At 32.7% G+C, this 72,089-nt stretch overlaps 2 protein-coding genes across 2 annotated transcripts; one reads left to right on the forward strand and one right to left on the reverse strand.

The window, feature by feature from the left end:
* Window positions 1–2,632: 2,632 nt before the first annotated feature.
* LOC132700943 (uncharacterized) lies at window positions 2,633–26,332 on the reverse strand. Its single transcript, XM_060668543.1, has 5 exons — window positions 26,240–26,332; window positions 25,117–25,178; window positions 24,936–24,962; window positions 9,534–9,699; window positions 2,633–2,776 (listed from the first exon to the last, which is right to left on the reverse strand). The coding sequence occupies exons 1-5, from the start codon at window positions 26,330–26,332 to the stop codon at window positions 2,732–2,734; spliced, it is 393 nt and encodes a 130-aa protein (XP_060524526.1). The 3' UTR covers window positions 2,633–2,731.
* A 2,239-nt stretch (window positions 26,333–28,571) lies between these two features.
* LOC132700575 (homeobox protein abdominal-B) lies at window positions 28,572–42,082 on the forward strand. Its single transcript, XM_060667987.1, has 4 exons — window positions 28,572–28,655; window positions 30,892–30,941; window positions 36,660–37,406; window positions 39,969–42,082. Exons 3-4 carry the CDS (start codon window positions 36,701–36,703, stop codon window positions 40,367–40,369), a joined length of 1,107 nt encoding a protein of 368 aa, XP_060523970.1. The 5' UTR covers window positions 28,572–28,655; window positions 30,892–30,941; window positions 36,660–36,700; the 3' UTR covers window positions 40,370–42,082.
* Window positions 42,083–72,089: the final 30,007 nt, after the last annotated feature.

Here is a 72,089-nt window from a genome sequence, read left to right on the forward strand (position 1 = left end):
AAGCTCTTTAGCCTTCCCATCATGTTGCAAGTGCCACTAGAGTTTTTTTTACTTTATGGGATGCAACTATAAGTATTATGGTTAGCAGATGATGTTAACTGGGCCCTTATTAGGAACTTGATGGAAAACATACATATACACTTCTGACATATAATAACAGATGATATAATTAAAATCTTAATAAATGTCGATTTATTGATCAATATGTAATTTTTTTATATATAATATACATGATATAACTGACCATTTATTGTATTTATTTCATTTCCCTTGGAAAATATATCCAGGATAAATTAATGTAAGTTAAATACACAGAAAAAAATTATTTCTGATTCTCTACACTTTCTTCTTACTCTATATCGATTTCTTGACCGAATGATGATTAAAAGGAAACCCGTGTCATTGGTTTTTGAATTTGAATTTTTGCATGCAACAGAGTCACAACAAAGATGCCGGCAGGCATATTTAAAAAAATCACTTACAGTATATTGTGGAATAAAACTGAAGCTTTTTTAAAGAAATTTTTGGATGCAACGAAAATGGCTTTGTAATAAAGCTGGCAAATTTTGACCAAGTTTTTTGCAACAACACTGGCTATATGTTGTGGGAATACCTTTCTAGTTTCAAGAAAACCCTGTCATATAACTGAATCTTTTCCAAATAATTTTTTGAAAAAATTATTTGTATATTCTGGGAATGTTTTTCTTCTTTCAATAAAACCGCGTATCATATGGTTATAACTGAAAGTTTTTTTGTTTACTTTTTGCGAGCAATTAATACAAAAATGCCAAATTTTCTCCCATCTTTTTTGAAAAAATCGCTTGCTTTAGGATAAAATTACAAAATTCAAATTTCAAACTTCTGGGCGCACATCATACCCAAAAGCACTTATATTCCGTGTTTTTATGAATATATGAAACACAGGTTAAAACATATGTAAAAAATAGGCTTCCTATACCATGACGTGAATATATTTTAGTACCTTTAGAACATAAAATCTATTTTAAAATTTTTAGGTTAAGGCTCGCATGAAAGTGACAACGGTCGTCTAGCTAATCTAACGGGAAAAGCTGTTTAGCATTTACATTGAACTTAATGAAATAAACATACGAATGCGTTTCGGCAAAGCGCGTCACGAGTTACACAAACAAAATATCACCTAATCCGTAAAATGGACACAAAAAATAGATAACAGGCGTCTGTTCAGTATTACGTAACAAAAACCAAATGTCATATACTCACCAGACGCGTTCATTTATTTATCAAAAACTTCACGTTGTTTACTCGAAAGTTTCAAACTTCAAACCGAACGGCCAAACCCACGTTTGAATTGTTTACGTACGATGGCGTCGTCTCCAGGAATCCATGTTGCTTGGTTTCGTCTGACGTTGCCATGTTGTTCGTCTCCGCAGACACTTCCGGAGGGTCACGGCTTGTTTGATTCGATAGGTCGCTGCTTTTTAAAGCTTTGTCGTGTCTTCTATGTATTCATCTTTTTTTTTTATAAAATTATTAAAAGGTGGGGCTACCAAAGCATACTTAAGTTTACATGGAAATGATTTTTTCACATTGGTATTTACCCGTTTGTGTTAATTATTTTTTACACATCCAGAGGTTCTCAACTTTATATTATTGTTATTTTTTATCCAAGTTAAATTTGTTTGTACTTTGTTTTTATGATTATACCAATAAATAAAAAAACTCAACTACTAAGGAAAAAGAGAACGAGTTAAGGAGAAAGAAAATTATACTTTACTAGAGATAGTGAATATCGTATACAATTCTAGAACTAAAATATCAGACACGTGAAAAAATTAAATCATTATAAAGAGTGTTTGAAGACAAATGTGAAAATCTTAAGGGGCTGACTCTTTGTTTAAAATAAAGCGTATTTTGTTATATAAACCTAAGGTCAAAGCCAGCCCTCGATTTAAGGGGATATCGCGCTTCAAATATGGCGGATAAATAATGTTTCCATTTTTTATTTTCAAAAAGAAAATAAGTAGAACAGTAACATATCACTATAATATATATAATTCACCCATTAAAACAAATATGCAAAAAGTAATAGTAATATTGCTCTAATATTTTATTGTTCCATCTATTTTCGTTTTTGGTTGGCCTAAACGGTTAATTTCATCTGTAGGGTATAACCTGGAAATTAGCAACTTATGTCTTAAAGTTGAATGGTTTTTCTAAGCTATGTGAATATTGCTCTCGTACTGGCATAGTAAAAGTAGCGCTCTATTTGGAATAGGTAAAGCGACATACTTAAAAGAAACACACGCAAATTTATTTATTTCAATTAAACATAATAAAACCTTGATATAAAAGATCTTAGCAAAAACGGAACTTAAAACACACATACATATGTACGTATTAAAACTATTTATTATTTCTTGATTATTATTATTTATTTATATATTTATTTATTATTACATTATTATTCTTGGGCAATGTCTGCACAATCGACATGTGCCCACTGCTTGCAATTACACCATCTAATCCATCTCTGCCTAGCTTTTGATTAGAACAACAGGAAATACAAAAGGCGTTGATAATCAGCATGGGTCACTTCTCAAAACGGCGTTTTTATATGGGGATTTTTCTTCAAACACGTCTTCAAATTTATGCTAAGCCTTGTTTTTACCTTCCTAGCGGATGGATGTTTTTCTTTCTTTCTCTCGTTTGGCATATTCTTTTTCTTTCAGTTCCAAAGGCTTTCCTTCTTTCAGTAGTTGGGGCTTGATTTTTCTAGCGCACTTTCCAACCATGACTGAAACAAACACAAAGTTCAAAAATGCTAACAGCAATGTTGTCAGATTCATCTCTTTTACCTTACATGTAATAATTTCGTTATTTTAAAGACCTTATTTATTTTTATTGGAATGAATTTAGTGAGTTCTAATAATTTCAAAATTATGTTTTTATTAAATACTGAGCTACGGCAACTACTTTGTCAGTAAAAAGTAAAAGCAAAATCGCAAAGCTTGAACGATAAAATACAATATACCTGGGGGTTTTAAACATGCAGAATTCAAAAATTAATATGCCGTTTATGAATTATCGGTACATCAATAGTTTGACGTTTTCATCAATCCGGATGTACAAGGTAAAACGCTTTTACATCCCCATCATTTAAATTTGAAATTTGTGGTTTTAATCGGGTCTAACACAAAATTTTTGTTCGGAAACTTTACAATTTTTCGAATTTATCATGTCAACTCCAATTTGCGGCGTACGTAAAGAAAAGACATAAGTGGTTTAAATATAAATGTAAACTTTTTATCGGCCGTTAAAGATTGACGATTCTTGTCCACCGTTTGACATGGAAGTCGATCATAAAATCCTCGTAAAAACTAATTTTATGATTTGAGGATTATATTTGCGAATTTACCCTAGAACATCACTTGAGAACGCTGTTTGAATGCATGATTTATTGAATAAACCACTTAATTCATTGTTTATGCCAGTTCAGCTCCGCTTTACCTTTAGAAGTAATTGCAGATATTAAAATGTATAGATGTTGGTATAAAAGTGTTTCTTTGAAAAACAATTTTGATTTAGTAGAAGTTGGGGCGGGCACAAGATGTAAATTTTGTTTTGTTTAACAAATGTATTCTTTAAATTTATACGCTTGAAATCCAATTAGCGAGTAAGAGGAATACGACATGCTCTTTTCAGGAAACCGTAGAAGTTTTAAGAATTTAATCCTGAAAAATCGGGCAGGTTTCGAGATTTAAGCTGAATTTAATGGGCACTCAACGTCTGACGCGCGAAATAAATAAGAGATGAGATTTCGTAAAGTTAGTTTTTTTTTATTTTATTAAAAAAGAAGCTAGAAAATCGTGTCTTGAATCGCCGAGTTTAATCCGATTTGGTTCATTACTTCAGCGGCTTGAAGTGGTGTTGATAGAGCTGGGTTGCCTCTATACTATATAAATATCTGGAAACGGAAGATAAAACCGTCAGACGTTATAAAGTTGTTTTAACGATTTTTGGCTTTTCTTTGGCAGGTACACTGAACTAATTAAAGCGACTTCCGAATGAGAGATTTTTATATTGCTTATTATGTGGGGAGTTCCATTTCAGTGCATTTGATTTTCAGATATCATACTTAAATTCCATTATAAGCCCAGCCCTACAATGAAAATTATAATCCAAATCCTTTGCTCGCAACTGTGAGCGGATACTAATGACAAAAGCAAAGCAACAAAATGCAGACATTTTGTATATAAAGTGTTTAATTTAGAACCTCGCTTTTTTCGCAGTTTCAAATAAGCTTCGTGATCGACGACCATTGGCGTAGTGAAGGTAATTTCAGTTCAGAAATCAGCAAAAAAAAAAAACGGAGTTTATATAGATTTCGATTTCCCAAACCTTTTTAAAAAATATCAAACATATGAGTTAGTAGTAAAAAGATATTGCTACTTTTAAAAAGTAAATTTGCATACATGAAAACAATTTTCCCGTTCGATCTAAATTTAGTGACTTGTTACACGAAGTATTATTCTAGTTCTCGGAAATGTAAAAGTAAATGAATAAAATTGGAACTGATAAAAAAGTTCTCAAGCTATCGGAAAAATTAAACCTTGCAAAAAATTATCGGTTTAAGACTGTTCAGTGACTGGTTCTGTTGAAGCAGACAAATTAGCAATTCTTTCAAGTCAGAAGGCATCTAGGAGAGAATCGATGCTAGATAATAAATACGAGGAATTTTATTTAGTTTATGAGGTCTGCTCTTGTTTTCTCTATTTGTTTTCGATTTGTTATTAATTTTTGCTATCTTATTGGTTGGAATCCTTTTATATTTGCAAAAGTAGCGTTAATCCGATATTTTTAACTAATGAAACGAGAAAACCATTGACCCTTGTTGTCGTAGCAGCTGTTAGAGAAGAGTTTAAGAAGTTTTAATCAGTCATTGCATAACCTAAAAATATAGTTGCCTGCTTCACGAAATTCCAAATACCACCTGGACAAAAACTGCAGGACAAGATTACTCAACACATTAACATTACTGAACATTTCTTGATAAATAAATGGAAATACCATTTTATTTTGTCAGCTTACTTAAATAAGGATATAAATCCAAATTATTACGTCTCTACATTCCTCCAAAAATAACTCAATAAGAAAATTCGGATTTATGAGAGAAGAACGTCATAATCAATTATTGTATTATTGATCTAAAAACACAATTTCAATAATACGTTATTATTAAAAAAGAAGAAATTCAAATTTCTATCACGACTTGGCAACTTGTCGACCTTGGCGCCTGTGTAATTATTAATTAGTTTGGGTTAGTTCGTTTAGTTTAATTATTAATCAGTTCACTATTGAAATGTTGGGTTGTGTTGTAGTAAAAACTGTTTTTGCTAACATTTAAAAAGTAAGTGAACATTTCATAAATAATTGAACAAGGTACTGATTCAAAGATCCGTGTTGTTTTATTGCTTTTCTTTTTTAGTTTAGGTTTGGTTGATTTAGGCAAAAAAAATTGTGCTATTTACACATATTCCTTCTGCATCGTTTGTTGATAAATATCGTCTGGATTCTTGGATTTCTTTATGAAACGATCCCTAGATTTTGTAATTTTTTAAATAAAAATAGACGTGAGTCCCTCGAAATTTTAGAGTAGATTCCCTGTCTTCTACAAACAATAAACCGATCAGATATTTGGAAAGCCTAAGCGAGTGAAACAATCTATGGTAAATACCCACTGTGCCGCCAATGCATTATGTGCATCGGCGGTCGCGTCACAATAATAAAAGTGCACCAGTCGCCATTTTCGTGCCGAATGCAATCGTTGTAAATTAGCATTAGCGTCTACTAACTTTATGCTATTTGTGTCAAAATCAGCCCACGGACCTCTGTATTGCCGTTGCGGATTGCTGCCTTTATTATGCTACAGAAAACACGTTACATCGCCTGACGGCCTGGACCCATTTAATTTCCCAAAGACGTTTATTTAAGGTCGTCTTCCTGCAAGTATCCACACGTTTTCTTTCATCAAATAGCTTTCATTTGGGCCGAACGTTTGGACATTTATTTGATTGAACTGGTACGTTTGACATTGACCATTGTGTTTGTACATTTAATTTGTATAAATATAAGTACTATATAATATTGCCATTATTTATACACCACATATTTGTCTTGTTCATGAAAAGGCATATATATAAATATTGTATAAAAATCTTTCACTCAAACAAATTCGGTGCTTGAAACATAAAAAACCCTAGGAATTGTATTCTCTTATACAAGTAGCTGCTTGTATATATAGTTTTCCAAGTCGTCAAGGATTTTAAAAATATTTATACATTTCCTCAAAGCGCATAATTCTGTAGCTAAATTGTTGATAAAGCTTAATGTCAATAGTGTACGCTATCGCCAACTTGAATTAAATCAAATAAAAGAAACAAAAATTGTTCTGTCGAACCTTTGTTCTGAGGTGTTGAAAGAGTTGCCAAACTATGGGTACACGCAAGCTATATATATTTTCATTTTTTATTTTATCCGAAAATAGAACAATAAATTATTACGATATTATTACTACTATAAAAACACACTTTTCACTTTTTTTTTAATTAGACTTTTTCATAATACTTACGATGTCCAGATAAACAAATTAAATCTAAAGCAATGCATAATGAGAAAAAAAATAAAATTATTAGATATAAAGATCTAGTGGGCTACTTATATTTTTTTTTATGTCATTGCGTAAACTTTCCTTTAAATTTTATTATTTAAAATTTAAATATTTTTAAAAAATTAGAAATACGCAGAAGGTGTGTTCTTATAATAGTAATATTTTATTGTTCTATCAGTTTGCGTTTTTATGATAAAGAGTAAATACATTATTTACAAACAACCCTTTACTTTAAACAAGGAATCGTCCTTTTAGTTTTTCGCATTTGGAAGGTCCTGTATGTAAAAGAATAAATTTTATCATTGTCAAATCGTTCCGGAGGCATAAACACGCTTAATTATCACGCCAGATCACCTGTACCGATAGTTCCGCAAATTATTAAGAAATCGTTAACACCCATTCAAAAAGACAATTCTCAATTATCCAGAGCGTGTCCACGTAATTTAATTTGAAACGTATCGACCTTAAAAAGACCTAAACAATGGAAATCTCAAGAGGGTTTCCAATAGAAAGCGATGGCGGATATACGAAGTCCCAGCACAAAAATTGAATACTAAATACGCAGTTCCAAGTTCTTTCACGATGGCACAGCTGTTATGGGGCTGTAAAATTTATTTATGTATCTCAATGAATAATGGGAGGAAACAGTAAATACCGGCTAACCCAAGTGACCATATTTCATATTTTTTCTTCAATTTTTATTGACCAGCGTATGATATACATAGTAATTCATGTGTAATTCGTCGTAAGCTTTGCTTTTAAAACTGATATAAAGTGTTGTTCATTAATGATTCAGCGGAGCCTAATTATTATATTTTATAAACACGTGACGCCGTTGACAATTTGCCTAGTTTGCAAATTTAATTCCGACTTTTCCCAAGAAAAAGGTTTTCAGTTATATGTAATTGGGTATACTACACATATTCATTGTTATCTACGATGCTAACGAACAATAACCTAAACATGTCCATAAGAATAATATTCTTAGAATGTTTACACCTGGTCTTTGTCGTTGTATAGGGTAGATACGTGGCTCAAACTACAAAACTATTTAAAGCGTTCAAAATTTAAGTCCTTGGACTAGAAAAATTCCTAACGAGACGTTATTGGATCTGAAGGGGAAGGCGAGTTATGACTACAATTAGTTGAGAAAACAAAACGAAAATTATAAATTTTTACTTACTTTACTTACATGCATGGAAGATTCGACGGGAGCATAAATCGTACTAAAAAATAGAATAGAAAGGGATTTGCTGATATGGAGGCTGAAGAACCAGCAGGCTTTAGAGCAGGAAAATCCACAATTGGTTATCTTTTCTCACAACTCGTAGAAAAGAAGAGAGCATTTAATCAAGCAGTTCATCTCTTATTTGTTCTCTCAAAAAAGCGGATGACAGCGTACCCCTAGTAAAACTGTTGAAGGCTTTACAACAAAACACTATAAATTCAGAAATAATATATCGAGGAACAAGAACGAGAGCTAAAACAAATTATGGTTTAACAACAGGATTTATGGTTACCGAAGGCCTTAAACAGGGTTGTTGCATGTCTCCAACGTTATTTAAAATTTATTTGGAAAACGCACTAAAGATTTGGAAGCGAAAGTGCAAGAATATGGGAATACAAGTGGATGAAGAGTATCCCGTTTACACTCTATCGTTGTTGTTGTTGCAGACGATATGGATCACCTGCAAACTGATGGAGAAATATGACATGTGTACTATGGGACAAAAATATAAATGTAAATAACAAAAAAATAATTTACAATTCAATCGTTAAAAGCATCGAAGTTTGACATCTGAAAGAAAAAACACAGAAAAGCATCGAAGTTTGACCTCTGAAAGAAAAAACACAGAAAACACTAAGAGGTACGGAATACTGGAGAAGGGCGTCCGGAAAATCTAGAAGGGACAGAATATTAAACGATACGATAAGACAGAACATAGAAATAAAACACGATACTATCAATGAAATTAGAACTCAGCAGTCGATCTGGCATGGACACGTACAGAGAATGCCACAATATCGATTCCCAATAAAAATTTTAGATTGGACCTCTTAAGGAAAAGTCGTGGTTGGGGAATGTCCGGAGAACTAATTTACATTGCAAAAGTTCTTAAAACACAAGAAGTAGAAGAATTAATTGACACTTTCAAAACGATTATTTTAACGCTTTTTGGACATAAATCTATTTGAAAAAATAATCGTCTGAATTTGTTCGTTTTATTTAGTGTGCATTTAAAAGATCAGTAAATGGTTTATCACCTTGAAAAATAAAAATTAAAGGTAACCTGTATCAATAAGCCACAAAATTTTAAGTGGTTCTACATAGTTTGTAGTTTCGAAGCCCTACGCGTGATCAATAAGGATATTTCATAACAGTCAATTTTTTTGTCAGTAAATGCCTAAATATTTGTTGACAAAAACGCGCAAACGAATGATGTGGTATCATTTGAAACAATTATTTTAAAAATTGCTTTGATTTTATTGAATGTTTAACAAAAGTTAAATATTTTACAGTTACTTATTTCTCAAACATACCAATGACTTTGTTTACACCGCCTTTTATAAATTACTGTAAGTAGTAATTAGGATCCAGTCAGATAAAGCTTAATCAGTACGTCAACCTTATACAATTTAAAACACGCAGTTAAATTGGATAACAAGAGAAAATAAGACTTTGTTTTTTGAATTTTCTGACCTAATACCCCTATCGGATTTTCCAGCTATGGATTGTAGTATACAGAAATTATTTTGTTTGACTAAGAAATATCGGAAAAAGAAACTCACTTACCCCTGATCTTAGTGGAGCCTATATGTGTTTATATCCAAAAACACAAGCACCTACATACAACAACAAACTATGTATGCATGAGATACTTACTGACGAAAGCTGCTCCCTCCATAACTGCAATATTGCCGGCAAACTTTCTACTTTTTTTTGGCAATTTTCCCAGATACCGCCAGTGTTTCTAGGGAACTGTAAAATTGCCGCTATGCATTTAAACGATTTGCTTAAGGCAACCAAAACGCCCTTTGTAAAATTGATCCTACAAAAAAAATTTAAATTTCCAAACCATGTAAAATCTTTTGTGGGAGAGATTCAAAACTGTGTCGTTCATATAAAAACGGGGTGAAAGGGATGCGCAAAAAATGCGGAATGTTCTCAGCAGGTAACTGTTCAATTCTGTATATTTCGGCGAACGGGTAGGGTTTAGGAGGCTTTACGGTTGTTAATGTAACCGCAGTTTTGCTATAGTGTATAAAAAAAGTTACCAGCACATCGTGGTTTATTCAAAGTTCATTCTTTATTGGCCTATATATTTTACATACATTTAGAAAATACATCGTATTTTTCAATGCGTTGTGGATAATCATATTTTCTGTAGGGATCCCGCATATTAAAATTTTTATCAATAAATTGAATCGTGATGAAATTTGCATTTAGAGGGGTGATTTCTGTACGCTACTATATAGAAAACACATGGTGGGGCACATCTCCTTAGATGGGTCTGGCAAACATGGACACAAATATGGAAAAAAACTTTCGTCATAAAGATCGGCACGAGGCGGGTCACATATGCCAGACAAATAAAATTCAATCAACTTGAAAGCTTTTCCAACGAAAACAAAGGCAATATAATAACTCTATACAAACCCATATTGGGTGGAACGTTTGAAAATCTTTAGAGGGTGTTTCTAATGACGCGTGGGTTAATAGCAACGATTTTTGGAAACTAGGGTAAAACGGATAAAAAACGGTAAAAAATTTAGTATAGCTATAATGGTTGTTTTTTTTTTTCATAATTAAGCTTAAGAAGATCATATTTTTGTTTTCTTTTATTTTGATCATTTATTATCGATAATCAGTCACAGTTAAGAAAAACAAGATTTTTGTTATTCTGTTTATGAATTGCATTATTTTACTTTTCGAAAAAGTGGTTCTAAAATAAACGACAGCGCACTCTCTCCAATAAAACCTATTTTTTATTTTATTTTCTAATTATTCCACAACAGATAATGAACCCAACAATGAAAAGGAACCTAACATCAACAGCAGTATGAATACTTGGATTGTACCAAACCAGTGGCAGCTCTTCGGTTTTTGATTATTGGCGATACGTTTGTTGTTGAATTTTCAGAATCTTATTACAATAACAATTGTACAGAAGTTCCTGGAATGCAATTAAAATATTTGCTTTTCGTGCATCTCCCAAAATTTTTTAAAGTAACCTCTAATGTAGATAAACAAAGAGCACTGAGGAGAGTACCTTAATCGATACCAAAAGTAGGTTTTAAATAAAAGAAATTAATAATAATTTTACTCCACGGGATAAAAAATATTTTTAAAATAATTTTCGACGTAATCTTTAATAATAAACTGACTTGTGCCTTTTGTAATGACATCCGAAGAATTTTCTTACCTCTTGTGAGAGAATGTTTCTCATTTCCTGCTTGTTCAGGAATGTCGCTTTTGATATAAATGGCCTCACGTTAGAAAAAGGTACGCAAAATAAGTGTACCTGTATAGTATTTCCAGGGTCATATGTCGCTAAAAATTAATAAAGTTTTAGTAAAAGTACTAAATTGAAAAGCGTAGTAATACGTTTTCAATGTTTTTGCGAAATATTGTGTTAAAACATTTTTTTACCATTTCCCGATAATTATGTGCATATATACAACACATATTATTGAGTAAATTAAAGATTACACCTATGTTTTTAAAATTAAGTGATATTAAAAATTTTATTTCAGAAATAACGTCTCTCAATGGTAGGTATATGTAGATAAGATAAGTGGTTAAGAATATCGAATTTTCATTTTGGTTTGTATAAAAAAACTTATTTAAAGAACTGCCCCTAGTTCCTCTTCATGTTTCTCTTCACAAGTGTGAAATGAAATTGGGAATATCTGATTGGCCGACATCTGTGTGCTTTATTTTTGCACACAAATCAGTGACTACCAATGTCTACCTTTCCGTTCCGCGACATTTGTCAATTTTTCTCTCTCTCGTTTGAACTCATTGGATGTAATCTATTTTGACCATTTTGGACGGTGACAATCTCGTGAATGTAGATCATTAATAATTTCATGCTGAGGTAAATTAATAAAAAAAAATCAAGATAGTAAATCCCTTTTATTGCACAAATTTAAAGGCTTTACGTTTTCCAAAAAATAAAAAAAAAATGGTTAAATGTTCATATTTTTGTTAATACGTCAGTATTGTAAGCCTTTTATAAAGTACTTCTGAAACAATAGACACTTCTATTTTTTGACCAATTAATGTACTTGACACGTTAAAAAAAAACATTAATTTTACTTAATAAGCATTATTCATTTCTTTACGCTTTTTATTTTATTTTTTACAAATATTTATAGAAAATATTTTAGGAATATTATAATGTCTAGGTAAGAATTATAAATGAAGTAGTCTACAACATATTCTTCCATTTAGATAAGTGAGTAAGAGAAAGACTCCATTAGTAGCAACGCCGTCGCCATTCCAATTTACTTCGAGTTCACTGTTCTAACCTGATGTTTTCACCGTTGGCAAGCTATAATGTTGCAGAGCGAATGCTTAATGAACGAGTGGCAAAAGAAAGTCACTAACGTGTGGCATGCTATACCGATAAATTTTTGCAAAACGTCATAAATACATTCACTGAGTGGCCAAGGCCTTTGATACAGTAAGTCATAGGTTATTAATAAACAAATTAGAATCAATTAGTGTCAGGGGTCTTGCGCATCTATTCAAGAGCTACCTCCATAACATAAAGCAACAGTTAGAATTAAGAGCAAACAAACTGTTAACTGTGGAATACCACAGGGAACAGTCTTAGGTCCCATTTTATTTAATATCTACCTAAATGATTTACTTACGATGAATATTAATGGAACACTTTTATTATTTGCTGGTTTGATGAACACTTGCTTACCATAAATTTGCAAAAAACTGTGTATAGACCTTTTCTAATAACGCCTTAGCATTAACAATATTGAGAATTACCTGACATCTGAGTGGGGGCAAATAGAAATAAAAAACAAATATCAAATATCTTGGCATTCTATTGGACAGCCATCTGAAATATTCAAACAGTAGTTAAAAAATCATACCCCTAGTATATATTTTTAACAAAACTAGACAAATTATTTCAATAAAAGAAAACTTATCCCAACTATTTGCAAAGAAAACGATAGGGCAGCGAACATTTTTATTTGTTTTAAATAAATTATATTACATAATTTCTGCCGAAATGAACAATATTACAACATCTAAAGGGTTGGACTATAAATTGTCGAATTGGTTAGTTATATACTCATTTGATATTTTTAACTTGAAATCACCCCAGCAACACACGCGCAAGCTATGGTAGCCATGTCGTAGGACAGCCTGACGACAATGTTAAAAATACCCCAAAAACTTTACCCATTCCGCTCACCGGACAGTTCAGTTTTTCCCTCAAATTACCTCACCAATTTACGTTCCCCGGTGCCGAATTCAGAATTCACGCAACAACCGGCTCAAGAGAAAAAAATCCAATTCTCGGTCAGTCGCCTTGTTCCGTTGCCGGTTAGCTATCGACTTTCGAGTTTATTATAATTAGCGGCCCCGCTGCATGTTAATAATCCCAATAAAGTCCTTATTTAGTGGCAGCTGATGGCTTTTGGCTTTTTACACCAACTAAGCCAATCGAAGTCGAACCGACCAGACCAGTTCACTTGTTGCTCCACGGTATATAGGGAATTAAAATGGCAGATGTTTCGATTGCAACTTTGTCGCCGCATTGCGGTACGAATTTTGACGCGTCCCTTATTCCATGCGAATACGTTTCGGCGCCTTGGCTTATCTATTTTTTTTTGCGATTCGCATTTCGATATTTCATTTGGTTTTCAAATGTAGAACAAACAAACGAGTAATATTTTTAAATAAACTCTACGTAATGCAACAGAAAATTGCTATATATACCTCATGGTGCAGCAAAAACGCTCATCGTTGTAGTTTTATTTATTTATATGTAATAAGGTAATAAAAATGATTAAATTGTTTTATTTCGAAAAATTTATTTATTTATCTCCAGCAACATTAAAAACAATCTAAGAATTTAAGAATTCTATCGTTCACTATATATAGACTTAAGAATCTGTGTGCACTTTAACAAGGCATTGAAAACATTTTTACAAATTCAATCTAATTAACCAATTTATACTTAATGTAGCTTCTGTCGAAAGCGGCCGTATAGTAGATTGTGGATGTTATTCACTCTACCACATTGTTCAGAATAAGCTTCTCCTACAACGTGTATAGCCTGTACAATGAACTTCCCCTAACACTAAAAAAATTAAACATACAAAGATTTAAAAGGCAACTAAAGAAACTACGACTTAGAGAAAAATAGATTCCCGTACTTCAATCTAATTGCTTCTTCTCTATTAGTATTTAAAAAAAAATGCACTTGGTATTTCCCAGTATCGCACTATGGTTGAAGCTTTTATTTTTATATTATCATTAAACTCGTCAGTTCTCCCCCCAAAATTGCAAAATTTGACAAACGTTTTAATGCACTTGAAAAAGAAAAAAATCTCTCCTCTGTGATATTATGCTTTTTAGTTTGGAAGTTGGGTAAGATTTAGGGGCTGGAACTTGGACAATTTAATTGCTTCCCAGCCCCTTTTTGCATTATGTTATAAATATTGTTTTTGTATGTGTTACCTTTGAAGATGCAAATAAATGTATTATTATTATTACTATTATTACTCTATATTACTATTTATATATCTGAACAACTAAAGAGTGACTATATGAAACAGATGGAATGCAATTATGCGGATAAATAAAAAAATACCAAGAACTATACAATGCGTATTTATATTCAACGGACAACCAAGTGATTTTACTATTTAATGGCCACTATTTTGTAAAGTTAGTTTGGTATGGTATATTGGTAAATTGGTATGGTATAAGAAATATATTTTCGCCATTTGGAATAATATAATTACTATTTTGTACATATCTCGTGAAATTTTGTATGGCTTTGTGCAAGTCCTTGATGTTTCTTACCGCTGATTTTATATACTGATAACTTTGTAACATTTTGACATCACTTAAGTCTAAGCTAGAATATAACTTGTTTTTGTTATTTATCACTTTCAATGCATATTTAAGACTAACAATCAAACCCCAATTATGGTTTCATTGGCCAATGAGTTTTGATTATTTTTGTGCATTTTACCAATATTTTTGTGTCCGCTACAATCTGGGAGTCGAAACACTTTTTTTTTCAAACATGGTGGTAAGAAATAATTAAAGTCGTTCTATTTAAACTAATTAACCATGAATATTCAATTTAAAATGATCCTTCCAAATTAAACACTTTTGTGAAAACTCCTTTGGTATTCGTTGAATTCCTTTTACTTCTTGTTATTCTTCTGAGCATGAGTGGTTTTCTGTTTTATGCTTATATTTACGCAATATGCAAAACAATTTTGGTTCAACTGAAAATCGCATTCTGTTTACTTTTGGTTAGTTTAATTAAACATTGCATAAACACGACAAACCAACCAAAATAACTCTCTATAGTTATTACTCGCAGAGAAATAATTGTAAAAAGGGGTGGACCTCCGATCTTACAAATGACGGTAACTATGGATAGATCGATAGAAGATCGGGAATGTTGCCCACATTTGACGGATTTCAAAGAGTTGTTTTTTAATAATTTTATATCGTTTATACATTGAGTTTTTTATTGGTAAACTAATCAGAAAATATATTTCTTAGGGTTCTCTTAACTTTTAGGAAAAATTGTTATCTTCGATTTTAAGGCATTTAACAAATTGATCAATTATGTTATTTGCAATTACATATTTTTAAATAATTTAGTATTACTAAAAGTGAGTCGTATTACATCAAGATTAAAATCGGATTTAATTTAAATGTCAGTCGTTAAATTGTTAAATAAACATCTTGCACGGGATTTAGAAATCTGGATCTATATAAATCTAATCTCATTTTAATCCAAATTAATGTAGGTATAATAAACGAGATGGATAAAGAAATTGATATTGATGTTGTTCAAATTTTATATTCCATGTCTGATAACAACAAAACATTTCCCATCCATTTCACACGCGTTCTGCTTTCCTGTTAGTAAGTATGTAGTTTCGGATCATACCTACCTTACCCGTTCAGTACTAAGAACCCCAAGTGCAGTTGCAATGAGTCCAAAGTGCATTTATTTCGACTTGGAAAATTGCTGTCGCGTGTGCATATATTACTATCGATCCAATTTTTTTGCATTATTTGGTAATTTTTTAAAGATTTTTCAACGCGCTCTTGATTGTATCCCTAACGTTTTAAAATATCAAACGCTAAATACTCTTAAGTATTTTTTATATGCAGAAATTTAAGAATTTCGAATTCGAGCGAAGTGCCATTATTTTTAGGCGTATTTTTAACGATTACATATATCATAACTAACCTAACCAATCGAAAAATATTTCACTAATAAAGTTTTAACGACATTATAAATTAATTGGTTCGCGCCGTGCGTATATTTCCAAATTTCCGACGGTTCCGCCCGCTATTGCACTCTTCTGTTAGAACAGGACGCAACACAATAAAAGCATTAAATAAACAATTTGCTTTTTGTATTATTTAAACTAATACAACATTGCATTCTAAATATAAATTCTACTAGGATCGCATGCAGCGGAAGAGGTATGGCAACAATGCACGCGATCTAGGATAGTCGATGCATAATAGTGCAACCTGCATTGAGTGGGAAGTGCATCGGGCTGTCACGTGACCCGAAGCGTTCGACTCGATACGCGCCGGTTGTTTGGAAAAACGAACTCTGCTGACGTTGATAAGGAGGCCTGTATCGGGAATACGCTCAATTATTGGTTGGTTTATCGAAGCCCTTTTGGCAATTAAAATTAACCTAAAATATTGTTTGGCAGATTTAGTATGGATCCAGGCCTGCAGGTCACAATATAATAATTGCGTTTTCATCGCTCCGTTGTTATCTAACCAAATATAACTTTTCCTCCATATTAACAGAAGTTAATTGCACATAAACTATTGAATCACGTAGGTAATATGAACAAATGACATGGAAATTGCAAAACCCATCAGCAAGAAGTAACTATTTTATTAATATTGTCGGAATTGTGAATATTAACTAAAGTTGTGGGAGCCAGCTGACAAATTGGATCATGCAGTTGCTTAAGGTAGCTCAACGCAGCAGGTTGTAAACCATTATTAATGGAGTATGAAACATTCACGCTACTTTGAATATTATGGCACCCCAAAACATACCCTATGGGAAGTCTCCACATCTTCGCAAGAGTGTTCTATATAAACAACAAAGTGACGTCACTCAAAACGTTCCAATCTTGACTTTGGTCAGCCCTTTCTTTTCACCATATTTATGTGATATTAACGGCAATGCCAACCGAGAATAGTATGACATCCGGATATCTGTCGACCCCTAGCTAGCCTCCCCTCATTCCCTACTGAGCTGGTTCCTACAAAAATATTAATCCATGTTTACTTTTATGTGAAATTAACAAAGTCTATATTGTAATAGTAAGTAGATATTTGTAAACGAATGGGGCACAAATGTTATCGTACAGTAAGATACAGCCATTCAACCAAGCAACAAAACATTATCTTACTGAGCATATTTTGGCTGTAAGGCTGTGAAGCTTGTGCTTTTTAAGAATTCATAAACATTCTTTGAATGTTGAAACAATTTTAATTCAAGCCGTAGTTTCACTTGGAAGCCAAATCTAATGAAATCACTGTTGGTGTATCGATTTTAGAAATATTTTCCCTGGAATTTTCTATATGCCTGAGACATCGTCTCGTACAATACCATTATGTAACGTTTTACTCAGAATCACTTTGAGTTCCATAAAAATATATCATAAAGAGTAAATAGATGTCTTCATTTAAAACATACATAAAAGAGCTTCTAAAATCTCTCCTATCATACATTAAGCACTCATTAACTGTAAGTAGTGCCCAAATTATACCATCAGACACAAAAATGAAACTAACAAAGAATATTGACTTCTGAACGAACTATGAATACCAACCTTCGCTATTGTGAGCAAAACCCGTGAAACTTTTATTTACTACTCTGCTATGTTTGAAGAAACCAAATCCAATAACGTTAAATTTACTGGAATATTTGATTTGTATATTTTTATAAATCGCTCTAATAAAAACAAGCGTGTGGCACAAGAGGGCCTTTATTTACTGTGGGGTGGATCCGTTGTAAATATTTGGAATGTATATCTGTATATAGTAGGGGAAAGAACTCTCTTCAAGTTTTCTCGCATTCAGATGTATATATGTCGCTGCCGTATCCAATACTTCGATTTTCAAAAAAAGACAGACATGTAATAAAATTATCCAAAATATTGGAATTTTTGAAATAGCCTGTGGCAATAGATATATTTCAAAAATTTCGGAAAGAATCTTTGGCGAATTGAATATTGATTGTTTTCATTTTGTTTTAATTTTTCTTCGACTGTCGTAATTTTTCTGGAAATATATAGGAGGAAAGGGTAAGATTTTAATTGCCTTAAGCCATAAAGTAATTGTGTATCCAGTATTTATTGCCCAGACTTGCCGGTGTTTTAAATAAGTTTTTTGACCAAAAAATCTAAAATGCCAAACATAAAGAAGGGTACTTCAAATACCCATTCTAATAAAAAAGATTTTATGCAATTACTACAAGTAAAGTGTTATAATATAAATAATAAATATCCCACATCTTCATCAACTATTTTTTATTTGCTGGTCCATAAATAAAATCCTTGCCGGAATATTTTATAGCCCGGGATAACATCAGACACGTATCAAATTTGATGTCATATAAAAACACTTGACTTATTTAAGCGCCAAAGATCAAAGAGAAAGATCTGCTGAATGGGGACACTTTAACGGGCCATGTTTACCACTGAGAGTTTTTTGCCACGTTTATAACAACATATGTTGTTTGCTGCTTTTTATTCGATGATATATCGATAGTTCTTGATTTTCATTTGCATTGTCATTAAAACCTTGGATTACCTGATTTTAATTTGTTTGTCTTTTAGAATATACATTTGAGTTTTTTGGGCTTTAGTGTACAGTACAAAGCTTAATATTCTTCAGCAGTGTAGCTAATTTTTATAAAATGTAATTGAGATGTGCATAATTATTGACGGTATATACATATACCCCTACTGTATAACATTATGTCTAATTTATTCTGTAAATAAGGATAATAAGGGCTATTTGTTATTATTATAATATTATTTTTTAAATTCTACATATTTATTAAATAAATCAAGTTGCAGAACCGTCGGTGGAAATCATTTAGAACGCGCAGAAAGAGAAAAATATCTCATATCCAGCCCGTTTCGAATCCATTACTTCGAAAATACAAAATCCAATTTAAATTCCTATTCGAGTCGCGTATTTTTCGCATTCCCGAAAAAGAAATAAGATTGACCGAAATATACCTGCGGACTGAGCGAGCTCGGCAGACTTGGATAAAGGGAAAAGCTTTATGGAAGAAATCCGTTTCCGGGTGCGAGCAGTTATCCTCGGGAGCGTCGAATGCTTGCTCAAGGAAATTTCCCGTCGTAAAGCTAAAACGCTACAATTCAGGGAAATCTTGATATCTCCGAATTTTTAAGACGCGCTTGTGCTTTGTATTTAAAGTGCGAAGTATTCGGATAACCTAGATTTTGTTTATTGCTAGATTGTATAGTATAGTATTGGTAGTAAAATATTAAAATATCATCACATGACTATTGAACCACTATAACAATATAATTTTAAACACTTAATAACTTTATGTTTGGTGTAATTGTTTGTTTTTTCAAAATGAAATGAAGAAGTAGTAGTTCAAAAGGAGATGTATTTAGCAGCACCGAAGGACTTAGTTCCACATCCGTAGAAGGTGCTAACGAATATTCAGCAACCTCGCCACTCGTCTTGCTTAAAAGTGGATTTTAACGTGTGGATGGGATTAAAGTCATTGAAACCTATTGATTTATTTTCAGTTCAAACACAACGTCAAAACGCTCTCTCAAATGTTTAAATAATTCCTCAAAACTTTAAAATTAATTGAAACTAATCAAAACTAAAAACAAAGAGATAATAATAATAATTATTTTTTTGTTGTTTTGTTGTCTCAAGAATACATTTCATATTACAATAACTTGTATAGTACATGGCGAACAAAAAAAATTATTTTAAACAAAAGTTTCAGACATCTGGCAGAACCAGATACTGATCAAATCTAGTTTTATCCATATAACCTATATAACAAAAATTCTGGTTCTGTAGAAACACACTGCATAAACTGTAAATTGGATTCCTTGTATCTGTCAGTCCTTGTATTTGTAAAATAATGTAGCACGATGTAGTCTAAACCTATTAAACATATTGAGCCAACCGGAAGGTGCCAAATATGGAGAGATATGACATCGCCGACGAACCCCGTGTAGAAGATATCTTGAGGTAAATTAACCAAAACGCCGATCTTATTGATTAAATTAAAATCCGAAGTAACTTTAACATTCGATATGGAAACTCTGTGCACTGTATTACTTTCAAATTTCATTAGAGAATATCATAAATATGGCCCAAGAGTTCTACTGAGTGTTCAAAAAAAACTTATGGTATATTACTACTAGCCTAACAAGTTATTTTACGAATTCTGAGCTTTGTCCTTATTACATTATGTCGCGACTGATTTGATATTATCCCAACATTGTCTTAGTGCAAAATTCCTTCATATCTGATGTTGCCCCTGTAACACACCCTTACAAACGTATGATATCCCGCACCCCTTAATGGATCAGTGTTTACACAAACCGTCAGATTTCGAATAAATATGGTTTCCCGTGGCAAAACAGCAAGCCGGATAAGCTAGGGAGTAGCAGTGTATTGCGAAGGAAACTTCTTTCCGTCATACAGTGGTGTCGTTATAATTCGAAGACCCAAAAGAAATTATCTGAAAATGTTAATTCAAAAATTGGATTCCATGGTGGAATCTGTATTTTTTAACCTGAAACCTACTTTTAGTTATGAGTAGGTTGACTACATACTTTAATAACTTTTACCTCCCAAAAACATAATTTTTTGGGCTGCTATTTTTCATTAAATTTAATTAAAAAATTAAACTGACTGGTCAAACTGTTGAATCCACGAATGGTAAGCAGGTATGCTGGGCGCTAAACTCTTATTAGTGCATTGAAAAATATTTTGAATTCGTTGAGTCGGTCAGATTTTTCCCAGGATTATTATTGTTTATTATTATTATTCGCCGGTATTACTGCAAAATTTAAAAATTGCTCTAAAATCAGTTTTATTATTTTAGTTGTTCTCAGTAGACGATCACAAATGTATTTTGCTATTATTTAGAATAAAATTTAAAGCTTGACTCCTTTTATTACAAAAATTGATACAGAAATGTATTTTAAGATGTTTTGTACCTATGTCTTGTGTTTTATGTACATCTAGGTCCTTTTGATTTATCGGAAATTCACGACTGTATATTTATTTTATAAAATTATAGGAGGTGATATATTTTTTTCTACAAATTAGAGCTATTAAATATCAATCCTGTATTAATAGTATATTATTCAAAAAGTGCGGTGAACGGCATTTGACGCACGAGTTTATTTGACACGAGCGGGGCGAGTTTTTAATAAACAAGTGAGTTAAAAAGTTTTTCTACTCTAGAGTGCGGGAAGCGACACTTTACCACGTCAGTTTCGTTTCCCACGGATCCGAGCCACTTCGGATATTTCCCGGATTTTACCACGCGGGTTTGGGAGCAATCGAATCTTCTCGAAAATATTTCCCATGCTTTCAATTTTGACGTTTGACGTGTTGCATCCGTGGGAAACGAAACTGACGTAGTAAAGTGACACTTACCGCACGCTAGATCGGTGTATAATTAAGCATTTTACAAACGGGAGTAGAAAAAGTATATTTTTTTGGATATTTATAATTATTATGCTTTTATTTCTTCCATTTCCAAAATTATTTGCCTCCATTACCATAAATATTAAATTAAATATCGCAGCCCAATAATAAACCAGGCGATACATTAAGGAAGCAAAAATTCAAAAGCAAAATTGTTCGTTGGTTCCCATTCAGCTCGTTAAAAAAATTTCGGGACGCCTATGACCCCGAGTCCAATTTCCGTTTGGTGCTCCCCAGCGGTCGAAAGCTTTCTCGTGTTAGTCGCTGATTCCTATAGCTATAAAGTGAACTGACCTGGCAGCTCTTATTTATTCTTTTGGCGAAAGGCCGTTTTAAACCGCGGGGACGCGGACATGTTTAATAGATTGTCGAACAATATGAGAAACACGATTTAAATTTTAATTACCATCATTGGAGGCTTTAAATCATTGCATAGAAAGGAAATCTTTTTTCTTAATTAATTGCTGTTCGATGGTAGAGAAAAACACGTAGGTGTGTGTTATTTAGAACAAGAACAGTTTTCTCTGGGTCGCGGATGTCTTGTAGAAGTTTCTTCAAATATTGTTATTTTTGGGTCGCAAAACAAATGAAAAAAGTTGTTATAGTTGCCCCTTGGAGTCAAACAAGTCCCGCTTGACGGTAATGTTTTATTTCAAGGGTGTTGATTAAAATTACAAATAAAGGAATTATGTTGTAATCAAACCGGGATTAATATACGTTCCAGTGGTAGGTTCTGAATAGAATTTAGATAAACTTAATTCTAATCAACCCCAAGTTCCTTAATGCTTTGTTTAGCAACTCAAAACGTACACAAACCGTCTACGCATCGTTAATATATTTATATTCGCGAGCATTTCTGTATCCAATTTAGCCGGAGCATCGTGCAACATATCCATTTCTTTATCGCCGGCAACTTAAGAATTTAATGTTCCCCTCAAGTATTTGAGCTTACTGTAGCTTGTACAAGGTCCAGAGTGCGGACGGGCAGATTTAATCTTATAAAATGGCGACTCTCAAGTTTTGCAGAGATCTCACTGCTGCGCTTTTAAGTGCTTTTGGCCCCGACCTTACTTGTTCGAGATTCGAAACGCCCAACTCGTCCGCTCCGTACCACTTTATACGTTTTACATTTTATTCAAGCATTAAAAAAGATACAAGTGGAAATTAATGCATAATATTCTTTTTATTGCGTCGACTGGTGCAAAACCGAGTGCGAAACAGTGATCGTTTAAGATTTGTTGTGTTATATAAAGTGCGAAGTACCCTTCGATGATTAAATATTGTAATTTGTGGTAAATATTTAAAATTACCATCATAGGCTAGTTGAAAAGCTGTAGCTATATGATACAATATAAATAAGAATATTCCTTGAATTGTAATGGGCTATAGTTCCGTTTATTTATCATTGCAACATATAGATCTATATAATAAACTCCAATCTCTGAAATTTCTATATAAATTAGGTTCTCAAAATTCAAGGCCTTATCTTTAGATTTGCAAATAGTAATATATTACATGTTGCGAAAACAGTAATCGTTGGATTAAAATTTTTGTAATTGAATTGGTTATCTGGAAGTAACAAATTTTGCAGTAGAAAGAAAAGACATTTTAAAATCTAACTGTGTACAAGTATTATTTGAACTAAAAAGAGGGACGTCCTTCCTTCCTTTAAAATTTCGGAGCAGCTTTGTGGCACTTGAGATTTGACCTAAGGTGCGGTAAAATTTTTCGTTATCTGTATAGTATTGTACATATTATTTTTCTCTACGACTCCTATGAAAAGTGTCTACAAACGTCAAACGTCAAAAATCACCAATTTCACATGGTGTGCGGAAACTGAATTGATATTTGCCTTATGCCAATACTAAAATTTCCTGACCAATTTTGAGATTGCTTGTAAAAGCTTTTCATCTTGAGTCGTAAAAACTATTCACGGATGAATATGTACAAAATGATAGGTAATTTAAATTGTAGAAAAAAAAGAATATTATGCAAAAAGTGTGGCAAACGGCATATATATATATATATATATATATATATATATATATATATATATATATATATATATATATATATATATATATATATATATATATATATATATATATATATAACTTCACCTCAAATGAGAGGTCTAGCTGTCCCTAATACGAAAACAAGGTACATAAGCTTCTGCGGTAATTGATATTTGTGGCAGAGAAACATCCCAAATGGACAGAAATAGTTATGCCTCAGTTGTTCTTTATCTCTGCACCAAACTTTTTCGCCATAAACTCTGATTACTTCTAATGTCAACGGCAGGCAAAGGGAGGGACGATAATAGCCAAACTTTTTTCTTTCTCCTCCTTCTTTAATGGAACGACTGTTCGCGGTTGCAAAAAATATTTGGTTGTGTGGGCCTTCTCAAATGACTTGTACGTGTAAGAATACAGTTTTCCGGTGGAATTTAAACTTCAAGTAATAAACTTAAGATGTTTAATATATACCATAGTCAAGAATAAAATTGTAAAATTTAGTAATTTGTTTTTTGCGATGTTTCTCTTTTCTTTTTCTTTCCAATTCTTGAAACATTTTCATATCTACCCAAATCAAAATACTATTACAACAAAAAAGCCTAGTTTTAATCTTGATATAATTTCCTACAAGTATTATTAGGCCATTTCAAAAAAATAATATTTGCTTTGAAAAGAATTTCGAATGAAGGAGGTGCAGCGATTCGCGTAGTTGCCGATATTTAAACGTTTTTCTAAATTTCCATATTAAATGTTAGACTATAGTCAGGGTAATCAAATATACTGAATAATTTTTTTCTCCAGAGTGGAACCTGGAAAATTGCGTTCTATACCACACGTGTACGAATACTGATTTTGTTTGGAAGCATTTTTTCTATTGTGAGAAACGGCAACGCTGTTAAAATTGGTCGTTTTATCTTTTGGAATGGTAAAGGCGCGTTAGTACTTTGGACGAGCTTCTGTATAATTTTCTTAATTAAAGTCTTTTTAGGTGCCCTAAGGCAAAAAAGATAATTGGATGAACGGGATATCCCCGGTTTTTTAACAGGTTCATTTTTAAGATAAGGCAAAGGGAGGCAAAGAAGATGTTTTTTATGTTAATCACGTGTATCTTAGTCACGGTAGGATTGTGGATAATTTCATTTTAAAATTGGAAAAATATGGAACAAACGTTTGCTATGATAGTATTGTATATTGTATTGTAGCACTGCGACGCATTTTAGTCTTGCAAATAGACAATAGGTTAAATTAGAAGTTAATAAAACTTGATGGGGTTACTTACGTAGAGCTAATACCAACTCCGACTAGTCTTCGCAATCGCAATTACCGCCACGGGTAAGAAGTGCCCTTTTTAAATCTCGATAACAAAGAAAAACACACCCGGTCTTAAAAAATGCTTCACGGTAATTGCTCAAAGTTGGGGTGGCATAATCTCGACGCTGCTTTTGTGGTTTTAAAATTACACGGTGATTTGAGCACGGTCTATATGAGAGGGTGGAGTTTTCTTTTCCCTTTTCGCTTCGTCCTAAAAAAAAATGACACGACGAAAGTAAATTCGCAAATAAAAATGCCGGAGCGCGTCGTTTGTCTCGAAGTAAAGTACGCCAAATCGCGGAAACACAATGGAAATCTACAAAAGTTTGTATAAAAAAAAATATTGTTTCATCTTAATACAGTAACGTTATGCATTAAAATTGATGAGTCACTTTATATTCTAAACTTGAGAAACCATCATTCGGTATTCGTCATTTTTTTAAATTTGTTGTAGAGACTACCTTTTTCAAAATAATAATTTTAAAACATAATATTTTTTTTATTAATTATTAACAATTAGCCTCACATCTAATTGCTACGTTTACAAAGTTCATTTAAAAAAAAATTGAGAAAAAATATTTTCAGTTTTTTTTTCCAAAATGATCAATGACTTAAAGACTATATTTATTCTGTTGAGGACAAAAGTCTGTTCCGGTAATCCTTCGACAATGAACCTTTAATATGTCGATTTACGGATATTCAGCAGTTTGATTGCAAATTTCATGTTCGGTTTAGCCTTTTGTATCTCATGTACTTCTAATTGAATATATAATAAATCTTGTCTACTCCCTGCAAACCATTATTTTAAGACGTCAGTTTCATTAAAACTTTGGTCACGGGTTTGAGAGCGATCGTTTAATTCTGACATTTGTCAGTTCTGATGATCGCCACACATGTTACCTATTCGCCCGTACCCAAAAACTAATAGAAATAGAAAACATATAAATAGTAAACAATACGTTGATAAACTGCCACAACACACCAGTAACTAAAGTGGCCTTTATTAAACTTATTGCATAATATACTATTACATATTTGAAACGCATTTTAATATCTAACTTTTAAATGTATCATCTTCAAATTCGTCTTCTTTACGAAAAAACTCTTCCATGTAATACAACGGATGACATGCTCGCCAATATATTCCTTTTAGCAGTTTTATTTTAGCCCCTTTCTGTGATGGCCTCCCCCGATTTAATTTCGTCTGACGTTTTGGATATGTGCCCGAGTGCTCCAATGGCGGAAATCCATTTTCTAGATTGAGACATTTACATTTAAAATGCCGGATGTATTTTTGTTGAGCCTTTTAGGAATAAATGAAATTGTCTTAACTAATATTTTAGAAACGGCTGCAGTGGGGGACATAGTCTGTGTAAGCAGGGTAATTTTTTTTTTAAATATTTTTACAAATTTAAGTAGTTTCGGTTCAACGGTAATAGTTTTCGTATCAAACATACTCCCTAAATTTCGGATTTTCTAGATTATTTTTCTGTTAAGTGGTCATGTTCATCACCATGACATGCACGATCAGTCGAATCACCACTTAATTTACCTAGAAATTTCTAATCGAAAGTTATTAGATATCGAAATTTTAAACAATTTGATATTTATACTTTTAAAAGGGATTGGTTGATTGTGTTAATATAAGTCAGAAGGCTGCTGTGCTTTCTGACACGTTCATAACTCGTTTTAACTATCACGTACTAATAACTGAAAAATGGGTAACGAGACCGCCTGCTCCTTTATCGACGCTTTGCGTGTAATGAAAGAATATCGCAATCATCTCCTCTCGAAATATAAGATTAATAAAAATGTACAAAACTTGGAGGCTTATAAGGAATTTAGAAATCTTTTCACCTGGGCTGTACGGATTGAAAAAAAATCTTATATTGACTATATTAGTAGTACAAAAAAGTCAAAAGAGATTTGGAAGACCATAGACCATCTGAAGATCTACAACAGATCAAAGAAGGACGTCGATATTCCTAAACATCTGAGAAATCCTGACCTCATTAATCAATATTTTGTTGACTCAGTGCTTCAGATTCCTAATACCGTTGACTTTGATACCATTGCCAAATATCTTAGTACAAAATATACATCAGCAGAATTTGAGCTCGTGCCGATGAACAAGGAGATGGTCGTCTGGGCTTTGATGGGATTGAAATCCAATGCACACGGCACGGATGGAATTAGCCTAGAAATGCTTTGCTGACCAACTATACTGCCTATTCTTACTCAACTTTTTAATCTTTAATTCATAGTCAGATCTGTGATTATTTTACGAATAACAACCTTTTACCTAAATTACAGTCAGGATTTCGCAAAGGGTACAGTACGGCTACAGCTTTGCTCAAAGTTTCGGATGATATTCTCTCAACAGCAGATAAAGGGGAAACATCGGCTTTGGTCTTATTAGATTATAGTAAAGCTTTCGATACCCTCAATTATGCTGTGCTCTGTGTCAAGTTAAAATACTACGGGTTTACATTTAAGACGATTCAATTGATTCGTTTTCGATTGATAACATTAGAGCGAAAGCCTTAAAAGTTCACATGGAGGTCCCTCAAGGCTCATTATTAGGACCTCTTTTTCTCATTATTTACACAGCAGATATGTCGGGTTGCTTTGGTGAGTTCAGTAGTCACAGGTATGCTGATGATAGGCAAATACATATTTGTTTTTACCGTTCTGCTGTTGCGGAAACTACAAGGAGACAAAATAAATGTTTGGAATCGTTCTTATCATGTCTTGAAATTCAATCCGAATAAGTCTTCATTATTATATTATCGGCCCGCTAAGTATTGTGCCACCCAAAACTTGGATATTTTTATAAATAGGGTTAAAATTCCAGCTATTGACGAATGTAAAAATTTGGGTATCCATCTTTGATAATGAACTTAGATTTCGTACACAGGTTTCCAAAATTCCGAGACGCTTATATTAATCTCCGCAACATCTATAAATCTATAAATAGATATTCTAAACTTTAGATGCTTGGATGTTTTGATAAAGTATAAATTACAAAAAGCACAGAATTTCTATATTTGATTTATTTATAACCTTAAACGAAGAGATCATATAAGTTATAAACTTCATGATTTAAAATAGTTAAATATATCGAGTTGAGAAGAATTACATTTTGCTTGTTTTCTTCACAAACTACTGAAAACTGGATGCCCCTCATATTTGCTGGAAAAACTGACTTGTGGAAATCGCATTTATTTCCGTGGAACCCGCTTCAATTGTCATTATGGAATATCTAAAATTAAGCAGTCCATGACTAAAAGCTCCTTCTCGTACACATCTGTTAAACTACTTAATAAATATCCTCGGATTATCCAATCGGAGAATGTCTCTCATTGGGCTTTTAAATTTCATTTTAAAAAATATCTCTTACGGGAAATTACCTAGATTATTAATCTCTAATATTAATTTGTTATTTAATGTTGTTTTTTTATTGTTTTCCTTTTTTGATTTATTGCTTGATTCATATCTTTGTATGTAAAATTGGTATACTAAATTAAGTTTGCATTGTCTTGTTACCTACATAAAAACCAAACCTACAAGTCATTTTATAGAACTTCTTTTTTTTAGGCTCAACTTTTCCTGGACGAAGTCAAATCCAATGCTTCAAGCTGTTCGGGGACGTGGAGAGAGTTCTTCACCCCTTCGAGTTGTCTAATAGGTAAGGGAGATGTTTAAAATTCTGTGGATTTTTCTATAGGAATTTTATATCACTGTAGGGCTTTTATTAAAGTTCAAAGACTACAAGCCAGTACATTTTATAGTAAACTAAGAATAATATTTAGTTCATAGCCTCCGTTTTTATTCACAAACATAAAAGTTTGTTATGACTTATTACACGTTTATAAAAGGTGATTTGATTTTGCTGTGCATCAATTTCAGTCCTCGTCAGATATTGACGATAACCACTGCGAATTCTTCTCGTCTTCGTGGTTTTCTGATGAACACCTTGCAGTTTCTTATTAATTTGTTTGCCATATTCTACCGAAGGTCAATTTTATTTTGTTATGAATAATCTATTAGTTACGGATTTTCAGGTAATATTTTCAAGTAACAAACAATCAATTTTAATGTTTGCTAATAACTGTAATCGAAAATGGAAATAAATCATCGAGCAAGGTTTCACTCACTAATTGTTCATTTTTTATATAACGTAGTTAGTGCATACCGCAATTTGCGACAATTCGTTAAGGAACGTGTCAATCGGAAAAAAAATCCAAAAGATTTATTATTAGTGTTTCACAGGTAATGGTCACTTACCGCCAGGCTTTTCATATCACATGGTAATAATTTCATTAAAATATTAATATTTCCGACTGCGCATCGTTAAAAAGAAAGTTCGCATGTAGCTAAGGGATAATTGAATGGTTCCTATAAAGTCCACCATTTGTACTGCGCAGTGATCTTGCAGAGGTAGGAGACATGTAAACGGTTGGATATTTTCGTTTGGTCCGACTTGTTTTCCTTGTCCGTTTCTTAGGTATTTTAACTGCATTCACACTTCACATATCTTTGCAGAGTATATTTATGCTCCAAAAACATGATTGAAATGTGTATGCTTACTTGAAGAAAAAAGAAAAAGAAGAAGAATAGTTTAACATAATTAAAATGACAAATATACATTTTCTTCGCTTATAGCGCCGTGAAATGCGTATTTATCGGCTTAGTTTACATTGTGGATACAAGAAGGCATTTAAAAAGTATTTAACAGTCGTGTGAATACTGTAATCTGTGATCATAAAATTGTTGCACATTAGTAATCGTTAAACCAAAACCGATTCTCAAATTTCGGCCGGGCCTTTGTCATATTCATAAATAAACCGGATAAGCTCGTCGAAAATGGCGCCCATCACATCTAGCCCTAAAAGCTAATACCCGTGAGCGACTAAAACTGGAACAGAAATATAAATTATGTTATCCCCGGAGTAACACAAACTTAATCTTTGTTTGTGTCAACAACGCACGTTTCAAATAAGATTCGAGGCGTGGCCCAAACTGATTTCGAGATTTACACGCATTTCCGATTGAAATAAGAAATCTGTCACGTATAGGTGTATCCAAATAGTTTACGATTACTCAAAATGGGTGTTTGAGTGACACAGGACGAAAAGTAAAGATAAATATAATAAAAAACACTATCCCAACAGTTATCAACTAATATTGTGGGTCCTAATATAAATGTACGGGCCTTTACAAACTAGATCACATTATTAATCAATCAATCACAGCAAACATTTATACAACCAGGTACATAGTACTTAATTATGAAAAAAACAACATTAAATATAAGTTGTAAAATTTCTATAGGCACAAACTACTCAAAAATTAAAATTTTTACGAATCTAAACAATTGGTAGTGAAGATCCATTTTTATCAAACGGATCTTGATCTGAAAGATGAAATGTCTTGCAATCTATGCTTACTGAACTAGAACACTAGAAAGAAAAAATAAAAAGTAAAGTAAATATATAGCAATATATAGGAATAGATTTGCGTTTAGGAATGTTTGATTATTTGTTATAATATCTACGGATACCTATATCGCTTATAAAATGACACTGAGGTGGGTTAAAAATTCAAAACCGTTTTCAGTGGCTTATCGCGTGATTCCTAAAGTATTCTTTCTAACATGTTTAGGTCGGTTAGAAAAAGAAACATTGTGGTCATTACAGAATTATAAGTTTATTATTAGATTATTAGTGATATTGATAGAATATAAATTTTCCTTATAATTTGTCAGTTAAGGGCTGTGGAATAAAACATAGTGTTAATATCTCCGCAGTTAATCACTGATAGTGATTAATACCAGGTTGGTTTTTTTTTCTGTGAACCCTATGAATTAATTTCGTTAATACCTTTTTTAATTGTCTTATATTAGTTTTATTATCGTGTTTCAGACTCTCGAGAGTTTTTCCTGGATCCACCCTTGCCAGCTTTCACCACCAAGGTAAACAAGTTCTATTTCTTATTGTAGCTCGTATATAACGCGATTTATTTAGATTTTGGTGAGAAACTACGATTTCCAGCGTACCCCAGTTAGTTTAATTATTTATTAAAAATGTCTAAAATAACTAACCGCCCAAACAACTCTTAATTTATTGTGGCTTGGCGAGTGAAACGTAAACTAAAAACCATTCTATAAATATAAAGTATCGGCAGCTGAACAGACACCCACTTACATTCGTTTGCATTCGGCAACGCGGATTCGATGTTCGATCTAAATTAACGCAAAATCAAAATTCGTAGAATTGTTTGTCAGCTATAAGGATATAATTAAATCATTTGAATAAAATTGATCATTTATATGTCCGGAATAGTTTCGAAACGCGCACGGAACGAAGAATTATTTAAATATTTAAACGGATACAACCTCCCATTATATACGTGTGTTAAGATTCGTTGGTCGGGCGTACGAAATGCGTATTTGTGTACGAAAGTTTTCCATTTTATTTTTGGACATATCGTATGGCCCCACGTGTTGTGTGGTATTGATCTAAAGACGGATAAAATAACAGAAAAATAAAATTGGGTTTGGATTCGTCGGACTGCAGGAAATAAAATCATCCAGTTCGATGTCCGGAATCCAGATTACAGTGTTATTAATATCTGGGACTAGAATTTTTGAATATAAATATATGAACTAAGTACTTTAATTGCAACAAAATCTTATTTTGCTAGGTCGTTGTAAAATTTGGCAGCCCAAAAGTAATAGATTTTGGTGATTCATGCAACAAGAAAACTAATTTAAGTAAGAAGTAGAAAAAAATCTCTGCTTTTTTACTTGTATTTTAAATTGAAGTAGCTTATTTTATTGTTTTACAGCATCAATATCCTACAAATCTAACGACTTGTCTGCTTGCGTACTATAAAACGGATGTTTGGTTTTTAATTGACGGTTAAATAAAAAGCCATTTATATTTCTCAGTTTGGAATTTTATCGAAATGATTTCATTAACAATAGTAGGAGATTAAATAATTGCCTAATTTTTTTTTGAATATTTGAAAAAAATTTCTAAAAATATTCATGAAAAATTTTCTAAAAATATTCATGAAAACCTTCCAGTACTTCAACTTTAAAGGCATTTTTCTTTGACAAGACTATTGCAGTTGAGTTCGTAACACAGTGGCCATGGTGACTAGTAAGTAAAATATTCTTAAACATATTTAAGAAATTTAAATAAAGAAAGTGACAACAGTGGTATATTATGCAACAAGTACGATAAACGGCATTTGACTCACGAGTTTATTTGACACGAGCGGAGCGAGTAACTTAAAAAGTTTACCGAACGTGTTGCATACTATACTTTTTCTACGATCGTTAGTTTTTGGGTACATTTTCGCAAAACAACACTAATACATTCACTAACATGACAGTCAGAATTGATAAACGTCAACATTCGAGGCCTGGTAAATATTTCCGAAAACATCCGATTGCTCCCAAATCCGTGCGGTAAAATCCCGGAAATGTCCGAAGTGGCTGGGATCCGTGGGAAACGAAACTGTCAATTTGTCAGTAAAATCAATTTTGATTGCTTAAAAACTACTGCCGTGAATTTATCATTAAAATTGTTGTGTTCCTATCAATTAAATAAATCTTATTTATGATATGGAACCTTTTTTAAAAATTAAAAATCAATTTTTATTTCTATGGATGATTAAAACAAACTTTTCTAACAACGTGTTGGTTATTAAATAATATTTACGCAGCAATATGTCGACTGAGTTTCAGGTTTTACCCTACGTTACGTTTCAAATAAATATCTATTTTTTTTGAATAAATGCTTTCCAATGTTGCTACAAAATTAAATGTGCGCCTGTAAAGCACATAACAAAGGACGTAGAACAAAATACGGCGAAATAACGGCAACATCATATAAGAGATTTTCTCCAAAATCATTCTTTACTTTTTGCAAATATCAATATTTTAAATAAATATTACCATTCCCTGATGATATCAACAACAGTATTTTGCTGCCAAATTTTTGAACATGAAAACTGCAAATGAAAAATGAAAAATTGGTTCATTATAATGTTCTCGCCTTTTAGCATCCTACTATTTTGATTTTGATTTTTCCTTTACTGTTAACAATAATTACTTCTTAAATATGTGTACTATAATATTCATTAGAATGTTGCTCCTATGTTGACCTGGATACACCTACGATACATCAAAGCATATCTAATCAAAGGATAGGAATAGCTGCAGGCATGGTCTCTCGTGACTGACTAAATGAGATATTACCGAGCCAAGGTACGTTTGAATTTTACGACCCTGTATCTCCGTCTATCGCATTAAATTTGCGTCTCTTAATTTTCTCGATTTCGATTTTTTATCTACTAAATCAGTGGTATGCCGTATCGGTTAAAAGATAAAATTATTTTAGCTGTATACACCTACCTATTTTCTAAAAATCCGCTAAAAATATTAATATATTTATATCAAAAGTAAATGAATCTATCCGTTACCCAATTGGTTCAACAGAGATAAAAATATTCCTTGCTAAATTAAGATATAAATAAGGAATATATAATTAATTATATTCAAAGGCGTCACCGTCTCAGCAATTAATTTGATAATTTATTTTTTTAAGTGGTTCGAAATGAAGATTTTTCGTCCAGTATTCTTACTAATAAAATTTCGAATAGAATGCTATATAATTAGGTGGAATAATGTATTCCATTCAATTTACTAAAATATTCCGAACAAATATAGGAGACTCGTTTGGAGTAAAATCGGGCTCGCTCTATTTACATGATCCGTGCATGGCTGCCAACACAGCGTAGCGCGACGAATGGAAAACTCCATCCAATATGCAGTTAGTGACGGACGTTGCACGGCATCCACCCTCTGGAATTGACGTATATGGGGCGGAGAAAGTGCACCATATTAGTTCGTCTCCGTTTTGCTCGTTGTGGCGCCATCATAATAAGCGAAGGATAAAATTATAGGTTATGCCTACGCGCACAAGTGAAAAACAACCCAATCACCTCTGTATTTTTTATACTATAATGATGGCCGGTTACTTCATTCACCAACAGAAATAAAAGGTAACCAAGATGCTCCAGTCATAATAAATAATATATAATAAAAAAATAGTTTTTTATAGTTTTTCTTCAACAATTCTAAGCAGGTATAAGTATTTCTCAGTTTTCTTTTTTGTTTTGAGGTTGGTAGGACATCTTTCAAACTTCCTGGGGACTAAATTAGGTAGGTAGTCAAAAAATGGCCAATGTGCCTTACTTATAAACGAATAAAACTGGTTGTGGTTTAATAATATTTATCAACTTTGCTAATTTTGGTGTATAAATTCAATAAACGGAGTTATTTACGTGAAAAAATTACTTTAAAATATTAGCCATGATAACTAATGCAAATTTCAGATTTGTAAATAACTTTTGCTATTCCTCGCTATTATTCGGCCATGCTTGGAGGCAGTTGCGTTTATAATAAAATGAAAGACGGTATAAAAAAAACACTACATATACAGTTTTAGGTCAAAACTTCCGATTTCTTAATTATTGGAAATATTTTGGTTAATTTTGAATTGGAATTCATTTGTTTTGTTGCGTGTTTTAATTAGATAAATTATTCTCCATTATATTTATTTTCAATTATAATATTTGTTATTGTGTATTGTTATGATGAAAACAGCTCACAGGTTAAGTATAAATAGTAATTGACTATACTTTGTCTGTAACCTTCGTATTTTTTTTTAGATATTAATAATAATTACAGGTTTTTTATATTTAACTGAAGGTTATAGGCAAAGTCTAAGAGCCAATGTTGGATGTTTAAAAAAATAATATAGTATCACCAAGGAATAACAACGACCCTTTTAATATATAAAAATATTTGTTGCATGGAAGATCAAAAAATTTTATAATACGAATAGCAAAATAAATAAGTATGTTTTATGTACAATGTTATTGACTTTAAATATACGCGGCATATGACCTAAACTCTCTAGTATAGCACCGAGTATTGACTCTGCCTCGCAGACGTTTGGCCCAAAAGTGTCAGTTGTTAGGCACTGCTCTGAAGAAACCAGCCGCATGATTGGCGAAACGTCAGCGAGCCAGTGCCAATACCGGACGTAAAATATATCCAGAAGACGTGTACCACAGCCTGCGGAAGGTTCATTTAAAAAAATATCCGTATAGATTTTTGTTTCTTTTTTGTTACTTTCTGCAACTAAATTTGGCCCAATATAAAATATCTAGGAAACGCATGTCAGTATTTAAGTGAATTAAAATTTTTATTTACAAAAAAATCGTTTCCTTAATTGGTAAAAGCATTTCAATTTTTTGCTTATGACCTTTTGTTAATAAGACAAAAGAGTAGCACCAATTTATTGAAGTTTTTTAACATTTCCCTTGAAAAAAAAATTAATAAATATTATGGTAGGAAAGGCAACAATTTTAGAAAAAAACAATAAAAATTAAATTCAAGCTAACGAACAACAGAGGAAGTAAACTTCTAACAATTGTGAATAAAAATCACTAAGCTATTTTGGTTGTTACTTATATTATACTGTTTAAATAATTACTGTACGCCTACAAAATAAGTTCCACTTGAAATTATAAGAATGAATCTTCAATATCAGTTTGTTTGAAACGGTTTCGTTAAAAGGATAAAAAACGTACCTTTACCCACTTTTTTTAAAAGGGTGCATTAATGTTGGGGACTTCGACTCCAAAATTTCCAACCAAATTATGGCAAAAGTTGCCAGATTAAATTGAATTTCAGTTCTATTTATGGAACAGATGGGTCGCCATTTAAAATTAAAAAAAAAAAATCGCCGAAGAACACTTAAAGTTTTGTAGGCCACCCTTCAACAAGATCTATTTATTCCGAAGCAATCTCCGAACAAAAAAGGATTACCCGGGCAATCATCCTCGGGTTCAATTTAATTCTCCGTAGGTCTCTGCTTGATCTGCCTTCGCTACGTGAGTCTCATATCGCGGCGTTTCCCGCAGTCGTCGCTAGGTCGCACGCGCGTCGCCGTCAGATCCGACTTGGACTGTATCGCGATCTTCACACGACTCCAGTGTGTGCCCGCAACTTTATTCAAGCGACAGTCAACACACGTGCACGAGTTCGCTCATGTCACTCCGTGAGACCCCTCTTATTTACGTATTCGTTCGCCGCTGCCGCGAAGTTTTAAAGTTCGATTTTTTACTCTCTTCCGTAATTTTTTGAAAACCGAACTGCAACAAACGGTGGTTGTCTGTTTAGTAAGTTGAAGAATTAAAATTTCTACAGAACCGAAAGAACATAAATAAATAATTGCTACCGCCAATAAAATATTTTACGGCTCGTAAACTTTATTTTTTACGTACGGGTGCCGTATCGGCGTTAATTTATGTGCACTTTTCGACCCAGGCATTAGAAAGTGACACGACCCCAACGTTCGAATCGACTTGATTTAGTTTTTGCTGGAAATCGTTAAATGTGTCAAGGGACATCGTCGCTTATCCCGGTGCTTTTTGTGTCTTTTTCATAATTCGCCTGACGTTTCCTGCAAATTTTTCCCGCGTGTGCGTCTACTTTCCATGCTGTGATCGCCGTCTTTCGACACCATCATCATCACCATCGCCGACCCCGTGGCTTGTGCCGCGCCAACCCTGTACGACCATGTGGTGCATCCGCCCGGATCCTCCCCAGCCACCGGAGCGGTGTCTTCCACCGGGGTGAGCTGGTGGGCAATGATGAACGGTTACGAAGAAAGCCCACCTCCATCCGCCCCACAGAGCGCTGCCACCCCCATCAGTAATAGCGGTATGACGAGCCCTCCGGCTACCATAAATCCACCTGCTGCCACCACTTCGGCGACGTCGAGCTCATCTCCGGCGAGTGTGACGAGCAATAGTGGATCCGCAGGTCCATTGCATATTCCCGCCAAAAGACTGACGTCGGGAGGATATGGCGATTGTACCGACAGTAGCGTAATACGACACAGTCAAACAAGCCATTGGCCCTATTCACCATCCGAAAATCACCACGGGGCTATCGCTTTCGACCAATACAACAGTCCTCCGTATTACAATATCTCGGCCGATGCTGGTGGGAATCGCGACCATAAGGGTGCGTTGTTTTGGTCCCCCGCGGCGACAGCGGCAGCATCGACTCCGGAATACAAATATAACAGTCGGAGTACAAGTGCGGATCCTTCTGTGTCTTCGTCTTGCCACCAGTCATTCGGCACCAGCTCGTGGTGCGGGGTGTACAATTCACCGTACCCCACGGCGACGAGGCACCACGTCGATGGGCCTTATTTAACACCCACGGACGACCGAAGTCGAGTGGCTGCGTTGGAGGGTGCCGGTTTTGCACACCCGCACGACAGAAGTTATGGTCTCGGCAATTATGGTGCTCCCGAATCGGTGCCATCCACCCCATACCCTCCACCTGGTAAGTCGTGTTTAAAAAACCTTCAATAACTCATTGTGCTTGTTTTTTTTTACGTGTGTGGTTTTTGTCAAAAACATTTCCGGTTTGAAATGCTTGTTACGTAAGTCGCATTATTTGTTTTAAATAATTAAACAATATCATTTTAATTCAATGTCATTTGGAACGATGTACAACCTACGTGTTTGGCCACACACGTATTTCCAAAGTTCGCGCATTTGATTTCCGCGCATCCCCATAGATGGCATCAGCATTCAATATTGTGTTCCTCCGCGTTTTTCGGGCACGGTGGTCCTTTTACTTCAGTTAGATTTGAGTCTCCGTTATTGTGTTGCAAAAATCAATACACCGTCACGATTCTTACTCGCCGTTGCTGATTGCGCTTATCACTGTTTATTGTTTAGAATCGCGTTGGTCCAATAAATAGATTTGATGTATCTCTGGATTTTGATCGGTTAATTTTTAAAGTCAATTTGCCGCACGAAATAGTTGGCGATAAATCATCCAAGAATGCTGCACGTTGCAAATAAAAAATATTTGAAGATAAACAGTCATAATTAAGTTCGTTTAACTGACGATTTTTAACGAATTTTATGACCAAGGTCAGTTTTATGGCATAGTAAAAGTGCTATAACTCTCGTACTACTATTCCACTAGTGTTACTATCAGTTGAGTGACTCTTTAAACATTTCGGCGGCAATTTTACACGTTTGTATTACAGATAGTTATTGTTCTGTTTTGGTTTTGGCACCTATTAAAATTGAAGCAAATTCGATTTTTGAAGCGATGGCAAAATTTAAACAATTAACATTAATATAACATTAATTAATTTTTGTTATACTAAATTATGTTGAAAGGAAAGCGAAATAGTTTTTATTTCTTTTTATTTTAATATTTTTTTTTTATACAGCGACACATTTTGTTGTTGCTGCCCTAAAATTTAAATTATTTTATTATAATTTCATTTTCAAATTAGGAACCATCTTTATTAATTACCAATAAAACAAGTGTTCACTATTCAGCAAATAAATATTTACCTTTGCACACGAAAAGGCTCTGCCCAGTGTTGCCGGTGTTAATAGAAACAACCCTTTATCGGCATTAAATATATCTTCAATTCGAAATTATTTGGAATATTAAAAAAAAGTTTAATATGGATTATTAAATTATATACGTTTTAGTAATTACTAAAATAATTATGAATATTTTAATTTCAAACTTGATGTAGACTTCGAATTACTTCGAATCTTTTGAAATAGTTTACATTTCATCGTAGGCTTCATTAATAATTATATTATTATGGAAAAAGAAAAAAATGTTACAGCCAGGTGGCGCCATCTGTAAAGTATTTTAAAGAGAACTCTGCGCCTGCTGCTTTTAGGAATTTTTAAATTTTTAGTCGTGAGGTGCAAAAGGCTTATTTGCGGACGCGCTATGCAGCATCGGCAACAATGTACGGGACTCTAAAGATGAGCAATACAGAGAACAGGCGGGATATAACGAGGCAGCTAGCGGTGTGGCATGCCACTTTCCGATGCCTCTTGTGACGTCACGAATTATCGGACGCAGTCATATGACCGAGAACGACCCGCACAGCTGACTCCCTTGTCACGCATTTTCCGTTTGTGCCTCCTTTTCTAACTGCAGCGTTTGTCGGAAACTCAAGTATTCTTATAAAATTTCTTGGAACGCATATGAACTGATGAACAAGTGATACATTGATCATTTTTTTGTCAATAAATAAAAAAATTTAAAGTTAGACTAAAACTAAAAACAGAATCAGTAAAATTTGCTATGGGAATCTATATACAGGGTGGGCAGATTTCGATGAGATTTTATGATTTTTGATTTTTCTACCGAAAAATGACGGGATATGTATGAGTTCGATTATTGATATGAAATATGAAAATCGCATGATGTCTAAATTTTCAAAGTTTCCAAAACTGCTTTATTTTTAAAAAATTCCAATTTTTCGTATCTTGTGGGGTGATTCCGCTAGATAAAACACAAGTGTCCAATTACAATTAGTTTTGGAGATGTAACCTAAAGGTGTTTTTTTTTTCTTATTTTATTTATGTTTATTATTTATACTATTTCCTTTGAAATGATGTATCTCACAAGCAATGTTCTCACTTTTAGTAAAAAAAAGTTCAAAAAGTTAAAGGAATTATCAAAAACAAAACATCACCCCGTAATTTGGAAACGAGCTGCGATATTAAGATGAGCTTTTCATATTTAGTTTTCGCAAAAATCGAGCGGTGAACTTTCTGAACGGACACTCCCATCCTGTACATGAAACATCAATGAAAATCTTCATTGCAAACTACGCTTAACGAAACGTGCTTTGATTACGTTATAGAGCCAACATACTCTATTTTATAATTTAATTCGTTCGAGTTATATTGCCAAATTTTATTTTCAATGACCGTCGGTCATTAATGAACTTATTTGAAGTTCTATTTTCTACGTCGGTTTTTGTTTTGGCAGAATAATGTTTTAAAAATACCTAGACAGCCAGTTTCGCACTGTTGTTTGGTAACTAATTCTGTTGTATATCTTTTGCAGGTTCTCTGGGATCGATGGGCGTAAGTGTGCCATGTGGCGCCGGCGCCAATCCCTTAGAATGGACGGGTCAAGTAACCGTTCGTAAAAAACGCAAACCCTACTCGAAATTCCAAACTTTAGAATTAGAAAAGGAGTTCCTTTTTAACGCGTACGTTTCGAAACAAAAACGTTGGGAATTGGCGCGGAATTTGAACCTCACCGAACGGCAAGTCAAAATATGGTTTCAAAACAGGCGAATGAAAAATAAAAAGAATACCCAGAGGCAAGCCTCGCAGCAGGCCAACAACAATAATGTCGCCACCAACAACCAGAATCATCACTCGCATCACCATTTACATTCTCAACACCACGTAGTCAATCACCACGTTCCCGCCAACGGAACGTTAAAGCATCATCAGTGACCTATGGCTTTCTCAGGGGTCGTACTGGGCCATCATCACGGATTGGCCGCTTGATCGACCCTTTAGTAAACCGTTTGCGTCGAATAAGACTTTTGGGGTGTTTTTGTTACTTTTAAACACTGTCGGAACGCAACCCTGGAACTCATGCTGTGCCAAAGAGTCGTTGGTATTTTAGATTTTTTTTGTTTTAAATTTTGACTTGCTAGCAGGGCCTGTGCAAATTGTGCGAAGCACGAGATATCGATAGAATAGAGAAAAATTGACTGATCATTTGCGGGATTATATTTTCGAAAGTCAAAAGTCTAAAACGTCAGAAAGTGCTTAATTTCGAATTCGGTGCAGTTCTGCAATCTCCGATTCTGCATCTTACTCCGCTAAATCGTGCAATTATTTGTTCATTTAGTCGTTTTTATTGTTTTGTTTTTTATACAATTTATGAATTAAGTCTTATAAATAGATAGGATGGATCAGTGATCAACAGAAAAAAAATTATCGTTAAGACCTTGTACATACATTCATCGACTGTCAAATTTTTCGCCACTATAATATAATCAATTTGTGTCCGAACACATAGCACTTTTCTGATGTTAGGAATAAAAATGTTCCAGACAACACCATTTTTAATGATTTATACAACCTTTTCCAAGAAAAAAAAGTTCCGTTTTACTGGGAGAGCGTCACTACTATACCAGCAAATAGCTCGGTTAACGCAGCAGAAAGGTTGCTGTGTGAACAGACCGCACTTGAAATCGTGTTTAAAGAAAATGTTACTCGGTGTTGCTTATATAGCCTAAATGTATAGTAAATTATTGAAGTTAGTGGTTAGGCACGCTTAAAGAATGCGCCATAATTGTCGTTTTCGGTACGAGTTCCACCGAAGGAGCCACCGTTTCACACTACAAAACTAATTGTTTAAACAATGCCAAATTATTTTTTTTCCATGAATGGACGCGATTTTCCCTTGTATATATTAATTAGTAGGTACCTGTATATCTGTAGCTTGTTGTATACGGTTGAAAGCAATCTTTTATTTTGCGGTAGGTTGGCAAGAGATTCGTTTTTTCGTGTTTTATCACTTAAACGTAATTTATATTAAATCTGAGAGACCTTCTCTAGAAATCCGAATTTAACTGCAGATTATAATACTAACTTAAATTGGTAGACAGTTTTGCGCTAAGAATTTTTTGTTTAACATCGAATCCTAAGATGATAAAACGTTATGTAATTATATATCTAATAATTTGTTCCGCTATAGCCACTAAATTACACAAAAAATTCTTAGCATTTTTACTAGTAGATCCTTGTCAAGTGTCACAATATGTTAAGAATATAACTCAAAAAGAGTTCTAGGTAGTTAAAGTGTATATATTTCTACAACTAGGTCATTGAGTGACTGAATTTGCGAAATTCTACATGATATGTATTTTTCAATCGTCTTCTTTTCGCGGTTCCACGACGATCTCTGAAAAAATATGATATATTATTTTATTATGTTAAATTTGACGATATGGATTAAATTTCAGTTTTTGCGATGTTGCTTTAAACGAAAGTGTACTACTTATTTATTGTTTTTTTTTATAACTCGGCGATGCCCCAAAAATCTATTTAACTTTTGAAAAAACGTTTTGTACCTTCCTATCTTTATTATAGCTTTATATTTTTACTTGTTGTGTTCAAAATACATATTGTTGTGTTTATGTATGTATAATGTATACCTACCTACACATAAAGAAAATTGAGTATTTTCTGTGTACTTTTATTACCCCCCGACTGTGTTTTGGTAGCCTAATTTGTTTTTTGCTTTCACAACGCAACAGTTTGATTCTGCATCGAAAATGCAAATAACTAACGGTTCAATATGTGGTAAAAGCTAATCAAAAAAAAAAGAGACGCTTTTTTTCCGTTCTATTAATTTCCGTACTGAAATACAGTTTGTATTTACCAGCTTCTCCATACACACACAAATCTGTGATTTAATTCATATTAAAAAAAAAGATCATCCACTTCATATTATGATTTATTTTGCATGTTTTGTGTTTCAGTTATGCTTACTATTCTTGGGGTTGGGATTGGCAATATTTTTGAATTTCAACTTGGTTTTGGTATTATACGCAGCAAAATCCTCTGTTGTTCGAATATGCAGTTTGCTAATATGTGGCAGGAACGGCAATTTTGATTTGTATAACCGTATTTCAAAAGGATTTAAGTAGGTATTGCGAACATTTTAATTTATTACCTAAAATTGCATAAATATTAAGTTGTCATTTGTTTACTAAAAATCTCCTAAAAGTGAGAAAAAAGTTCTTAATATCTTTTGTCCATCTATTTCTTGTTTACATTATTGTAGGGTTTTAATCCAAAAAATTGTATGCTAAATAAAAAATGGAATTTTTAAACGTAAAAAAGGTTTTTAGAAATGTTTTGATGGGAGTGAGAAACAATTACCATAGCACATTTTAGAGGAAGGTTCAATCGATTCATTATTTAATCCATTATGTTTTTAAAAAATATTTTATAATCAATTTAAAAAATCATATTGTTTTGTGCAATATAAATGAAAACTCATAAACTATATTATAAATTCGTTCAAAGTACAAACCATAAAATACGCCCTATTCGAATTTAAATTTGTTTTTTTTGTCCTAATTTCTGTATCGTATCAAATGAGTTTTAGGTTGTATTAACGATAGTTCCGCCGAATATAAACATCTACCAGTTTTTGTGGCACTCCACTGCGAGAGATTCGACAAAAATTTTAAAAGATTATAATAATTGCCGGATAGTTTTGATGGCTGAAAACAAATTCGAAACAGTTTCAATATGTTTAACAATATTGTTTTTTGCTGACCTGAAGTATATCTACGGTTGTGGAATTGACCGAAATAATTTTAAAAATACGATGAAATTAATATTAACTTATTTATATTTTTCTATATAATGCGTTACGTCACCTTTCACGTAATTCTAGGAAACAAATCCAGTCGATATTATTATTGGGATTTCCCGAATCGCTAAGGATCGTATTCGGATATTCCCTGAAGAGGGTTATAGGTAAATTGCACATCCCAAACGCATAATAATTTATTATGAAATACATATTGTTAAATAATGATAGACAGTACTCTACAATTGCAAGATGTTATTTAAAACATTTTTTGACTAGTCAATTAAGAAGTGGTCGATTGACCAGTCCCAACACTATGTGCCATATATATACAACCATTACAAACTTATTATTTTACTAGCCCTAATTAAACAGACACCTTTGCTCAACAGTAAACAACACTGTCAGTACATATTCTGTGAAGTAGTTATAATTTATTAAAGCAGGTCGAACTTATCTCCATGATATTTTGAATTGCCTTTGTAATTTGTTATTGTATTGTACGTACTATCGCAAAGCGTAATAAACAATTTTTAATTTAACGCGACCCTGGGGTTAGTTATAGCCAGCAAATAAAAATGTGTACATTTTTATGATTTTTTGTTCAAATCCATATCGAGTACTTTATCATCACTAAGACTAAGAGATATAGTCATTTATTACTTTTTTTAGACAGGAGCAGAAACAATAGGTGAGGGGAATAACATATTGAGAGATGACCATCCTGATTTTTGGATATAACAGAAAAAAAAAACTCATTAAACATCGAGTTAATATGGTAAATTTTTCTGTGTGTAATCAATTTCTTGAACTTGTAAGACTTTCTGTACTTATATCATTGCACTTACAAACTTCTCCTGGATTTGCTAAAGGAAGGAACTAGAAGCAATTTAACATTAACTAAAAATTTTCTTTTTATAATACGTTGTTCTCTATGAAAATCAATGATCTTAATTTATTTACCCTATACTTAGCGTATTAATTTAATCAATTAATAAATACCTAAATAATGCTTTATTAAAAAATTTCAACTTTGCCATATTTAAATTCTTATTAATGTCCAAAAAGGCATAGCTATATGTGGACTATTTTTCTAGTGAACAGATACTTTTTTGGGGTTTTAATTTTTACTTATTTATTTGATTATTTATTTATTACTAATTCGTTTTCGTGGGGAAGTTCAATTCAGACTCTCATATAGGCAAACCTGTCTCACATAATTTAATAAAAATGTCCTACACAGAAATACACAAAAATAAAATATTAGCTAAAAGCCACATCACGACTGACGACTGACTTTTTAAATTTTGCTTCGGTACATTTGAAAAAATTAATCTCTTGACTCAGGGGACGTTTCACATCATCGATTTACTTTTTCGGCAGTCTCTCCCATATTAAAAATTAAAAATTCACGTTCCGAGTGACTTTCGTGCCTCACTAAATGAAGAAAGTAACGCTTTTTTAGCAGCTATGTCCTTATTTTGTTGTGTTTAAATCAGGTTAGGTTATCTTCAGAAATAATCGGGAGTGCTGTCAATTAAACTATCATGTCAGATTCTAGGTATCATTTTTTTTAAGTTTTCTATGGTATATCGTTTAACATCCAGGTATTTGCTTTTCTTAAATTGATTGATGTGTTTTGCGAATATTTTGACAGGGAAGAAAATATGTGCGTATGTTAAGCGATATTTAACAATATAATAATTTTTACATCTTATGGTCAAGTGAGGTTTACTAAGGAAAAAAAAACACTGTAAAATGTAGCTCTCGCAAACTTGCCTATTGATTTCATATAATTTTTTTCCTAATTTGTTAGGCAATCATTTTGACGTGCATTTCAAACACTGGTTGATAATGCACGGGCCAGAAACGCATCCTTGAGCAAGATCGTGAAAATAATTATATTGAGCTAAATATGCCCTAGCGAAATGTCACTCAGAGACATACAGGGTGTTAAGGTTAACTTCTCGTTGCATTCAATTTTTTCGCACAATATGTACAGGGCGTTAATTACACCATAAAATCTCGCCATTTCATATCATAACTTAATTGTTAGTTTTCTTTTTGAAAAATTATGATTCTGCCAAATGTTACTTTATTGAGAAGTTTTTTTTTATCTCCGGAAATGGTAAAATTTCTTTTAATGAATATCAAATCAATGCATTTTACTATTCCCAATCTTGCCTATATTTTGCTAATGTTCTATGTGCTAGTAGAGATCTCCAAATATAAAAATCCAGTTTGGGTAATACTGTTCAATTGTGTTTAGTTTTAATCAAATATTATTCTATTTTTTCGATCTCCTATATCTATCACATAGGTACATGTTATAAGTAAATTGTTATTTTATTTCAACAAATTAATAATTTACCATTTTAAATATGAAAATGTGCCAGATTGCGCAATCTGAATCACTATTACCAGTGTAATTAATATTTTATAGTTCTGTAGACATCTGTGACAAGTCGAGCAAGGTAACAAGTTTTACAATAATAAACAAAGCAGAAACTAACCAAAAATTTCTGAGAAAAATTTAACCCCACGTTTTGACTATCGATAGAAATATTTGAATAAATGTACTGTCCATTAAAAGCAAGTTTCTCCATAAAAAACTGTTCTTCAACCTCAACAATTTTTATTTCAAGCACGCATTGATGACAATACACCTGTTTAGATACTCCTATTGATGCAAATGGGAATATGGTTGAGAAACCCAGACACTGCAATTTGCGTATCATTGGAATGCAGACAATCTTTTCTGATTTTTCATGTCTGGCTCGTGTGTGTTTTTGTTCGCTTTTATTGGCTTTCGTATGAATTTCTCATGTTTCTCGGAATATTTGTTTTATTCATGACGTAGAATCACAGCAAAACGACCCAGTGACGTGTTAGGCTTGAGTTTAAATTGGTACTCAGGCACCGAGTGAATTAAATTTTGGAATAATGTTAAATACAGAGTGCCCGAAAACTATTCGACTACTTGCACTTTTTAGTAATAACAAAACATATTTTTCAAACCAAACCAACCATATGTTGGGCACTTAAGTGGCTCATTTTCAGCTAACGCTTATACTATAAGAAACTTAAAACTTAGTATAATTATAGTCAAGTAAATCTCCTTCAAATATTTAACATTTAAAATTTTAACCTAATATTAGAGTGCTCTCGCTCCGCACTTGAATGCTCGAACCAGACTGACTCATTTTTTAATACAAATTTTACATTTAGTTGGTGTGGAGTAGACAAGGATGTTTCCTTTCTGTTTTTAAATCTATAATTTGAAGCGTAATAATAAAGTAATCCAAAAATTGATAATGTGCTGTAGCAACCATTTTTGCTTACTTTTCTTCTCTTATATGCAATATTAAATTTCGATTAAATATGAGCGATACGATCGCCATTTAATAATGCTGACGATGAACCTTTAAAAGCTAGAAACATGTTGAATAAATTTAATAACCCTCATATGGACATATAGGGTTTTTGAGGACGAAGACTGTTTTGACTTTTTTTCTGAAACTTTAAAAGTAATAACCATAACGCAATAAATAATTTCTAATGAATCGAGGTCTTTAGAATATAGAATATTACAATCTACTTATAACTTTGAAATTTTGAAAAACTCATCAAGAAGGGTATAAAATTGATATTTGTCATTCTATTGATTCTCCCAAATACTATGGATATACTTACGGTTCCTTTAAATTGTAAAAAACACTCATTCGCTTAAAGTGAAACAATTTTAGATGATGCATGTATGTAATACTTGTAATGTATGTATGATGTAATACGAAATTATTAAATAAATTGCAGCAGTAACTTTTTTATTGCATGCAGTATACAATTTTTTAGGATTTCTTTTATTGTTAAAACAGATACTTAGATTTGACTTAGCGAAGTTTAACCAGTTGATGATCTATAACACAGTATGTAATTTTAAAGTTTCAACGAATAATTGCCAACTTCCTATTATTAATCCGATTTCGTGCTAATTTTCTTGTACCTGTCATATATTTCTTCTAACTTAAATAGACTCAAAAACTAAACTAAAAAATGTTTGCAATTTACTGCCCAAAAGTAATTTTGTTTTGACCTTTGATTTAATAACACTTTATGTATGTGAGGAAAATTTTTATATTTGTGAATCTATTTTGATTTTATTTGGTATAGTTTTACGAATTACAAATCTGTATATTTGGTCTAAAATTAAATAAATCTAAATTACTTTTTAGTTAAAAACATTGTTTGCAAAGTTTCTTCAAATATTTCTATTAGTTTTAATCATTCCTTAATAGTCTAATTATTTTCACGTTGACTTAGAAATAATGAGAAACAAGCACAATATATCCATCTAACTAATCTAAAATTCAAGAGACTAAAAACAACCAATTCAACTCATAATCAAAATAAATAAATCTTAAAACCTAATCCATTTATTTTGAAATTATTGACAATATCTGTGACACCTCTCGTTTCATTAATAAGAACATTTTTAAATGATCCCTACCATTTGTGTATATTCGACACTCTGCTGGAACAAATCTTATGAAAGCAGATCGACCAAGTCACCAATGCAAACAACTATTGTGAATGGTTAAGCAATCGCCTTTGCACTATTTTGAGGATAGAATTTCCTTTTTAATACCTATTATAGGTAGTGATTCTGCCAAAACTCCAAAATATACTATACATTTGAAAATTACGAAAATGACTATCTATTTCTATCTGTAATGATGAAAAAATCTCAAACCTCATTGGTTGACATACTAAAGCAGCGTCCACCGAACGAAAAACAAAATTAAATATAATAAATAAAAATATTATTCCCATGTTTTTTGTAATTACTTTGTTCCCTCGGCCTAAGTAATTAATTTAGTTTCATCTGTTGTCATCTAATGATGCTAGCCTAATAATAATGTTTTTTTATTTATAAAAGGGTGGTTAAAAACATTATTGATGGCTAAGTATTATCAAGGCAATTCAGATTTTACTGCTTTTTGAGTGAGTGTTTAAGTGTATACTATACTTTTTCTAGGACCACTAGCATTTGGGTACATTACAGCAAAACAGCAGAAATACTTTCATTAAGTACCGTGTGACGTGACCGTCATATTTGACAAACGTGGCTAAAATCTACTAAAAACATCCGATCGCTCCCAAACCCATGACTCAAGTGCCGGAAATGTGCGAAGTGGCGCGAAACTGAAGTCTTAACACAATTAGATTTCGAATGTTCGTCTTTTTTTTTTAATTATTTACAGTTGGTATAATGTTTTTGAACTGTTCTAATTTTTAATTTTTATTGTAAACTAAGGGCTGTGGAATATTGTACCGATTATTTTCAGATATTGTCATGGTATCGACAAGTTTGACTTGGTACTTTTATTACCTACTAATAAGACAAGCAAAACACCTATTTCTAATTCTACACAAGAATTTCCTTTATCAAATCGGCCAATTTTATCAAATACCACGGTGACGGTGAATTGCCTCATTCATAATTCAACAGAACGTCTTGCTACAATTAATAATTAACCGACGTGTATACTTATCATTGCATTTTGTAACGTGCTCGTGATATTATGCGAAAATGAGTTTGTGTTTTTCATAGCAATATTATCGATATGAAACTCGAAATGAATGAATAAATAAGTGAACGTTTCACGAAAAACAATACCATTGTAAAATGAAAATAAATTTCTAACGTACACTATGCATGTCCAGCCTATGAAATTTCAAATTGGCAGCGCGCAAAATAACACAGCAACTTTGAAAAAATTGAAAATTGAAAAAAATTGAAATTGAATTGTGAAGGTAAATTTAGTAAGAAAAGTGAAATAATTCAAAATCCAAAACCTCTTAACTTTTCGCCACTATATTTTAAATTGTCAAGAAAAAAATGATGACAAGAAAACAAAGCTTTGACTTTATGTGTCTCAAAAGTTCAAAGTTTTAGGTCATAGAAGTATTTATTTGAACTTCTTTTCTTAAAATTACCTAAGGAGACACATCGCGAACGATTAGCATTTAATAGTGAAACGCCCTATATAAAATAGGTACTTAAACTATATAAAATATATAATTATACATATAGAATAACACTACCTAAATTACCATTGACAAAGACTTTCTTTAACTTTAAAGCCGATTTAAACATGATAAAAAACACTTAATTTTAAAAAAATTATTTATGATTTCTGGCGCACAGAATGGGAAAAAAATATCTGAAATAAGAATAGCAGTGTAATCTAGTATTCGGTTCATTTCACTTTCAAAAATATTAAAGTACATGATTTTGGTATTTAACCACACAAAAATTGATTTTTATAAACTTTCCTATTTTCAACATTTATTCTGGCATCTACCATATTATTATTCGATGTACAACAGCTTGTTTCGTTAGTTCAATGAGTGTTAGTTCATGTATGTGGGAGCCCCTAATGAAAAGTAAAGTTCGAAATGCAACACAAAAAATAATATTTTTTATTAGAAGGGAGAAATTCAACAAATACCAGAGCTGATGTTATAATAGAGATTCGTGTCTAATGTGCCTCAAAAGTTTAAAGTTAAAAGTGTTTATGAACCTCTTTTCTTAAAATTACCTATTAAAATCACCCCAGGAACGATTAGCATTTAATTTTGAAATGCCGTATATAAAATAGGTACCTAAACTATTCAAAATATACAATCATACATATAGAAACTAACACTACCTAAACTACCATTGATCAAGTCTTTCTTTCACTTTAAAGCAGATTTAAACACGATAAACATGATAAAGAAACACTTAATTTTAAAAAATTATTTATGATTTTTGGTGCACAGAAAGGGACAAAAATCACTGAAATAACAATTACAGTGCAATCTAATATTGAATTACTTGGTTCATTGTTTCAAAAAAAAAAGTACATGATTTGGTCATTTAACCACAGAAATATTGTTTTTTGTAAACTTTCCGATTTTCATCATTTATTCTGGCATCTACCAATCTTCTATATTATTATTCGATGTATAATCACTTGTTTGGTTAGTTAAATGAGTGTCGAATTCATTATGTACGTAGGAACCCCCAATAATAAACTTTGAAATGTAGCACAAAAAATTAGATTTTTTATTGCAACGAAAGAATTAAACAAATACCAGAGCTCATGTTATAATAGAGATTCGTGTCTAACAGAGTCCTCTAATCCTATCCAGACAAAAAAGTCATGTTAATTCACGCGAAAGTCTCATCGGCGGTTCCCTTTTGAGGGGAGAGGAAACAGCGCTAGCAACACACTGTGGGGGATGTTTACGATTTTCACGAGAGAGACAACGAATACGGTCTCCGAACGCGACTGAAAAGAGAGAGAGAGCGACCAAACCGATCCATCCGGATATTAGAAGAGTTCGGGATCGCGACTCGAACCGAGGGTTTCGCAAAGTGTGTCCTAAAAGTTTTACAATCGACGACTGTACTGCTTGATGGCCTATCTTCCAATGTGGATGCCGGCCATAACGCTAAGATGTATACGGCTGCGCTGAGGCCCCTCCTATATACTATATGCAATCCGCATGCCACATACCTAAAGGTATGAAAGAGTGCAGGGTGTTGTGTGTGACAGTCATTAGTCGTGTTCGACAGCCGCGGGCGATCCCAAAAAGGTGAGTGAACTAACCTACTTTTTGCTAATTTACCTCATCTGCCGGACAGTGCGCAAAATGGCCCAATTTAAACTGATCTTCACCAACGAACCGGCAACTCCTCTCGGTAGACCCATGTGTTGCTTTGCATGCGTTTTTCATTGTTTATTCACGAGACGACGCGTTGCTCCTTTACGTCCAGATCCGAATAATTGATAGTATTACTTGTCGTGCAAGATTTACGACTTGTAAATTACATATTTTTAGTGTTTTGTTTGCATACTGCAAATATTTTAATGCGGGAGTACTTAGACCGGCAATGTTACATTCTGCGGGCACGCAAAATACCCACTCGTTTTCAATGTGAGGTTATGTCGGATACTATGCAAATCTTTTCCCCTTTGGCCGCAAACGTCCTACCCACTTAGTTTACATATTAGTTAAATTATTCATGAATTATTTTATTGGTCACTGGAATGAACGCCGTTCAAACATTATGAAAAAAAGAAATTACATTACATTACGTATTAGTTATAAATCAATTCAGGAGTTTAAGATTATTCTAAATATCAACAACGGATAAAAAATTATAACTTCTCTATAAATACAATAATGGCGCATCCGTCATAGCTAAAAATTAAGTAGAAAATATAAATGTCTAACCCATTTTCCTCTTGAAATTTTGGTTTTTCATTGCGATAGCGTATTAAAAGCTTCAAATAGATTTTTATATTCCTCTTCTATTCCTATGTCTAATTTACGAAATTTGTCCTGGGATGATTTTTCGATACATGAGAAGGCATTGGAAACTAAGGTAAGTTAGGTCAAAATGCAATGCAAAGGTCCAAAAATACAATGCAAAAAGTTATGAGCTTATTAACTGCTCGTCGAATCGAAATACAAAAATGGCGGCCGTACGACATCTGTTTTAAAGCTGGAATAATTATATACTTTATAATTATTATTTATAATTAAAATATCATTATTTCTTTATAAGTATATACTCATTTATATTAAATTTAGTTAAAAAAAATCGTAAGCAAAATGAACTTATCATGCATTTTATTAATCCAGACTGAATCTTTTAAATATAACGTGGTTACTATTCTTACCCTCCCATCGAGCTCACTGCTAGGAAAAATTGAGGAAATCTAAATTAAAAGTACATAGGGCTTTACTTCTTTTCCTGGAACTTTGAATATAGAGATTGTAAAAGATTTTTGCCTGAAAATTTATTTAAAACAAATAAATCAATTAGTTATTATTAGGAATAAAAATTTAACGAATTTGTCTGCAGTGAAAAGTAGACACTTTCTTTTATATAATATACAGGGTGTTTAAAAATATGAAGTAGGTTTATATGTTAGCAAATGATTATTGGTTGGTTCTCCGTGTATAAAAAAGAACTTCTTATTCAATGTTTTGTTTTTTTTATTTACCTTGCGTACCTTACAGCGAATGAAATTGTTAATTTTATTTTTAATTTATTTAATTTTATATGTATGTGGGTAGATAAAAATTGTCGATGAAAAATTTTGATTTGAGGCGTGCCTTTATTTTTATGTTCGAAAGTAGCATTTTTTTTTAAAGAATACAAAAAAAATATAGAAGAAGATATTGTATTAATAAAATAACATTTCGAAAATAATAAGAAAAAAGTTTCTTTCTGACCGTACATTTCAAAAGCCGCAAATCATAGTTTAAGTCACAGTAAAAAAACGGTAATATTTATTTTATTAATAAACATTATGAATTCATTTAAAAAAAATATGATTTTTTTCGATCTTCGATACATTGTTAATTATTCAGTTACATGTTTCTGAAAAATTATAGGTTTTTAGTATATGGAATACAAGTTGACTCTAAAAGCTATATAAACCATAAAAAAACCTGAAATTGAAATAAAACATAACATTTATACACGAAGAGAAAACAAAGCAAGTTTAAAATGCTATTTAAAATAATTATTTTAATTACAGCACAAAAAGATTAAATGTTATTTGGAACATTACCTACTCATACAATTTTTTTCGTATCCACTTATAAAAATATCACTTTTTTCTGATGGAAAATTTCAGAAAGTAAAAAAAAAGCACAAAGATCATTATGTGCAGCACATTTTTCCCAATATATTATAAAGCACACATTTTTTACAAATTAAATAAAAATACAATTATTAGCATAGCTGGAATAATTCCTTTAAAGAGAACTGAACATTAATTGAACATTAATAAGACTGTTCGATGGCGCAGATTTAAAAAATGAATACTTGCTGCAAAATAAATTTTCTAAAATGTTTTAAATTTTAAATCATTATAATTATAATAAATTATTTGGATCCCTACTATTGTCAGTAAATTTTATTTTTTATGCTAAACTTTTGGTGATTAAACCATACATCCGTCGAGGGCTTGGAAATGTCATACATATCATAAATTGTAATAATTTTCAAAAATAGAGCTTGAACAGATTTTCTTTCGCCGAAATAAACATGGCAGCCTGTCTCAATAAGTCGATTCGTCGATTCCGCTAATGGAGAGGTCGTTGCAACAATCTGAAACAGGTTTTCAGTTCGTTTTAAAAGTCTTTTCGCCCGAATGAGCCAATAAAGTGACCGGTTTGTTTCTCATCAAGCAGATACGTTGGTTTTAAATTTTATCATCATGGTGTAGATCGTACACGCTTGACGCCTATACTTTAGTTAGGCTATAAGCGTCACCATGTTAAGGTAAGGTAACCAGAATTAAATGGTTCAGTTTTAAAATCTATTTGAGAACATACATTATTAGGTAAGTATTGAAAGTGGGACCAGTGAATTCGTTGTATACTAAGCATGGCCCGAAGTGATCGAAAATTGAGGCAAATTTTGCAATAGGTAAAGACCGAAAGGGCGATTTTTGTCTTTGTCTTGCATATTTATTCTCTTTGTTTAGTTACTTTATTTACATATATATATATATATATATATATATATATATATATATATATATATATATATATATATATATATATATAATCCTACTAAAATCATTTACATAATCTTAGTTGATGGCCAATCAATATATTTTAAAAATAAGTAATTTTTTAAAAGCGTGCATACATATTGATGTACTTAGAAATTTAAAACATTGAAGTGTTTCTAACAAATATATTAGTCAGTAAAAATATACATATTTATCATTATTTGCAAAAAAACTTGAAATATACACGCAGAGGAAAAAATAATATATTATCTTTTTAAGTTTTTTGGCAACTAAATCAATAAGCACAAATATACATTATCATCTCTTAAAAAGGATACAATAATATTAACAATTTTCGTTATTTCGTAATACTTTATATATGTAATCTTATTTACATATGTAAGCAAAATAAACTTTAATAAAAGGTCATGTAATATACAATAGGTGGAAATGCTTTACTTTTTACTACCCAAAATTTTCTTCTGCGAGATATATACATTAGTGGCAATCATGTGTATCATAAGTATTTGTTTGGTTATTAATTAACACCAGCATGAAATTATTAGAATGTGTTCTACACATACAAGACTGTCAACGTCTCAAATAGTTACACTATATCATAAGGACCTTTTTAACAACCGACTTTTCGTCAAAAAACCCCAATTGATGAAACAGTTATCAACAATCTCTTACGTATACGTACGGCAAAGAAAACAATCGCCATACAACCTGTCTCACTCTATATAACGTTTACCTAAATCATTCCAGGTCTATACTCTCATACTCTTTTAATAGCTCATGGCAACGTCTTTGACTAGCTAGCCATATTTTACATTTCATTTATACTAACGGTCTCCAATTTCACAGTGAAGGAGCATATTTGCACTAGGAATAGTTCGAAGTGTACTTAAAAGTTGGTTAAAATATTTGCCAGTTGTAAACTTTCTAGCCCACAAATTTGAAAACGTTGAATTTGAAAAACGAATTTTTGTGCGGAATTTAGAGAATACAGTTGCAACTTAATAAAGAAATCTTTCTCAAAATGGTAATGGGGTCATTATTAGTAGTAATTAGAATTAGAATTATTCGTAGAAATTGATTTACATTTTACAAATTAAGTATACCCGTTAATAACGAATTAATCCATTTCAGTTTAGATCGAGTTCACTGATGACAACTCAGTGAAACAAGAATTGATTTTAAACATTAAAGATTTAACAAAATATGGTGTTATTTGAAAACAGGTATATGAAAAGAATTTTGTTGTATTAGCAGGATTTGAAACCAGTTAATTTGAAACACTTGCTGATGATGCTAATGATTTATTATTATGTTTATCGATTCAAAAGTATGTTCCAATGTACTTATATACTTACCAAACACTGGCGCAGGTATCGGTTTTAGGAAGTAGGGGGCTTATTCTCAATTGTATGTTGTGTTAAATACGTGCCACACCATTATTTCAGTTAGTTATGCGATTTATAGTCATAGTTTTTGAAGCAAAATTATAGCTACCAATTTTTTAAAATTATATATACTTATTAAACACTGCTGCGGTTGTTGGCTTTTCCAAGTTGGGGCTTATTTCGAATTGTAGGTTGTGTTGAAAACGACCCATATTATCATATGAGTACCAAAGATATAATACAGATCCAAAAAATTCGACCAAAATGGAGATATTTTGTGCGTAGGTATCGTCACTTTTTTAATAAATTTTTTGAAAATTTCAAACTTTTGAAGCGGTATTTCATAACACCCAAGACATTTGTTTCCATTTTCCGAAAAAGTAAGATTACTTGTCAATAATGTCAAATCACTATAGGACCTTTTAATAATTCATGTAGTTACCTACATACCGACTGTCTTGCAAAAAAATTCGACAAATACATGAATTATTAAACACTCCGTAGATCAATCCACAGACTCTCCCAAACAATTCAATTATCTCTTCCTCTCCCCGAACAACCTAATTTAGCCACATGTTGCGTTCATTGTTTGGTTTCTTCGATCCCCAGTCTCCCCATAATTGAATGTTTTCTGTATAAATGCGATGGACGTGCCGATACAGACAGGCCAGACGTCTATACGACGCTAGGGGTCGAAAAGGAAACAGATCAATGTGAAAACTGAAAACACCCTCGTTCCGTCTCTTTTTCATCCCCTCCCCGGAATATGCCCTCTCTTGTCCCGCACAGCGACTGCACTCCTTTTTGGTTAGGTAGAGGCGGCCATTTTGGCTGTTAGGAATGGTTTAATGTTGGCGTTTATTGGATCTTAATTGTGCACAAGTGGAAGAATGATTCTGGAAAAGAAATTGGCTGCACTCCTGCCGGTTATCTATAAGTCGGCGACACGTTTATACCATTATGTAGCGAATTTTGATTGGTGATAACCATAACTATGTATCAAGCGGATGCCAAAGAGTTGTTAGTGGCAAAATTACTTTATTAATTTTTCATGAATTGGTGTTTTATAAATATCGCTTTCATCGACTTCTAAGCAGCAGATTTAAGTTTTTTATGCTTTATAGTCCTCCTCAAAGTAACATTTTGTGCTATATTTGCCAAATAATTACCTAATTAATAGTCCCGGAGGAATTTTTCCTTTAATCGAGTATCTCGTTCCAGATACATACACATACGTTTTTAAATAACTGTTAAAGGTCTATAAAGCAGAAAAATAGACCCATACAAATTAGATAATGATAATAAGGGAAGTCAAGGAAAGTTTCCCACTTTCTTTAAATAGAGAAATAGAAATAAATTTCTCGTCGAAATCGAAATATTATTTGCATCCCTGGCTTAAACCTTTTTTTTAAATAATATTTTGCCACACGGGTCACATATTTTGTCACCTTTAGCACCTTTGTCACCAGTCATCGTAATAATATTATGTTTTTTACTGCACCCAAACCTTCTTTGTGTTTTCCTCGACAATCAACCAAAACTGTCATCGTCTATTGACGACTTCTTTTGCTTTATACAAAAAATTTAACATTGTTATCGGAAAAAATAAGTACAATACACAGGGTTTGTCATAAGTAATGGTATATGGCGAAACAGGAGATTCTTTAGGTAAAAAACCAAACTTAATCGATGTACAGAAATAATTCCTGAAATAATCCAGTTTTTTGCACTACATTTGGCAAATCGGAGCTTTTGGATATGAGAAATTCATTTTCGTAAATAATTTTGGTGCAAATTGTAGAGAGCGCTACCTATGGATCTTTTCGCGCACTTGATACTTCCTAACTACTTAATAAAGATATTACTTCTTACACTATGTTTACACGAAAAAGGTATCTCTTTTAAATTTTACGTCGAGTTGCCATTTTCGAGAAAGGCAGTAAAATAATGCAAAGTATCTTAATATCTTTTTTGGTATTTTCAGTTTTGGTTAGTTTTCCGATAAAGCTAAGACATAACTTTTACACGCACAAGAGAATTATAATAGGCATCGAGCTCATTGACGTTATTTGCGGATATTTCTAAACCCAAAGCGTCCAGATTTTAAAATTTTTCAGAATATTTAACACACTCGGTGAAACTGGTTCGTTCTGCCCCAAAAGGGATTCTGTAGAGCTATCAAAAATGGTTACAACGGAGCTGGAAGAGCAAAGTTTAGTCCAATTAGCTGAAAATCAGAAAATTTGCACAAGACAAATGGCAGTGGGATTCGGAGTGATCAAATCTACAGTTTGTAGGGTTTTTCCCCAAGAAGAACTTTATCCATATCACTTTAATCTTTTAGAGCGTGCTCCTCTAGCTAGATTGGAATGTGATCTTTTTTGTCGTTTTACAATGAACACATTTTGCAACAGGAATTTGAAATAAACGTTTGGTGCGGCATAATTGATAATTACATGTTAGGACTTATCGAACGCCCATCTACAATAATTTCGCCGATTGTCTGGATTGTCTTAGAGTTAGGAAGAACAATAATTTTCATGCAACATGGCGCTCCGGCGCACTTTTCGAGACATGTTAGAGACTACCTAAATATTCAATTTCCTTATAGTTGGAATGGTGATGTGAGTCAAACACGTTGGCCGCCTAGGAGTACAGATTTCAATCCTATTAATTTTTGTGTTTGGGGCTAGTCGGTAAAGAAGTAGTTTATATTCGAGATGAATCATTTCACACGATAGAAAATGTCGCTGAATGATTTTGGAACGAGTAATTATTATTTAAAATCAGGCAGTTTTTCAATAAACCTGTCTCTAAATGCATCACAGCGAATGGAAATCATTTTGAATATTTATTGCCTAATAGAAAACTTTTTTTTATGAATAGTTTTTGTATTTTATTTTAGATTATCTGTATTATATCATTATTATATTAAAAGTTATATTTATATTTCCATAAAATTTTTTGCATTGACATCAAAGTTTTCTTGAGTCTCTTGTAGTAAAAAACTCAAAATAAATTATATTAAAAACCCTCTTGAGGCTATATTAGCAAAGTTGTATGCATTATATAGGTTATTTTAAAATTGATGGCATAAAAAAATGAAATTTTAAATATCAAATATAAAAAAAAAGTTCAAAGGCTTACATCGTATAGTGTATGTAGCTTTGCAGATATTGTATCAAAAAACGTATTACTACGACGCCCAACCCACTATAAGTGGTACAACTTTAATTTTATAATAATCTTTCTATCCTTTTTAATTAAACTTCACAATTTAATTTCATTGATGTGATTATGGTTTCCATTTTTCTTCATTTATATAGAGTAAAGGGATTTGTAGTCGAGCCTATCTCGTTTAATATCAGGTACAAAAACAACATAAATTTGATATAATAGTATTATATGCAGCCATTTTAGGGCAATGGAGAGAGTGCTTAATAAATAAGTGACTGAAGAATTTTATCAACGTGTTGCATACTATACTTTTTCTATAACCATTAGTTTTTGATAAATGTTTGTAAGTTTCTTTTGTTTATTTTAAGCTTCGGTCATTTATTGAGTTACATTACTTTTGGAATTTGAGGAAAATTTTAAAAAAGCCACCCTGTAAAGAGATGTTTAACTTATTGTTTAGTAAAAAAAATGACTGATGTTTTGCTGATGGAAGAGAACCAGTTTTTTTCCAAAAACTAGAGCACTAGGATATAGTTAAAGTCACAAATTTCGTTTCAAGTACCTACGATTTCTTCTTTTTATTTTATTTAAATAGTTTTCGCAGGAAAAATTTTCCTTTAACTGATAAACATTTGAATTTCTTAAAATTATTATAATTATTTGCTTAAATAATAATTATTTAATTAAAATGCCACAGTCTGGTGTAAAACCGTTTCAGCCCCTCAATACCAAAAGCCCAATGTTAAAATCATAACATTAAATAATAGTCCCCATACGTAATAACGAATTATTTCTAAAATATGCTTTTAAAGACGTACCATTCAACTTAAAATTTGTGAAATTGTTAAAAAATAATATTTTGTAATATGTTTTTGATACCTGAAATAAAATTCCTAATATGATATACACTTACCCATAATCTTTTTGCTTTTGCATCAATTGCTGATCTACCACACATTGTAAGTGCCCGTTATAAATATCACGTTTAACAAATATTGTCATCGGATAAAATAAACGTTCCGACTGACATCAGGTATGAAACCGCACTAATTTCGGCAGGGACCTAGAAAGTTTCTGCTTTGCTTAAATATTTTTGAATAGGAATGAGGACCGACGAATGTAGGTCATTTTTTGCTACATATAGAAAGTTTTATTTTAGGTCGGAGGCGTTTATTGGGAAAGAGCAGCAGTTTCTACACCCTTCTGGTTTTATTATGGGATTTATTACTGTTCGGAAGCCGAATTAGAAAAAACATAATTTTCGTGCGTTAACATTTGCACTGTACGAATTTATCGTAATCGACCTCTCTCTAATGACCACATTTTTCATGTGGTTATTTGTATTGAACATTTGTTAATACTAATGTTTATCAGAACCTAGAATAAAAGGTCGTCAGCCAAAGTAAAGTTTATTAGGTATAAAATTTAAATACTGTACTTTCTTATTAGACTTTAGGCACCCTGTATTTTGTTTTACGTTTACGTCCTCTTCATTAAGTGAAAGTATTATTATTATTAAATGCGTATAACAAATTTATCCATTTCAAATATTGTACGTGTATGATTTGAATGTACAACAATGTTCTTTTTATTTTAATTTTAATATTCTACAATTCAGTGTATTTATTTTTTTGTAAAAACTAGTCGACTTTTTAATCAATCTGTAAGCTTTTATCTTTTATGTTCCGATTAAATAAATAAAAATAAATGTCCAGGATTATTTCTTTTATTCATTGCGCCAAACTAATTTTTCTCATAGTGTTTTTTCCTGTTTTATGTTTTTAGACTGGATATAATTAAAAATTCTAGACTTCTCCGGGGCGGTTGTAGTATCTCACAGGGTCACTTACGTCACATAATAATACATAATCAAGAGATTTTGTTTAATTGGACGTTTCTTATTACTATGCTTAAATACCTTCACTACGAAACATCATATCATTAGTTGAATTAATCAGTCGTCTTCTTACAATGAAACACTTTTTGTGTTATAGAATAAACAATATAGCATAATATTTTTGATCATGGTAATCAAAAAGAAGGAATATCATATTCCTTGGTGGGACTTTGTTATCTTTCACATATTTAGTTTACTTGTTACAAACCTGCCCAAGAGACTTGTTACAACCACTGTTTTAATCTTTAAAATAGCTTAACGTCTTTTTTATTCAACTCCAACTAAAACAGCACTAAACAGATCTACAGTAATCAACCTGTTTGGCCTAAACGTCCTAGATTTACAAATATTACATACATCATACAAAAATAGTGGAAACATTTCCTACACAATACTAGTAAAAAAAACAACTTTAAAATGGACTTATCTATATGCCCATCAAGTTTGGCTAACCCTTCGGTAAATACCTTGTAAACTGTTGCCTCTGTCGAAATTACCTTTATTGAAAATCAGCAATTTTTTGGACAGATCATATTAGAATATTAATAATAAAGTATCCAAATAAACTCAAAACTAGTCATAGAAAAATATGGAAAAATCTGGTCTAATTATTTTCTGTATGGTATTGTATATTTATTATCATAAATCATAACATTTTATTATCATGAAAAACCTTATAGTTACCTAAATGAAAGCGAGAATATCTCATATCTAAAATTAATAGAAACATTTTAATTTAGTTATTCAAGCTTCTATAAAATTTCTGATACATTCACATGCGGAGACTGGTTGACACATTCGGCATTATATATTCAGGACTTTTCATCTGTGACATAGGCGTAGACAAAGTCTTTTGTTAAGCAATTTCACATTTAATTTCACATTTAATTTGCCTTTACCAAATTTTCAAAATGTGAAATCGGTTCCGGAACGATTGTTTAGAATTACTAAACGCAATATTACTCTTGAACAAGAATTCAAGTTTTATTGATTGTTGCTTTCTTTCCTTTTTCTCAGTAATGTTTATATCGAAAGGTGTCGCAAGATTATCCTGTACGTTTACTATATACCTTTTGGATTTTAGAAAATATTGGAAGGACAATCCGAATGATTTTTGAAAAGCTTCTTATTTTGCAAGGAATGTGTCGATTAAAATTTAGTTCCACTAGCACATTGGATTTATAGTTTTATAGTTTATGAGTAGATTTGGTTAAATTAATTGTTTTCTCTGGTATATTTTATAATCGCAATCAATGTTGTCTCAAATATAAAAGTGTACCCCCTGTTGTTGGTTTTTTATCATAATATTACCTAATATTTTTGCCTAGTTGTTGAAACCTGCAACGGGTTTTCGAGATGCACACATCGCAGGTACGCCCCTGAACGTTACGACCCCTTAAACGGTTCGGCATATAGGGCTATTATTTAAGTTTTCACTGGTGGTGGAGGGACAATTAAAAATTTATTATATATGCTATACGGTCGGCAGCCGTGGTAGGGATTTTTCGAATTTTATTAGTTCTTTTATGTCACATTTTACAAATCAGTCTTGTTTGGCCGGGACTAATTTCAAGTCGTGCGGTGTCCGCGGCCATTTTTTGGCGTGTCCATTAGTATTCTAAGCCACGCCAGCTAATTGTTAGGATTTCCGTATTATCATTTTTTGTATCTGTTGTTTGGAAAGTGTGTGCTTGTGACAATTTTGTATTTTTATAAAAGTGAAAAAACAAGGTAAATTTAAAAAATGCTTAACTAGTAAAAAATAAAAATTAAATTTATAAAATATTTATCGTGTTAAAATACTTTTGCAAACAAATTTCGCATAGGTAAAGGATTTCGATTAATTGTTCTAAATATTTGATAGCTGTTATATTTTTTCAATTTTGTCGTTGTTTGACATTTTAAATCATTCTAAAGTAGAATCATATAATTATTGAATATTAGTTTTTTCGTTTCAAATTATATTAATGTTTTATTTATTTATGCATAAAATTGTAAATAATATTGTACCTGCTTCAAAATAAGTATCTAAGCAATAAAAGCACTAACAGGAGCATATATAATAAGGATGAGTATAATTATAAGTTTTAAGAGTTCCCACTCAATGTCTGATTTCGTTATGTACTACCTCCTATTCTTTTAAAGTTATTTGAAAAACAACGTAAAGACAAAAAATTATAAATAATGCCTTAGCACTGTGTTAAAATAAATATTTGGCCATTAAAAGCACTAAAGAAGAATAATCTTTCCTAACAAAGTTTATTAAGTTTTTATTTTTTTATGTATATGTTATGGACCACCATTTTTATTTTATACTACAATTATTTTTTCAAAAAAAAAAGTGAAAAAGGAATATTATTAATAAAATTAAACCCTTAACTCTATGTTAAAATCAATATCTCGCCAATAAAAGTACTAAGAAATAATTTTTGAATTTAAATTTTGAAATTTATTTAGAAATGGTTGTAAACGAAAATCCCATTCAAATAATTCTTGACCATTATCTTAGCTTTTCTTTTGCAACTTTGGACCTAAGTATTATTTGAAGCATATTTATCTAAGCGCATCATTTAGACTATAATAACAATCTCTAATAAACATTCGCTTGATAAATGTCGGTATAACTTCATAGTTTTCGTACAATATTCATCTAATTATCTTCCGTATAACCAGTTAATCTAATTAAAATTTTAAACCAACCTGTTAATGAGAAGTTATTTTTTCCAATGCTCTCCGTATGTGTCATTAAAATGTAAATTAAATCCATTTAGGGCATCCAATCACGGAACACCGAAAATGTCTTTAAGATAACGAAATTACTTAAAACTCCCAACGCTTTATCTGCCATTTAAAGTAGGTATTTGTGGCATATTTTTAACCGTGTCGCTACAATGTTTAATGCAAATTTGTTGCCGCTCGCGTGTGTTAAAAAATAAGCTATTATGCTTATTTATTTACTTTTCAGGTGGAGGCGATAACGAGGAAGTACATATTTCAGTGAAGAGTAATTACGTTATAATTAGAAATTTTATTAGGAGCATGTCCCGTATTCGCATTCTTTGACTTAAGCTGGTTGTTATTAAGTATTTTATTCTTGATCTGCCTTGTGCACTGAGAAATATGTCATTTACCAACTGTTTTCATCTTTCCCAAAAACAGTATTAAATAAAAAGTAGTAAATGTATTAGCTAAAAAGAGAAATAAAAATTTATATGTTTAAATATTTATTTCGCAAAAAATCCAAGTTCTATGATTACTGTTGTTTGCGTCCATATGTTTACATTCTACTGGAATTATTTTTTTTACGATATCGAATAGCAGTTTTTCTTCAGTTTTGAAAATTTTTTCAGAATGGATTTTACGCTGTCATTATAAAAAAAACAGGTTACAGGAACATAATGCTATAATTTTAAAGAAGTACCAGTACTGACAGTAAAAATTTACTAATTCAATTCCAAGAAAACTTTAAATGTTTTCAATCCCAATAATGTACTAAAATTCTGTCAAACCTGTGTTTGTATAACTCACATCGATTTAAGCCTTGGTTCAAATTTGACTATAAGTAAAACTTGAGTTTCTTTATAAAACTGGGTTTAGAAGGCATGTCTTAAAACCACTCTTAGTCAGTCAGTGTCATTCACAATTTTTGATTCTGTGGGGTACGGAATTCATAAAAAAATCTTTTCTATTCAATTTTATCTGAGATTGAGACAAACTTTTAAAATAAATAAATGATATATTTATCATTTAAGAATAATGGAATGTAAGTGATCCTTTTGAATAAATTCATTTACAAGTGTAAAAAACGATTCTAGTGGATGTAATAATTAATTACTTACTAAATTTAACCAAATTTCACTAATACAACAAGAAAAAAGCCATTATATTAATAAGAAGATTTTAATAGAAGAATAAAAACATTTCTATTCCAGAAATATTCTATCCCAGTAATATTACAGGAAGAAGTAAATTCTAGTACAAAAGTCCAAAATATCTAGTTTTATCAAAATTTGTTGCAATCAAAATAAACAGATTTAGATTAGTCCTATTTTTAGTGCCAGTTTGCCTTCAAAAAATCTTTTAACTCTCTATTTTGGGTGGTCGAAATCGGGCTTGAGTGCGTGGGTCTCGATAAGCAATACTAGAAGGGAAATGATACGCAATTTAGATTTAAGATATTTGACATTGTAGTGAGAGCTTTCATCAAATTATCAGTCTATTGGGTGCGCTTTTTATTTAAGTATTTCATAAACAAGATGTTTTAATCGATGTTTGAGAATGTGGTTAGCTCGAAAGCCTCATGCTTTCTGCAACGAATTATAGGATCACCAAAAATTAAAGTCCGATCTATATGATTTGTGGAATATTATAGGTCGTAGTATTAATCGTGGCAATTACTGTTACAGAAACATTTTAGTTACTGTTTGAACTAATTCTTGTAATTAGTTACTTGATATAATTTTTATAGTAGATGTTTTCATTTAAATAAATGTATGGACTTTGTACCCATAAATTTCTTTCTTATACGAATCAGGAACCAGCAATAGGTAATTTCTTATTTACAGAAAGCATTGTTTTTCTATAAAAACGTAAAACGGCTTTTTGGCGTTATACCAAGTAGTATTTAACTATAGACACAAAATTTGCAACGCTGTCCCACACGGACATCAGCAAATGGAGTAGGTGGTATATATAGCTTTATATGTAAATAGATACCTGCCATCACGTAAAGATCCTTTTTTACTGGTATCGGCAGAGCCATCTGTTATGGAGTATTTTAGTTAAAATCTCAGTTTGTGTGCACTTCATATTGTGAGGCACAATTAAGAAACTTTTTTTTAAATTATGGTTATAAAAAAAATTTAAAGAAAATTATTTTGTTTTCAATAAACCCTTTTCAATTAGGTAACTGCCGATTATATTTACTGTAATGATTTTTTCGGAGCATTTTTTTAAAACCTTTTCAAAAATGGTTTTATTTTAGAAATAGATGCTGCAAAAATTAAAAAATATAAATTGTTTAAACGGTGTTAATTTTAAACCTCTAAACGCAGACTTTACCTACATCTATCTGCAGGACCGAAAACCAACATTTGGGAAGAAAAATCATAAAAAGTTTTATTATTTATTATCCAATGAAAGTCTTTACGATTACATTCCGTCTCCCTCCTTTGCACCTCACCGACTTCGTGTGTACTCTTTCTAAGAGGCGGGCCGAAGCCTGTTACCATGACTACATCGATCGACGACCTTCCTTTTATTGGCCCAATCGTTATAATTCAAATCCACGTGGTGGCTACGCTGACTTGTTACCATCATGGCTACGCGTCAATCTGGAACTTCCAATCTAGTTTCGGCGTACGGCTGTCTTGCTTTTTCGTCAGACGTACGCGTTGCTTCTCTCGTTGATAGGTTTGGAATAGTTGTGGGTATTATTATGCAGATTTGTGCACTTTCTATGCATTTCTGTTCTGGTTGCTGAATATTTAAGGAAGTTTAAAGAAAATTTTATTTAAATTAAAATTTTGAAGGAAAATAAATTGTTGTATATATTATTGTTATATAAATTCCCTAAATAACATTACGTATTAGAAAGAAAAATTATATATCGAAGTAAATTAATATTTTGCTTTGTGTAAAATATTTGACACAATTTATTAATACTATTCCCATACCGTTTTATTGGAAATACATACCTATGTAGGTCCCTAAAGCTGATTCTCTACAGAGGGTAGAAAGAGAGAAGTTAACTAGCTGCCCCTCTCTTCATCGATTTGGTTCAAACAATTACCACCGAATTCTTTGAAGGCAGCACATGCCACATTGGGCATTTAAGCCTAATATTGGCTGGGATATTCTTGACTTTTGTTTGTTTCTTTTCAGAATTTTATATTTATTTTTTTCAACAAGTAGAGTTTATACCTATTATCCAAAGGGAATTAATCGCTTTCAACAAATGGTTTCCTTTCCGTCGGATTCTGAATTTGTTACTCTGGAAGGTAAGTTCAATTTTTTTTTTCATTATGAGCGGTAAAATAACGACGACGAGGTGCTTTGTTCTTTGAAGTAACTAAGTGGAATATGGATTTGGGATAATTATAGGACAATAAAACTCTAGCATATTAACAATTTATTGAACAAAAGTTTTCATTAAGAGGGACTTCATAAATCGAAGCTTTTGTTTAAATTAATTATAGTGGACCCGTAATCTGTTTTTATGCCAAGGTATCAAATATGCGTTGTTTTGTAAAAAATTACAAAAAAAGCGATTTTTTTGTGAAAATATTTCGGAACTAATAACTATTTAAACAATTTAATTTCTTATTCTTTGTATAAAAATTACTCTGCATATCTTCTAAGCACATTTTAAAGTGTCTTTATGCAGCTATAATATCTTTTCTTGTGATCATAGGTATAATACCTTTTCAAATCGATTCAGCAATATAATATTTGCTATATTTAACTGTCCACCATACGCAACAATTAACATTGACATTGACAATATTTTGGGTTGTTATAGTTGTAGAGATATCTATTAACTAGTGGTTAGTTTCATTCATTTCATTCTTTACATTTAACTAATCAGACCGCAGTGAACATGCATGCGCTGAAGTATTATTTGTTTGTCTTATCCAACCGACGTCTACAATTTTTTTAATTTTTTTTTTTCTCTTTTTAGTACTCTTCATTGATTCGGAATTAAAAACTGAAGAAATCGTAGACTGGTTTTCCTTTTCTCTAATCAGCGTTTACTAACAAAAACTACTCATTAACATAACATTGGTTTTCTGTGGAATTGCGACAATATGATTAACTCGGTGACAGATAATCTTCATCTTCATCTTTATTTTTTCTAGCATTGCTAATCGAACTCAAAATGAAAAGCGTATCTAAATTGCATACCACATCCACATATCCATTTTTCCATTTTGGTTAGTTTATCTTTTATCAGAATATGGTATTTTTTTTCTAAGAATTTCGGTGATATGCAAACTATTAAATCACAGGTTATAGTAAGGTAATGCAGCAGAACTTTACACGGGTTGTGAGAAGAGGGGATTTCATTAAAAACGTTTAAAAACTTGGTTTATGGCATGTGAAATAAAGCACAAAATTTAAGAACCTAAAGCAACAATCCCGTGCGGGGTTGCTAGTCCCCCATCGGGCGCCTCCCCAGGTGGCGGATAGGGGAACGCTCAGCAGATATGCTGGGTACCGGGGAAATAAAATACCCGGGGTGGACCAAAACTAGCACAGGACACGACGGATCTCCATGTCAGGAGCGGTACTCCAACAGCGTCTGACCCACATGGGGCGGCTGATCCCTAAACCTAGGAAAGCAACGGGAAACTACCTAGGTACAATAATTTTCCCCAGGATATTTACTATGGCTGAAAATGAAAATACCACGGCCCTCAGTCCCGGGCACCCCTTAAATGGGGAGAGGGTGCTAAGAATCTCCCGGTCAGCCAGTATCCTAAAAGCTACATCAAAGAGAAGAGTAGGCACATGGAATGTGCAGAGCATGTTTCAGGCTGGAAAGGCGGCTAACACGGTTAAGGAAATGTTGCGATTGAGGATTGATATACTCGGAATTAGCGAAACGCGATGGCCTGGTTCTGGGAAGTGCGAAATAGAGGAACATCAGATTTACTATGCTGGAGAAGATAGCCCTCAACATCGAAATGGGGTCGCAATAATAGTAACGAAAGAGGTCGATAGTGCCGTACTAGGATTCGTACCCATCTCTGACAGAGTAGCGATAATGAAGATCAACGCAAAGCCCTGCAAGTTAAATATAATCCAGATTTACGCACCAACAACACAAAGCACCGAGGAAGAGATGGATGAGTTCTATATGGACATGAAGAAAGCTCTTAAACACACGCGAAAAGAAGAGATCACCCTTCTTATGGGTGATTTTAATGCCAAGGTCGGCTATGGGGAAGATGATGACGTTGTCGGAAGATACGGGATAGGAATGCGAAACGAGAGAGGAGAAGCACTTGTCCAATTCTGTAAAGAATTTAATTTTATAATTACGAACACGTGGTTTAAACAACCACCCAGGCGTCTATATACCTGGATGTCTCCCGCTGATAATGAACGGCACATAGTAAGGAATCAGATTGATTTTATAACGGTGAACAAGAGGTTCCGAAACTCGATAACAACCGTAAAAACCTACCCTGGTGCAGACGTCCCATCTGACCATAATCTATTGCTATCCACTTTAAGACTACGATTAAAGAAGCTAGCAAAATCAAAACGAGCAGAACGAGTGGATACACAAAAACTTAAAGACGAAAATGTTAAAACCGAAACAAAACAGGAATTAAATAGAAAAATAGCTGAAATCAAAGAAAAATCATATAACCATATTGAACGAAAATGGATGGATACAAAGAACACCATAGTGGAGACGGCAAAGTCTAGACTTCTCACAGAAAGGAAGAAGAAAAACTCCAGATGGATGACCGAGGAAATATTGGACCTCATGGAGGAGCGAAGAAAATATAAAAACAACAACGAAGAAAGATATCGACAAATCCATAGCTTGATTAAAAGAAAGATCAAGGAGACAAAGGAGGCTTGGCTGGCAGAGAAATGCACCGAAATCGAGCAACTGGAAAACCAACATGATTCGTTTAATCTACATAAAAGAATCAAAGAAGCTGCAGGTTTATTCAGACCTAGAAACACAGGGATGGTCACAAACATAAATGGCGAGGCACTACTGGAGATTGATCAGAAGATAGAAAGATGGAGGGAGTACATGCAGGCACTCTATAATGACGAGAACCGAGGCACTTTAGAGGAACAAATCATAGAAACTGGGCCCTCTATAACCACGGAAGAGGTTGCGCATGCAATCAGGAAGCTTAAAAACAACAAAGCAGCAGGACCCGATGAAGTTTATGCAGACTTGCTAAAGCTCATAGAACAAAACCACCTAGACCTCGTTACAGAGCTATTCAATTACATTTATGAGAGCGGCACAATCCCAGAAGAATGGTTGTTTTCAACATTTATCCCCATACCGAAAAAAATCACAGCTAAAAAATGCGAAGACTACAGATCCATTAGTCTAATGAGTCACGTTCTAAAAACATTCCTAAAAATCATACATGAACGTATTTATCCCAAACTCGAAGAACATATCGGAGAGACACAATTCGGATTTAGGAACGGACTCGGTACACGGGAAGCATTGTTTAGCCTTAATGTTCTAATACAAAGGGCACGCGATGTTAACTGCAATGTCTTTGCCTGTTTCATCGACTTCGAGAAAGCCTTTGATAGAGTAAATCACAGGAAACTATTGGAAACGCTCAGACAGTCAGGCATGGATGACAGGGATATCCGCATTATATCTAACCTTTACTGGAACCAAAAGGCTCGTGTTCGGGTGGAGAATGCACTCTCTGAAGAGTTTGAAGTACGCCAAGGAGTTCGACAGGGATGCGTGCTCTCTCCTCTGCTCTTTAACGTTTACTCAGAGAGACTGTTTAGAGAGGCTCTGGAGAATGCAGAGGACGGCATTTTAATAAACGGCGTACTCATTAATAATCTAAGGTACGCTGACGATACAGTCCTAATTGCAGACACAGCTGAGGGTCTTCAAAGGCTAATAGACAGAGTAACGGAAGTATGCGAAACCTACAACATGCACCTAAACATAAATAAAACAAAGGTCATGATAATAAGCAAACAAGATATTGATGGCCAGTTTTATGCAAATGGCTCCCAATTAGAAACGGTTACATCGATAAACTACTTGGGCACATTTCTTAACAATAAATGGGAACAAATAAATGAAATTAAGATCCGAATTGAGAAGGGTAGAACAGCTTTCAACCGAATGAGAAGCGTGCTGTGCAATCTAAATATAGGCTTACACCTCAGAGTCAGAGTTCTTAAATGCTACGTTTTCTCAATACTAACACATGGGGTGGAAGCTTGGACTCTAACCGACGCTGCATGTAAACGTCTGGAAGCATTTGAGATGTGGTGCTACAGACGCATGCTTAGAATATCATGGACCTACCGCGTAACCAACGAAGCCGTCCTACAGCGTATGAGAAAACAAAAAGAGGTCTTAAACGTAATCAAGGAACGCAAACTATCATACTTCGGCCATGTTATGCGAAACCAGAAATATAGCCTACTCCAGCTTATTATGCAGGGCAAGCTTAACGGCAAAAGAGGTCCTGGAAGACGAAGAATATCGTGGCTGCGAAATCTAAGACAATGGACGGGAATGACATCTATGGATCTATTTCGGGCTGCAGCAAATAAAATCAGATGGGCCATAGTAATCGCCAACGTCCACTGAGGATAAGGCACAGGAAGAAGAAGAAAGCAACAATACAACTTTATTTATTTATTTTAATTCTTGGATTATTGCTTGGCCATAAGTGTCTAGATAAAAGTAGAATTAGTTTGATTATGTAGAATATAATATTGTTTTAACCATCCGTAACTGCTGTCATTCATAACGGATGAACATTTATTTGCGAAAATAATTCCATAAATTTACATGTGCACTCAAAACGCGGCAATGTTAGTGAAAGCAGTATTCTTTACTGAAAACCATAACGCATCTCGTTATTACATCCTCAACGACCGACTTCGGCTCGTTTTACCCCGACCATTCCGCGCCCCTGGCCAATTTCATGTCCCAGTCCGCCGAATGAGATCCAAGTCGGGACCCTAAAAACACACTCATGCCGTCTGACTACGGCCAAACAGACCAGGCGGCCCGCTATAACCTAAACTGTTGTAAAATGAACATATAAAACATGCTGTCAGCTAGAGACGTTTTCATAGAGACAGACTCTTGTAGTCTTGTGTCATATACTGTCAGTGTTAACATAGAATTTCGACGCAGCGAGCTCTGGAAACTCCGTTTTCGTTTCCCTGTGATTTTATTTTAGTATCGAGCTTCCCCCCTCCATTTAATTCCTGTTTCTCTTTTGTCTTGCGTTTGTACGTCTGGTTCCTGTACGGGGTGAGTGCGATTTGAACGTTTTTGACCTAGTTCCTCCAGAACGAATATGCATATGTATTGATCACGTTTTCTAATGATGTAAGGCGATCTTTTTGCCCTGTTTTTTATTAGTTCCGGTAAAGTCCGTTACAACTACGTACACGCCATTGTCTCTTCAAGAGATTGAAGATATTTACTGCATATATATCTAACTCAAATCATTTTCACCATTGATTACGGATTTAAATTCTGAGGCGTTTTGATGTAAGATTTGATAGTCATGTAGAGAGTTTTGTGGTCGTGTGTCGTTGTGATGCGTTTTTGAATAAAATCGATCGAAAAATAATAATGATAATTTTTAAATTTATCCGCCTGGTTTGCACGTTTTCTAGCCTAAATCTATCACTGCAACTCATGTTATTTTGGCGTTTTCCAACAAACTATCGATCTAGAGTATTTACTTCTATACCTCGATATATACACATAAACAAATGAGGTTATGTTGATTCCCTGCCTGGCAACGCCCATAAAACTAATGCCTGACGCTGTAGTCAAACTCGGCACCGAAAAAAAGTGCGTTTGAGGCACATGTATACCTATTTAATAATAATTGTGCTTATGCGATGATATGGCCAAAATTGCTTATGACACTCTTTTGTTTAAGTTAATAAAATAATTATTTTTTTCAGTTTAAACTCTTCAGATAATCAAATTTCGTGCGGACTGAATAAAAATCAGATATTATTTTGTTTCCTCAGATTGGTAACCTCATCCTGCAAA

This window comes from Cylas formicarius, unplaced genomic scaffold, assembly GCF_029955315.1.
Source record: "Cylas formicarius isolate icCylForm1 unplaced genomic scaffold, icCylForm1.1 PGA_scaffold_4__25_contigs__length_36172078, whole genome shotgun sequence".
NCBI lineage: Eukaryota > Metazoa > Arthropoda > Insecta > Coleoptera > Brentidae > Cylas > Cylas formicarius.

Excerpts from the sequence above, each read along its gene's own strand:
- LOC132700943 (XM_060668543.1), bottom strand. The coding sequence starts at position 26,332 with ATGTCCCCCACTGCAGCCGTTTCTAAAATATTAGTTAAGACAATTTCA. Across the intron at positions 25,179-26,239 it reads ATACATCCGGCATTTTAAAT|GACGAAGCGAAAAGGGAAAA; the intron begins GTAAATGTCTCA and ends ATTTTTTTTTAG. Across the intron at positions 9,700-24,935 it reads GGAGTTGGTATTAGCTCTAC|GATCAATTTTACAAAGGGCG; the intron begins GTAAGTAACCCC and ends TTTTTTTTGTAG.
- LOC132700575 (XM_060667987.1), top strand. The coding sequence starts at position 36,701 with ATGATGAACGGTTACGAAGAAAGCCCACCTCCATCCGCCCCACAGAGC. Across the intron at positions 37,407-39,968 it reads CACCCCATACCCTCCACCTG|GTTCTCTGGGATCGATGGGC; the intron begins GTAAGTCGTGTT and ends TATCTTTTGCAG.